The following is a 72,089-nucleotide window of genomic DNA, read 5'->3' on the forward strand; positions in this document are numbered from 1 at the left end:
TTGGATTAATGAGAATTTAAGCAGCAGGCAATTGGGGATTACTGCCTTGCTATACATAGCAACAAACTGTGTTCCACATCTGATTGGAGGTGGAGGTGAGGGGGAGGGAAGAGAGAGAGACATGGGCCAAGCTGGTTCCTTTGGAGTAGTTGATACAAGTGCTGGGATAAGATTAGATGATTGCATGTTAGAAGATTGACTTGGCATCAGGTGTTTTTAATGTTTTAATGAGTTTAATTTTATAACTTTAATATGGTTTTGTATGTTATTTTAACTTATGATTGAGAGCTACCCAGAGTTGGTTATAAGATGAATAGCTATATAAATGTTTTAAATTAAATAAATAAGTTGAATTAGAATCTCCTGGAAGATCCAGGTCCCCTATTCACCTTCGGCCATGGAAGTTCTAGATCAGGGGTGTTAAACTCACCATATCTGGGGTTTCTGCAGATGTGGGTTTCAAAAGGGGAATCAGTTGGTGATTCAGCTAATACAGGGCTCTTCAATCTTCAAACCAGAAGGTACAGAAAGAGATACTGTATGTATTTTGAATAATGGTCATTTGTATTACAAGAAATCAAGTGTTGTTGCATTATCTGGGGCTTCTTCTCCAGAATGTATGTCTGAAGTGAGAATAAGGTTGTAAGAAGTGGGTGGTTAATGATTGACCAAAACTTCTACTCTAGTGAAATCTCATATGGAACAAAAAGTCCACTGTAATCAGAGCAGAGTTGAAGCCATTTAACTTCAGGTGTTCTGACCTATCACTGTATGGCAGGTCAGAAAAGAAGATTCCACATCCTCTTTGGGGTAGGCCATACAGGAAAGTGCCTATCCCTTGCTCTATGCTCCCTCCTCTCCCCTAATAGCAACCTTGCTTTGAAGATTGGGGGACAGGGAAGGGTTAGTTTTTTCACAGCCAGTATCATTCCACAGAACTGTAAATGAATGGTGGTAGTTATTGCCTGAGCAGTTAGAGCAAATAACTTTAATAATAAATCAGCTGCAGAAAATTTATTAAATGTTCAGCTTAGTTGGTGAAATTTAGTAATTTACTGAGATTTATAGGCTGTCTGACCCCCTCCCATTTTCCTCCAAAACTTGTGGCTGGCAAAAAAATTTAAACCTGTATGCTGATTAATTGTTTTGACTTTTCTTTTTTTTTAAAGTATTTTAAAACTGGAATTTTTGATCTTAATTTAAAATGCATTAATATTCCTTGAGATATTATAAATGATCCTTGCAATTCCCAGTTCCATCTACTGGTGTACTGTATGAATAGCTGAAATTACTCGTTCATCAGCATTATAAGTGAGAGAAACCGAGCCTGAAGGAAGTTGCTTGTTGAGAATAAGCAGCTTTCAAGATTTATTTTATCTTCTGTAATTGTTCTTAATCGGGGGGGGGGGGTTGGAAAATCATGCAAGACTTTTTTTCTTAGATAATAAATCTCTATTGAGTGATTCATGACAATAATGTTTGTATATGCGAATTCAAAATAGGTCTGCCTGCTCGTTTATGAAATTGATTCACAGGGAAAAAAATATTAAAGTGGAAAGAAAAACCAATTAGATCCACTGACTTAATTATGGTTGTCCGTAAGTAGAATGCAACAGTGGTAAAGGAATAGGGTGATGCTGACTGCAGAATTACTGGAATAGACCCTGGCTGTCATTTGACAATTTTAGAATATATGCTTATCCTGATGATTTAAAATTAAGCTGGAAAGAAGAATTTAAATAGGTTTGAAGGGTCTTTTGATGAAAATGTGGAAACATAGGAAGCTACCTTCTGCAGTATCAGAACGTGGATTCATTTAGCCCACACTGATTGGAAATACTGCATTGGATTTTAGGCAGGATTCTTCAAGGCATAGCTGTAAATGTCAGGATTGCATTTGGAAGTTTTTTTCTAGCAACGTCAGCACTGACTTATGTCTCTTCCTTGAGGAACACTAAAGACTGAGGTGAGCTCAGTGGAATTGCTAAGGAGTGAAGGTTTTTGTGTGTGTGTGTGTATACACTGTACACATATGTATTTTGGAGCAGGGGAGCCAATGCTGGAACAACAGGAGTGCTGCTGGCTGGATATCAGAACCACACACACAGTAAGAATGTTAATCCATTCTACATAGAGGCTCCTGCAAAGTTTTTATTTATCTGGTGTGGCTCTTTGCTTCTCCTGCCCTTTGATACATGAAAATGGCTTGGCCATAGTATATGGAATATATTGCTTGATTATTCATTTCATTCACTGTGACACTTCCTAGTGGGGACATGCAAAGAGAATGTTAATATAGCTCCAATAATACGTGGGTGAAAGGGAAGAAAGGAAAAATTATGAAGTACATTTCACACAATAATGCATAATATTCACATAAATGCCCTTTACAGGCACTGCATTCAGTGCTTATAGCATACACACAGAGATTTTTTTCATGTACTGTCATATACTTCACCTCCTAACACAAATAACTTTTTACGAGGACAGATATAGACTCCAAAGTACAACTTAAGGGCATATAACAGTGTTTTCTCACAGAAATTCCAAGGTGAACATCAGTGTTGATATGACGTGCAGACTTTAAAATTCAGATGAGTAAGGTTATTTGTGGACTACACCTGACCCTTTTCATATAAAGTTAGATTTATTGGCTGTTCTGCAAGGAGTTACTGCAAAGCAAAAGGAAAGGAAAGGAAACCAAATAGTATTAGGATAGATTTGCTGCCCCTCTTTCTATTTGTAAAACTCTCTCTGCTTCCCACTGCTACTTTGTTAAAATAGTTTTCAAATAAGTATTTAAAAAAAATAATTAGTACTATGCACGACTCCTTCATTTCCACATTAATGTTGCTAATCAGGTGCCCAGCTGAACTGCATTCTGGGAAGCACGCCAGCTATGGAACGAATGCTGTTGCTGCCAGATCCTGCCAGCTGTCAGCAGAGGCCCACTCGCTCTGGGAATTTCATCTAGTCAGGCTAGGAGCCGGAAATCTTTTCTTGTACATTAAATTAACCAAAGAGCAGTGAAAATGTGGCTTAGCAATGGCACGGTATTCATTACTCAAGTAACTGAACTGTTCTGTGTTATATACGGTTAAAAATAGGTATTTAATTATAGGATAACAAGATTTTTGAGCAAAAAAAACAACAAAAAGAAGAGCTTTCTAGTCTCAGATAAAAAAACAACAACAACACACACAAACACAGGGCTTCCTGTAATAACTGACGGGACTTGCTGTCCAAATCTTGCATGAACTGCTTTTGCTTCCCAATAGAGAACTCATTATGCATCCGCTAAGGAGACGAAAGGTAGGAAATCAAATTCTTGATCTTATGGGTCCATGTCTCAAATGATATGTTGTAGTTATATCCAGTACTGCAAGTATTTCTGGGAGGATTTCTCTCCCCCCCACTCTCAAATCCAAATTTAAAGAGGCAAAATCAACTCTTATTAAGTTTTGCTAAATAATACTTCCTCGTCACAACTTCCTGTGGAGTTCCATCAGAACCTTGCATGCTGTTGATTGAATTAAGGATGTGGGCTTTGCATCTTCCAAACCAACTTGAAGCATTCCTGATTTATATCTCACTGTCCTCCCCTTCTGGTGTTGGTGGCGTCCTTTCTTACTTGCTTATCCGTAGATCATCAGGCTTGGCATCTCATAGCAATTTCTTTGCAGGAAAGCAAATAGACACTTATCTCTAGCTGGGTGGTAGACTTGCTATTACTTGCTTTCTTAAAAATGGCAAGTTTATCATCTTTTCAAGAAAAATCCTTTAATCCACTAAGAATCTAAGGTACTATGGAACCAACAAATCACAATTGTTTTCATAAGAAAATATAATGGAAGTAAATTATACCTTTGGATTGTTACTGAATTGAAGTAGAAGGTGTTCTAGCTAATTTGGGCCTAAGCCATATAAACTTCTGTATGTAAGAGTAAGCACATTAATTGGGTTTTGGAAAGCAACTGGCAAGCAGGGCAGCCATTTCCAAGCCTACCTGGACTCTTTTATTTTGGGCTAGTTGCAGTGCAAACTCTTCTTGTTTAGCAACTATTAGCAACTATTCACAATGCAACGGTAACAAATGGTAATAAAAGTTTCATTCTCCAACCAATGTGTGCATTTATAACCAAATTTCATATTCCTGACAATGATGCATGCTGGAGTTGGGGTAATGTTGGCATAGCTGTATGAGAGAACTTTATCGGATTGAGATGGCAGCAATTGGTGACCTTTTCAATATCTCTCTTGTTCATTTAGTGACCATTTTGCTTAATGACCATATGGTTGGATTAGAACTCAGTCACTAGAGGAGGGACCAAAGGCCATCCCACAGAAATACAAAGGGGCAGGGAAACCAAATATATCTGATGACCTAGGCTTAACTGCTTCCTGTGTGTGTTTGTACAATTGAGTGGTAGTGGCCCACCATTGAATAACAAATAGATTCTCAATCAATTGTTTTTATGCTTTCTCTTGTCTAATTTACCTAATAATTCATGTTCACGTTTGACAATTATAAGCAGACAACCTGTGATAACATCATCTTTTCTCCCACATCATAAAATATTCTTGTGACAGGCAGCTTTAAATATTCCTGAAGCAGTTAAGGCCATTATCCCCCAAACCTGAAATATCTCTATAGTAGACATCTTCTCTACAACTTTATCTCACTTTTCTGGAGGCTTGCCATTTAAGAAATACACAGTGGATTTATGACATTAACACCTTCCATTTTATGATCCCTGCAAGCTTCAATTTCCACTTTTATCACTTGATAGAAGATAGCACCAGAAGCCAGCCAACAGAAGTACCATGTTCTCCATCAGATTAGCTGTCATTTTTCTCCCAGAAGCTCTTTCTGTATTTTAGTTAGCTGGTACTGCCAAATACTTTTTATTTGGATATTGTCTATTATTTCATTCATGAGTATTTTAATCCAAATTAAACTGTGCAGAAGGTGTTTCTTCTTCACAGAATGGAACTACTGCAACTGTTGTTCCCCCAACTCCCACCCTTGGCTTCTCAGATGCTCCAAAAGGCCAATCTGGTCAATGGTATCAAAGGCTCTGAGCAACACAGGATATTATCTGGAGTTCCTTCCTCTTTCCAAGGTACCCAGTGCAGATTATCCACCAGGGCAACCAAGGCCAAATCTGTGCCAATTTTGGATATGAATTTAGACTGAGAAGGACTGAGACAATCTATTTTCTCGGTTAGTTCCCATTTTGTAATGTTTGCCTCTCTCCTTAAAGCATTACTAGAATCTTCTTTGGATGGACTTAACAGAATAACAGAATTGGAAGGGACATTAGAGGTCTTCTATTTCAACCCCCTGCTCAAGCAGGAGACCCTATATCAGTAATGGCGAATCTTTTAGAGACTGAGTGCCCAAACTGCAATCCAAAACCCACTTATGTATCGTCGGGTGCCGGGTGGGCGTGGCCCATTGGGTGGGCGTGGCCCATTGGGTGGGTGTGGCTGTGGTAGTAATGGCAGATTGGGTGGGACTAAAAAGTTCAATCAATCAATTCCAACTTTGCGAGATCTTTTTTTTTTCGCGCGAGTTGAAATTGATTGATTGAACCTTTTTTTTTTTTTGCATACGGCGGCAGAAGCCTAAAGCGAAAAGGTTTTATAAAACCCAGCTGAAGGCCTAGGACTGGGGCGAACAGTGCGCATGCCCACAGGTTTGCCACCATGGCCCTATATCATTCCGTACAAGTGGCTGTCCAATTTCTTCTTAAAAACCTCCAGTGTTGGAGCACCCACAATTTCTGGAGATAAGCCATTCCACTGATTAATTATTCTTACTGTCAGGAAATTTCTCCGTAATTCTAGGTTGGATTTCTCCTTGATATTTTCCATCTGTTACTTCTTGTCCTGCCCTCAGGGGCCTTGCAGAGTAGGCACTCTTCTATGTGACAACCCATCAAATATTGGAAGACTTGTAGGAAATGACCAGGCTGAGCATGAGAGTGGGGTCAACCCAGTGGTGGGATTCATATATGCGAGCAACCGGTTCTCTGTGTGGATGCCACTTCCGGAAGTCCGTTCTGGGCCTGGGCAACAAAAAATTCCCCCACTGGGTCAACTGCATCATCAATTTGGAAGCCCTTCACGCCTACAAGAGATCTAAGTCCAGCCCTCCTTGGATTCCATTGACCCTTATCTATTGCCAACTTATCTTGAGTGTTAATAGTTCGGATTCTTGTCGGCTAGCATGGAATAAATTTGTATTTATTTGAACAACCTTGGTTCCTGGTTTCTTGCGCTTGACAAGACTACTATCATGTCACCTCTAGTTCTCCTCTTCATTATACTAGACATGCCAAGTTCCTCCAAAGAATCAGAAGCAATGCAGTCTGAATGAAACTGTCCAATATTCATTACATCAAGGCTTGAATTTATTGGAAGGAAGAAAGTAATATCATCATGCAAATGTTGCAAAGTATGTAATTTGCACTATGATGCAAATGTGTGGGACCTCAACATGACTTATAGCAAATGCCAAAGAACTTGATGACATGGAGCTTTAGAAGAGATATTTAATTCAATCTTAAGTTAGCAGTAAATTTTACAGCAGATGCTATATTTGTTTTTGACATGTACTGTGGGTTTCTAAATACTTGATTTTTATTTTTTTTAAAAAAGAAAATCTGTGCAAATGAGGGTTTTAAAGTTAAAGCAGTTCTCACTCAAGTACAATAAAGTCTTAGATTTCGATAAAGAACAATTTCAAGAGCTACCTAAATCCCGTTAAGCTGCTGTGGTCTCACATGCGGCCACCCCTGAGAATGCAATTATGGTATCTGCTAAGTTATTTTAGATATTGACCCAGGATTTCAAAACTGCAATTTAGGTTACTTTATCAAATCTATTGTTGTAGGAATAAGAAAGAAAAATGTTAGATACAGTTTGAAAATACTTCGGCAAACTGTAATAGTTTTACCCTTTTATCTTCCAAATGAAGTCAAGAAGACTTAAAGCTGTTCTCTTGGTTGAAATAAAATTAACCAAACTATCATTTTGATCAAATCATTGGTTTTTGGTCATTTTGGTTAAAAAAATATTGCACATATTTTCATATTTATTTTGTATTAAATTTCTACACATCTCACCTAAATGATTCTGGATGTAATGTACTGTACTATAATATGTGTAATGTATATTGCAAATGCATATAAACTAATTATGCTATTCCCTGTTACAGTAAATAAAGTCACAATAAACAATGTTAAGAAAATACAGAAAAGGAGGAAGAAAAAGAAATTAAAGGCAAGAGATAGGAGATACAAGAACAAGAAAAGGAAATCTAACAAATTTTGGTTAGGTTTGGTTTACATTGGTATCATTACCTATGCCTCTCTAAACCTGTCTATCCTTGCAAATCTTCTCAATTTAATTTAGTTCTTCATTTCTTATTCTTCATTTGTTTAAACTTATTTTAAACCTTTTGGTAGGATAATGAATGTACCAATTTTTGTAGTTTAAGGTTGAACTGTGGCATCCTTAGTGTTCTCTGAGCCTGTCTTCTTCTGGACATTTCACTACCAGACTAGATAATATATGTGTTGACAGGGAGTGGGGTTTGCTCTATTTATATACAGTAGCTTGCCCTGCCAGTGTTGGTGGTGGGGGGGTGGTTCTCACCTTAGCAGTTCCTTGATTAAGTTGCTTGATATTGGGTCTGAGTTGGTAGTTCTTTTATTAGGGTATTGTTTGCTGCTTGATTGTTTGTTTGGTGTTGCTCTTAGTGTTAATCCCAGCTTATCTGAGTGTTGCTTGCTGGTGTTCTAGTCTCTTTGTTTCCCTTTCAGCTTTTATATTGTCTCTTTTGAATGATGTATACATATTATTTATATGCCTGATGATGACTGATTTATCGGAGTCCCGGGCTTCTAGAAATTCCCTATCATTTTTGGATTTAGCTTGCTTTATGATGCTCACAGTTTCCCAGTTGAAACTATAGTTAAGTCTTTCCATATGTTAAGGAGTTTCCATTGTGTCTTCTAACTGTTTAGCTTGTGTTCGTTGTACTGTAGTGGGTTGAATGCTCAAGACTCTTTGATCAAGTTGTGTGGTGTCCATTTTCTTGGAAGATGTATAGATGGTCTGTTTCTTTTTTCTAGTGTTCTGGGTTGCTGCAGTGCATTTGTGCTTCTCTGAATAATGTTCTTACACAGCTTCTCTTGTGGGAGGTTGGGTTGTTGTTTGATAGTGGAGCAGTTGGTTATTATGAGTGATTTATCGATAGATGTTTCTAATTTGCCGCCATTTCCTCTGGTCATGAGAATAACTAGAAAGCATAGTGTGTTGTTATTTTTTTCTTCCCTTGTGAATTTTATTCCTATGAAGATATTGTTGATTATTTCATGTGTCTTCTCCAGTTATTCCATTTTTGTCTACAGATGTTGTCTACATACCAGATGTAGGCCTTTGGTTGCATGCCAAAATCTGCATTACAGTCTCTGCTATGAGTCCTACAGTCTCTGCTATGAGTCCTACAACTTTGCTACACCCTCTTTGTTATATCCTTTATTATGAGAACTATAAGGAAAATGCTTTTGGGGGCAAATGGTAAAAGTTGGGTGCATGCTGAGTGCGCATCTCTCCAGTGTACTTCTGGGTTTCTGATGTGGCTTTCATAGTCTTTGAAAGATTTTTCCAGATATCATGTAACTGGATATTTTGCTGACTAACTGCTTGCTGAAAACAGAGCTTTTCTGAATCACTTTGACAATCAAAAGCACTTCTCTTGAGGCTTGAGAGCACTTGCGTAACCATAGCCACTGCCACCCTGGGCTGTTAAGAATCTATCTTAGGGGGGGAAAAAAGAGATGATTTGCCATCGAATACTTGCTATATTTCCTACAACTTGATTTTATTTTTAAAATAGCAAGTGTAATAACAGGAATTTTCAAAGTGTTGTGAACATGATTTATAGGAATGGATTTGTTTATACCTGGGGCTTTTTCTTGGTGTCTTGTTAAATTAAAAATGTATGAATTCACACAAAAAAAAGCGAATCCCAGGTCATAGTGACTGTAAATTTATGCAGATGAAGAGATGAAGCAACTATTGGTAAGGAAAATTCACTATGAGAGAAGATAAATTCACAAAAATATGGACTGTTTCAGGAAATTTATGATAGTGACAAATATTTTGATTAAAAAAGTGAAATTCTCATTTTGATGAGGAAATTTTTTTGATTGCTATTCTTATATAACTCTTCAGTTCAGCTAGACAAATGGAATCTCTGCAGAGAAAACTTAGATTATTTTTTTTAATTCAGATTAAATACCAGAAGACAAGTAAGTGGCTGCAACTGGTAGATTGTTGAGAGTAGGGGCAGAACATGCCTTTGAAGGGAAAATATCACTAAGCATAAAGCCTCAAGCTATGTGATACTCTGCATAAAATCTATTTTCTGCCATTCAATTTTCATATTTTTTCATATAAGGAAAAATATAATAAAAAAATTAAACCTGAAGAGAAAATCATAATGGAGTTAAAAACCTGAGATGGAGCAAAAATCTTTTATTAAGAATCACCTCATATTCGTGTGGCTGTGATATATCTCTGTGCCTTTTGTGCTGGGTCCATTTATGCTGCTCAACTCCAATCATAACTGATAGAGTGGCAAAAAAAGGTGTGCAGGTGGGCATATATTCATGAAAGACCACAAGACTGGGAAATAATTTAGTTCTCATATTTTATAGAATAACCAGAGGCCATCTTCGTAGTCATTCCTGTCGTAATCATTTCCCAATTGGATGAAGACACTCTACACGGGGCTATTCTTGAAGGCCACCCGGAAGCTACAACTGGTTTAGAGCATGCTGTGATTTGCATATGTTACACTGCTGTTACACAAGCTGCACTGGCTTCCATTTGCTTTCTGGGCACAGTTCAAAGTGCTGATTTTCACCCCTCTCAAAGCTCTACGTAGCACAGTAACTGATTATTTGTCAAATGGCCTCTGCTTGAGGATATCTGTCCATCGCACTAGGTTAGACTCCCTTTCTTCAAATTTTTTATCTACTGGGTCTGGGAGGCATGCCTTCTCTACCCTGGCCCTTTGGTATAGCTTTCCAGCTGAAATTTTGCTTGGTTAGGTTTGCTATGAGCCCCACAGGATCAGTGTGTGTTTTAAGCAGCAATATACAGTAAGTTCTTTAAATAAAGAAAGAAGTGTAAGAATGGTAAAACAATTGTATAGAGCAGTGGTTCTCAACCTTTTTAATGCCGCAACCCCAACCGGTCGTAAGTTGAGGACTAAACCGGTCGTAAGTTGAGGACTAAACCGGTCGTAAGTCGAGGACTACCCAACCGGTCGTAAGTCAAGGACTTTCCCTGCCCGGGAGTGCCGCGCATGCGTGGTTCCGCCCCCTGCGCCAGCCGAGGCGTAGCTGGCAAGCGGCAGAGACGGAGCAGGCCGACCACCAGCTGACCCAGCTCAAGGGAGGTAAGGCACCCGCCGGAAAAGGGAAAAAAAAGGCGGACAGCCTTGCTTGGCGGCCCCCGTGAAATGGTCGATCGACCCCAAATGGGGTCGCGACCCATAGGTTGAGAACCGCTGGTATAGAGGAAGGAGTTTTTCCAGGTGAGCCCCGAGAGGCATATTCGATATGGAGAAGTAGACTGGAAATAGAATTATTAGATCGCATCATATCAACTGCAGTTTATGGAATACTAATGTAAATATTATTTTAAGAGCAATAACAGCCTAACAAACCTTCTTGAGCTAGCAGAAGAAAGACAATCAAAAGAAAATGGTGATAAAGAGAAGCTGTGATGGAGTCCCCCTCTTTCTTGGGCGCCAACTGCCTCTGAAGTTGCTCTGTTTTGGAAACTACTTTTCAACTATCAGCTAAGGAGAGCTAGGAAGCCCAACAGAAGGTGCTTTGTGTTGCCTGCCAGCATGTCTGAGGGTTTTCAAAACCTGGCAAAGTAGCCTGTCAGAGATTTGCCTCCAGTCCCTCTGTCGCTCTTCTCAGAGACTTCAGTCCTTTCATAAGCTGATGGCCAGCCCCAGGTGGGCTAAACTTTTGTTCCTGTGAGAATATGAGAACTCTTGGGGCAGTATTTGTGGATGTTAAGGATAAACACTCATCTTGCTTACTGATGAAGTGAGATGATTAATTTCCCTTCTACTTAAAGCCTTGTGGCCTTTAAAAAAATTACTGGCCTAGAAAAGTTCAGCAACTGAATAAATGAGAAGAACCCCACTCCACCTGCCAAGTTCCTTAGCTAATTGTTTTCCCCTCAATATTTTTCTTGTCAATGCAGCACAGTTGGTATTATCAACCCTCTGCTCTGAGCAGCAGGTCAGAATTTTTCTGGAGGTTAAGTTTTGGAATTTATGAAGAATTGGTAAACTTTTAAAAACATGAATGCTGGGTTATTCCAGTAAGCAAAATAAAATGCAGAATCTTGTCTGAACTAGCAGTACTAATGACCTCATATATTCCTGCTTACAGTTTTCCTGCAAAAAAGTAGATGATGCTATTTTCCATCCATAATTGGAATCTTCCAAATTTGTGCCCAAAAGTCTAATTAGGAAAGAGAAGACAGGATTCCTTTTGTAATTGCTTTCCTTTTTTTTTCAGATTTAGTTGTGGGCCTTCTGCACCCCACTGCATTAAATTTAGCCCATTTCCCTAACGGCCTTCTTTTCCTGCTGCAGCTGCCTTTTCTGTTGCTCTTCTCACTTTCTTCTGCTCATGCACAAGAGCAAGGATGCTGCCTGTACAGCACATGCTAGGTGCTTTTCTCAATTCTGGTCCAAATGCAACTGTGCACTTGAAAGGGACAGAGGCAGCTCTACTTACAGCCAGAGATTTAAAGCACTCGGCCTGTTTAGCATCTAAAAAAATAATTAAGGACTAACTTGGTTATGGTGAGCAAAGCAAAAGTGCTAATAGCTCTTTATGGGAAATGACAATAGCAATACCAAAGGGCTGGAAATTAAACCTACCCAGATGTACCTAAGAAATAAGACATATTCTTTTACTATGAGAGTAACAAAACATTATCATAGCTTGCAAGAGACTGGGAAGTGACCGTCTTTCAAATAGTACTAGATGCAGGCTCAAAGGTTGTCTACATTTGGCCTGCTGTGACTTTAGATTAACCCAGGATCCAATCTAGACATAATTGCTTGACATTCCCAAGGCTGATGCTAATATCATCTTCCAACCCATGATTTCAAGCTGGACTTTTCTGTCTTTATTCAGGACCCTATTGTCCACTGAAGATACACGAAGCAATATATTTACAGTGTTTGTGTATGTCTCTCTCTGTGAGTGTGTCTGTGTTCATGACTTTGTGTGTGTGTGTGTGTAGTTCAGGGGTCAGGTGGGGGGATGGCACATACTGAAAATTTGAGTATAGCTAAGCAAAGCCCAGAAAACGTGCAACCTGTCCCTATTCATCAGTGCTGATTGTCCATGTTGGGAAGGAGGGTGCTCAACTCTCTGGAGCAGGAAATCAGTAATCCAAGCAGCTCCACACTTTGTTTTATTGCCATGGTAGTGCTGCTGCCTGATAGTTAGGAGCAGAAAATGTGAAGCACTGCTTGAATTTATAACCCTTTTTTAAAAAAGGAATTCTGTAGTAATCAGAAAAGGCTTGCCTTAAATTTCCACCTGTAAAATCTAAGATAAGATATTGTTTTGATTTCTTACATGTATATGCATGTGAATTCACAGTGAAGTTTTTATTTATTTGTTATTGGTCATGTTTCCCCAGTTGTAATCTTTCCAGTGGATTCCAGTCCTATGAATGTCTACTTAGAAATATCTCCAATAACATTTGTTGGAATTTACTCATCCGTAGAAGAATTGAATTGCAGCTCAAATCGTCTGAAGAAATTTTCTAAATGTGATACTGGTATTCCACAATTACTTTCTGTCTATCTCTGTTCCCATTCCCTTTGTCACAGTCTTTTTTTTTTACCAATGGGCCCTGTGACCTGAAATGTCATAGAAAAGGATATGCCTGGAAATGATAACTTTGCTGAATTTCTAAAATAATGAACTAAATCATGAACTTGGCTTCATGAAAAACATGGAGTAGTATTTTGCTTATTGTTAGCAGCTTTTTGATAAATATCAAAGTATGATATTGACAATTGTAAGTGAATCATTGACAGTACTGAATAAACAAATAAGGTTTATCTTCTGTTCCACTAAAAAAAAAACATTTGGACTTCCTTTAATCTACAGTGTAGTTGAAGAGCACTGATCACATTATCTATTCATGCTATCAATCAATCAATCAGTCAGAATCAGAGTTGGAAGGGATGTTGGAGGTCTTCTAGTCCAGCCACCTGCTCAAGCAGGAGACCCTATACCATTTCAGACAAGTGACTGTCCAGTCTCTTCTTAAAAAGCTTCAGTGATGAAGCACCTACAACTTCTGAAGGCAAGGCATCCCACTGGTTAACTGTCCTCACTCTTAGGAAGTTTCTCCTTAATTTCAGGTTGCTTCTCTCCTTGATTAGTTTCCATCCATTGTTTCTTGTCCTGCCCTCTGGAAAATAGGTTGACCCCCTCTTCTTTGTGGTATCTTTCTTTCTGACCTTTTCTAATAATATTCTTAATGAAATGAAGACAGAAAAAGTATCTGAGATTGTGCGTATGTATGTGTGTGGCAGAAGTGGAAATAGAACTATTTGATCGGGGTAAAAACTGACCTGTTTGATCAGCGATAAAACAATAGTACTTTCCTAAAAGGCTGGAAACCTTTTATGGGCTTTTTGCTGAAAATGGAAACAGTGATTTCTGGATTTGTTAATAAAAAGGGTTGAATATGGGACAGAAGGGAACTATGTAAAGTAATTTTACAGAGGGAGGAAGGATATTGACTGTGTTTATAACTGTTACAAAGAAGATTCAAAGTCCCTTTTTAATTTTCTTTTTCTATCTGTATTGCTTTCTACCCTTTTTCTTTTTATCTTCTCTCTTTTTCTTAACTTTTCTTTATACAATGTACTAGAGTTGTGACATGCAGCAAAGTCATCTGTGAATAGTTGAATATTGCTCAATAGTTTAGGACATATCAGAGAGAAACTCATCTTGTCTCACTTCATGGTACTCTCAATTTAGCAGAAACATTGGAGAATATGTACCAGCAGAGGGCTATATATGACATAGTTCTCGTTATAGAATAATTGTAGCTCATATTCCTTTGGCTAAGAGAGATGAAATATTATATGCAAGTTCATCATATCAAAATGTATAAACCAGTCTTACTCTATTGAACACCTTTCAGGTAGACATTTCCAACACTGGCAAGGAACTCTAAGATGATGTCCCAAAATAGTTAGGACATGCCAAAATGATGAGTTCTGTTGTATAGCACTATCTTTATACCTTCCCCAAGCTGGGTATATTCTGCTCCCCTATGCCAAGCTTTATTTTGTGACAACAAATACCAGATATTGATTTTTCTCTCTCTTTTTTTTCTCTCTCTCTCTCCCTCCCCCCCTCTGCTGATACAGGACCTCTCAGTAGTCCAGCATCTGCTGCCTGTTTGAAAACTGTTTGCCAGAGAAGGGAAGGTACTGACTTCAAAAAGAAGAAATGAACTCTATGGAAATCCCCATCCAGACAGAGATGATAGACATTGTACCAAATGGAAAACATTCAGTATTAAATACCTCTTCCATGGGAAATGACAGGTGAGGTGATTTGCAAGGCCTGGCTTATCTGACTGACTCAGATTGCAGGATTGAGTTAATGCACTTGTCCTGGATGTAAGATTATCTTTTATAGTGAACGGGATTACTGTCACGTCACTCTCTGATCCACAAATGTTTGCCCATTACCACCCACTCACTCTTGTGCTGCTGTTTCCACTTCCGTTGTTTTAATCTGCCCTCTTCCCATGATTAGATAACGCTGCTGTTTCCTCCTGATCAATCCTGCCACCTAATTAGTAACCTGCAGATACCCCAAACATTTTCTGTTGAGTCTGATTCTTGGAGACTGCCTGAACAAGACTGCCTGTAATTTTCTTGGTAAGGTTTTTCAGAAGTGGTTTTGCCATTGCCTCCTTCCTACAGCTGAGATAAAATCCAGTTGGCTTTGTGCCTAAGGTGGACCTAGAACTTATGGTTTCTAGCCTGATGCCTTAACCACTGCACAAAACTGGCTCTTAACCCCAAACATACGAGTAAAAAAATCTCTCAAGTAAGTACAGAAATGTATATTCATTATTTAACACAAGATCAAATAGAATAGAAGAATGAAACTAATTGATCTTAACATCTCAGCCCCATGACCTAATTTGTCCTACTAGGTTAGTACAGTGGTCCTCGAATTATGACCACAAAATTTATGTTGCTAAGTGACACTTTTTTTAAGTGAGCTTTGCCCCGTTTTATGATCTTTCTTGCCACAGTTGTTAAGTGAATCACTGCAGTTGTTATGTTAGTAACATGATTGTTAAGTGAATCTGGCTTCCCTATTGACTTTGCTTGTCAGAAGGTTGCAGAAGGGGATCAGCCATCATAAATATGAACCGGTTGTCAAGCATCTGGATTTTGATCATGTGACCATGAGGATGCTGCAATGGTCATAAGTATGAAAAACGTTCATGTCATTTTTTTCCAGTGCTATCGTAACTTTGAACGGTCACTAAACAAACTGCTGTGAGTTGCAGAGTACCTGTCATTTCTGCTGCTATGACCTATTTTCCAGAGGTTACCTCATCTGATATCTTTCTCCTATCCCTTATGGGTGTCAAAGAGAGAAGGCTTTTATAACCTGTGCTGTCTTTTTGGTGATTACAAGATCAAAAATGCAAACGCTGAAATCATTTCTATATTGCAACTTTCTGGCTATGTAGTTCAGGGGCCTATAATTTTGAGGTTTCGCCCTTTCTTCTCCATTTGAAGAGACAAACTAACATCAGAGATAAGTAACATAAAACATTATTAAAAGAAATGTGAAACTATACGTATCCCCTTTTTTAACTTTAAACATCCAGAATACCAGCATTTAGCAGTGAAAGAGATCAACTACACAGCTGTTGAAAATACTAGCTGTTGAAGACTAGCTGATTAAAACAGAAAATTTACAACAGATTGCACTGGACCACAAAACGTCATTTTCTGCTACAAATGAGTATTTCTGCCTGAATTTATAGAAAGATATTGGAAAAATGAGGTGAAATGGGCAGCAAACAAATCTAATAAATAAGTAACTAAATAAATAAAACTTTACACTGATTATTATCCATCAGACAAGATAAGTTATTCCTCTTGCTCAGTCTGAGAATATGTTTAAAATACTCAACTATACACAGTTATGTAGTGTGTATATTAGTGTGAGACTTTTGTACAGCATGATAAATAAAGATTCAACTTAACTCAATATTCTTAGCTAACCCTTTTGCCTATATTATGAGAGACAGCCATTTCGTGAAACAGTTCTGTTTTGTTTTACTAGTCTCCCCTCCGTTCCTCTCTGTGTCTCTGTGACAAAAGGACTTGACTCCTCATTGGCTATGCATCTCCTCATGTGTACTCTGCATGAGGGGAACCTTATGGGGAATGTCTGAGTTCTGCTGACTGGCAAAGGAAGAACATTCATAACAGCAATAAATCCTGATTTACCTAATCAATAGATGGACATAATGGAAGCTTTGGGACTTTCTATTTAGGCAGCTAATAAATGCAAATTTGTTTCTTATTGATTTCATGGTGCTTTCAAATTTGCAATCAGATACACAGCTGACAGGAATGCTACAGTTTTCCAGCACATGATCTTATTTTCCTCCAGATCATACTTTTATTGCCTCTCTCTATAACTTTCAAGAAACATAGGCTAAAGTCTATGTTTAGAGTTAACTGCTAGTTTTTGAAGCATTTATTAAGAACAAGCACTTCTTCTGGCACTATTTTATATGGTAATAGGAAGTAGTAAACTTTTTAGTTTTTTTAAGAAAATTAATAGGACATATTCCTGTAATCACAGGAAGCTGAGTTCATTATATCAAATATGTTCTTAGTAAATGTAGTGCTGTACAAGTCAGCATGGCATCCCTTGCTCTTTGAAAAGCAAAAATGTATTTGAAAAAATGGTTTTTTAAGGCTGATTCATTCTATTCTTTCATCATATTTGAAGCTATTTTCACAAATGATATTGCCCTCTGGAAAATAAGAAGGAACTTTGGGAATACATAGCAAAAGTTAGAATAGGAAGGGGTTAGACTCTGTGTGAAAAGACTCCTCAATAAAATTATTTCTTTTCAGTATGTCTAAGAAGCAGACCCTAAGGAAAGGAGAGATAACTCTGTAATAACAATAACAATAACAATAACAATAACAACAACAACAACAACAACAACAACAACAATAATAATAATAATAATAATAATAATAATAATATACACAGATGGAATAGTGGACTGGACTCAAGCAGAACTAAAAGCAATGGATAGGAAGACCAGAAAAATAATGACAATGAATCATGCCCTTCATCCATGCAGTGACATTGACAGACTTTATCTACCAAGGCAAATAGATGGGCGTGAAATGCTGCAAGTACATCAGATGAAGAAAAAATGGCTTTGGAAGAATATCTGAAGGACAGTGATGAAGATGCACTGAAATTAATATATCAGGAAGGCTTACTGGCTACTGGAGAGACCAAACTGGCCTACAAGAAAGACCAAATGAAGAACAGAATAGAGGCATGGGAAGACAAAGCACTACATGGCCAGTACATTAAAAAAAATAACTGGGAAAACAGATAATAACAAGACCTGGCAATGGCTAAGAGCAGGAAAATTGAAGAAAGAGACTGAGGGACTAATTCTGGCTGCACAAGACCAAGCCTAAAGGACAAATGCATATAAAGTCAAAATTGAGAAGACAGCAACAGACAGTAAGTGCCACCTATGCAAACATGCTGAAGAAACAATGGACCACCTGGTAAGCTGCTGCAAGAAGATTGCACAGACTGACTACAAGCAGTGGCATGACAAAGTAGCAACAATGGTGCATTGGAAGATCTGCAAGAAATATCATTTGCCTGTAAGCAAGAACTGGGGGATTATAAAATAGAAAAAGTCATAGAAAATGATAAAGTTAAACTGCTCTGGGACTTCAGCATTCAAACAGACAAGCACCTGCAACATAACACTCTGGACTTAACGATTTTGTTTTTCGATAAGAAAAACAAAAAAGTCTGGATAGTGGATGTGGCAGTGCCTGGAGACAGCAGAATAGACGAGAAAGAACTGGAGAAGATAACAAAATACAAAGACCTACAAATAGAAATAGGAAGACTGTGGCAAAAGCAAGCAAGGGTAGTACCAATAGTAATAGGCGCCTTGGGTACAATCCCAAAACAACTGGAGCACCACTTGAACACCATTGGCATTGACAAATTCGCCATTAGTCAATTGCAAAAGGCGACCTTATTAGGAACTGCCTCCATCCTGCGACGATATCTGTAATAACATCAAACATCCACATCTGCCTATCCCAGGTCCTTGGTAAGGACTCGATTGGTAGACAAAATGCCAAATCCAGTCTGAACATCTGGTTGACTGTGTGATGATTAATAATAATAATAATAATAATAATAATAATAATAATAATAATAATAATAATAATAATAATAATAATAATAATAATAATAATAATAATAAAGTTGGAAGGGACCTTGGAGGTCATCGAGTCCAACCCCCTGCTCAGGCAGGAAACCCTATATCATTTCGGGCAAATGGCTGTCCAGTCTCTTCTTAAAAACTTCCAGTGTTGGAGCATTCACCGCTTCTGGAGGCAGGTTGTTCCACTGGTTAATTGTTCTAACTGTCAGGAAGTTTCTCCTTAGTTCTAGGTTACTTCTCTCCTGCAACACTATTACCACTGGTAGTAATCCCTTAAGCCAGAGTTGGGAAAGGGGGAATTTCTAAGAGAAGACTGCTTAAAGTTTTTTTTTCTCTCCCTATTATCTTGTGGCAGATTTGATGAAAACCAGGCAAATGTAACAGAGATGGAGGAGTTTCTGCCACATGGTGCTGAAAAGAAACAGACCCATTTCACAGATGTAAGTTTTGGTATAATATTCTGGGTTGATGGTTGCAATTTGGATATTCATTGATAACTAAGTCATACATCTCCAGGGAAACTATTAATAGAAAAGATGGAAGACCAGTGCATATTTTGCAGGTGGTCTGGACAACAGCCCTACAAATCCATTCCCAAAAAAAAGTAAGAAAGAAAAAAGGATACAATCTTTGGTTGTGTCCTTCTAGTCTACAACAAATAGCCTCTGAACCCAAACCAGACTTTTGATGGTCTTTCCTCCTTGCTCTGCCCACCCAGATGTCAGGTCAGAGGCAAGGGAATCAGAATGGAAGGACATGTATCTATGATAACTCTAATATGAGAAAGATTGCTCTCAAGCCCTGGGCTGAGAGAGGGGATAGGTAAAAAAAGAGTTCACCTTTCTCAGTAGCCAGCAGAAAAAGAAATTGCAGTACAATTTTAGGGAGTCTGGGAAGTTCACCTGGACTTTAGTCCAGAGGGAACAGGATTTCAGAGCAGATGTTGCATAGGGGTGCCCTCTTCCTGAAGCTCATGTTAAGAAACATATGGGCAGCAAAAGATGAAAGATGGCTAGCATAGACCGTGCCCTACTCCTTTTTGACCGCGGGGTGGTGGGGGTGGTGAGGACAGTGCGTAGACACAGGGCAGAGAAGTGTTATGCTGGCATACAACTCTCTCTCAGATGCACACTCTTGTTTCTGTTTCAGTTTGAAGGGAAGACTTCTTTTGGGATGTCTGTTTTCAATCTCAGCAATGCCATCATGGGCAGTGGGATCCTTGGGCTGGCATATGCTATGGCCAACACTGGCATCCTCCTCTTTCTGTAAGTGCGGTGCTCATCATCAGAAGAGCTAGAGAGGGAGCCACCCTCTCCTTTCTCAGCCAGATACTCTCCACAAATTTGGGGATTCCCAATATGATGAAAGGTTATGCTGATTGTGGGGATTCTGGACACTCTGATCCTAAATCCCTGGAGGATCTGCACTGCTCTGATACCTATGGGTAGCTTGTGCAGTTCTCTGTTGGTTTACTCTATATACAGTATCCGTTTTCCAGGGAATTTTATACTGTCTGATAAAGCAGATTCTCGTGTTATTGTTCTGGTAGCTTTTCCTTGCCAGGGAGGATTATCATGTAGCCTTGTCTTGATTACTTGGGATACAGTGGATTTGTCCATTACTTTGGGGAATGTCAGAATGGATTTTTCCCCTCTATTTTATTCAAAGTCTGTTACACCAATGCCTTATTCTAATGAAATGGTACTCCAATCAATGTCCTGTTCATGTCATAAACTCAGAAACATAGCTACTAAACCAACACAGACAGAGTGGGACACACACAATTGCAATTGCAGCCCACAACTAAGATAACTTATGATTCAATGGCTCTGAGAATATACAAGCTGGTCAAATTATAAATACATCATTTTATGCTTCTTGCCTTTATAAGAAACTACTTAGCTTAGGGACAGACATGATGTTGGGTCATTTATTTACACGTTAATGAACAGAAAAGTTGGTAGAATTTGACCCTAAGCTAAGGTTATTGGCAAATGGAACTCCCATAATCAGAAAATCAGCTGAGCTGGGTGCACAGAAGCCTTGGGAAGGAAAAAGACAAAGGAGGTTTGTTAGGTTCCCATGATGTGGGAAGTTAAGGTGGGCTGGAGCAGGTTAGTCTGGGGACAAACAGAACTGTAGTCTATTGATGGTTTGGAGCGGGAGTTTATGCTAGAGAACACAAAGGATGCTCCTTTGCAATGAAGGGAGCCAGCAAGCCTCTGCTTGGAGAACAAGGCCTCCAGGAGCTCTCTGCCTTCCATATAACACTTAGCATGATCCCGAGTGACAAAAATGCCATATTAGGATGGCATAAATGGGGAGGAACAAGCAGGTGCCTGTGAACTGGAGGCAGAAAAGAACAGTGGAGGAAGGTGATCATTGCAAAAGATCTTTGAGGATGACTCCCATCATGAAATACTGTACGGATCTGCTCTATTTCATAGAATGTGTTACTTCATAGAATCCTTGCAGAAAGGGAAAGAGCTTTCCTAAACTGCATGGTTGCCAGCAGAATATAGCCACCTACTTTGCTTTGCCTCTACTAGTCACTTCCCTCTGGCATTTGCCTGAAGTAGAGTTGCTATTTCACCCTGTACAGTTAATGGGATGGAGGACAGGGCCAGCTCCTAATTAACTTGGATATCTCTTGCTATGTAAACGTTAGCTCATTCTTCTGTTTTTTTGTTAAGAGTCACCAGCCTCAACAGATTTCTTCTTGCTTGTATCAATTCCTTTCCCTACAGTATTTTTTACCTGGGTGTTAACCATCCTTATTGACCATACAAACCAAGGTGCAGGGCCAAAACGTCTGCAACCAACATGGGACCCAGGTCTAGGTCAGAGCTATTCATCACCCTCTTCCATTTTAAATCTACTCTCTGATCCAACTCAGACCGCTGGATTCATTAATGCTTCATGCATGCTTTTCCCCCCTAAGATTTCCTGTTCTTCCACTTGTCTGCACCCCGTGGACATCTGTATCATTTGCATCTTCACAGGGATGAGAATGACTGCATGTTGGGAGGAATGAACTGCTTTCAGTGAAGCGATCCGTTTTCTGCTTCCGAGGCTCCCTGGAGCTGATTTCTCATTTGATTTGAGCTTCTTGTTGGGAAGAGCAAAACATGGGCTCACAAGCCCTCCCAAGTTCTGGGAAGCGATTCAGCATCGTGTGGTACCCTGCAGAGAGCTTTGCTTTTGTTCCTCGGTTGCGTTCAGCCACAAAGTTCAGCTAGGGATAGTGCTGGCATGCCTGTCCTCAATCTGCCAAACCGCATTTCTTTCACCAGGAAAATTTCATGTCACTTTCAAAGCAAAAATGATCAAGCCCCCAGTTTTTCTAGAAGGCTTTCTTCTGGAGAACAGACGTATTCATTCCCCGTCCTTCCTGCTACTCTTATTTTTAGTGGCTGCTCGTACTTTTGGACTGTAAGCATCCCATAGAGTTGACTATCCTTTCTTTAGAACAACCCTGGAGTGTATTTGTCTGGAAACCTCCTGTGTTCTCACTTGGTGGCCCACAAGAGGACCACACTGTGAATCCTGTCCTGCAGGTTGTTCAGCCTGCAGTTGTCCCACTTCTACCTTTTCTATAGGCAACTCATGGAGAAATTCAAGAGTTTTATATTTCTGTGTTTGGGCAGAGTTATATTTCATAGGGGAATGTGACTTTTCATGCCAAACATTGCTTAATAGGTTTAGTAGGTCCATCTGCTTCTTAACTATTTTAGATGGGCTGGTTAAGACAGAGTAGTCTCAGAGATTCACTGAAAGAAAAATTGATCCAGAAACACTTTTCTCTGCCCTTGTAACATGCCAGTGTCTGGAAAGAAGGCTCTGCTATTTCAGTGGGGGCTGAAATTATAACTCTTTTCCTTGTGGTAGTTCAAACTTGGGACTGTGGATGTTCTTATACTACAGTTCTCATCACTCCGGCCATCAGCAATGATAGCTGGGTAGTAGACTTTATACTCAAATAATACTAAAGGCCCAAGGATAGGAGCAATTTTAGTCAAGAGCTGGCAGTTATGTGTCATTCCTGTTCAGTCTGGACCGGTGGCTCAGCAAGTGAAATGACACATGCAGGAAATTCTCTGGAGCTCTTTAGGCAAAGGTTTTTAGAAATGCAAATAAATTAGACTAAATCCATAGCAAAGATTGATTCAGAGAGCAGGACAAAAATAAAACCAGCAGTGATTCCATCATGGACAAGATTCAGAAGAAGCACTTGGGAAACTGGGAAGGGATAGGCATTAATGTGCTGGCCCTGCCTCTTTACAAAATTGGGTTGGAAACACAGACTTTGAAAGAGGGACAGGTGGGGGTTACTCCACACCTAGTCAGGTAATTTAGTTTGAGGTACTTTCCAGCAATTATGTTTTACATTAGGAATATCTGGAAGGAGGCATCAAAAATGTCCAGATGGTGCCTACAACAGTGTAATACAAGCCCATAAAGAAAGGGCGGGTCTTTGGTTTCATGGATGTGGCTACCATCTTGACTTTTCTGACCTCCACCTGTGGACACCTACTTTAAAGTAAGGCTGTTGTTAAATTTGCGCTATAATTGGAAGAATTCATTGTAGGTATGTTGAGTAATCGTACCCATCATTTTTAGCCTACTTGATGCCAGGATGGGAATGACTGATACAAAGTTAAGGGCATATCAAGACAGTTAAGTAGCCATGGTAGCAACATTTCTTTTTCTTTTATTTACTGCGTTTCTAATTACTTCCAAATTTGAATGAAAATCCTGGTATTTCAGATCTGACCTAGTGAATATTTAGCAACATATATTGTCATAAATGCATTTTTTCTTCATCTGCCTCTTTGGGCAACAATTCATTCCTTTTCATCTTTATGTGTGGTGATAGCAATGTGCCGGGTGGAGAGGAAGGATGTGAAACAGGATATTGGAAAATTTAATACACAGTAAACAATTCCAAAGCTTATCAAAACAGCATTGCTTCTTTCAGTATGATCATATTATATTCCAATCGTGTGATTACACTATCGAATCTGAATATAGCATAGGGGCATTATCTTCTGGAGCTCTTTTTAATTTTTTTCTCTTTTTGATAATGGAAACGTGTACTGAACTAGAATACAATTATTTGCATGTCATTTATTCATGGAGGTAGTTCTTGAAATGATGAATTCAATGATTGAAACAATAGTTCAGTCTTGAATGAACAAAACCTCTGTCCAGATGTAGGATAACTAATGCTGGGAGAGAATTAGTTCCCAGCTGATTGTGTGTTCAGTGCGTATCTGGGTTTTGCCCTATATTCTCCTGGCTTCCATTGCAATATATTATCCTCTAGGAAGAATTAATTCACCTTTTATAAATTAAATGGTTACATAACACACTCATATTAGAACAGTTCATAATATACCACTGCTGCAGCTTTGTATGCACCTCTTCAGGGGAGCCAGTACCTAATAGTTCTCATATCAATAGTATATTGATAGCCACATTCATGAAACCTAATAGTTCTCATATCAAGTTAATGCTCTTAGGAAACTGCACCTTCCTCACATCACCCTCAGTCTGTGAGTTTTATCAAGTAGGATGGAGTAAATAAAGTAATCAGATGGTAAAGCTATACTAAATCATATTTCTGGGCAATAAGTCCGCATTTGTTTCTCAATGTTTGGGTTTCTTTTTAAAGATCTGCACCATTTGTTAACCATAGAAACATATTTTGTTTCTTTATGGTTTTTCTCTTGAAAAACCTCATGTAGTCCAAATGTATGGGATTGCAATGACATTGACGTTGATTAGGGTGGTTGTGGATGGTGGAGTTGTAGTCCAACATCATCCAGGACAGGAATTTGAATTAGAAGAAAGCCACCTGGGTGCTTCATCTATGATCACTGATAGCTTTCATTCTGTAATGTCTAATTTAAAAACTCCAGATACCCCGTTCAGAAATTAGAGAATTGCTTTTGGAATTAGATAAAATTTGGGAAGTATTTCACAAAAAAGGAAAAGTAATCGAGATATGCTCCAGTTGTGGCTTCAGAAAACTATTAGAAGACCATACCCTCTCCTGCTGGACTTGTCCACTATGATGTAAAAGAAGTTGAGATTCCCTCTTAAATGTTTTTGTCCAATATTATCCCAGTTCTTTAATCATATAAATATCTTCTTTTTTCCCTAGATTCCTCTTGACTACTGTAGCTCTCTTGTCCAGCTATTCTATACACTTGCTGCTTAAATCCTCAGGGATTGTTGGTAAGTGTGATAAACCTGCTGAGAAATACACAGAGGGTTCAGTATACCCAGTTCTATGCTATACGATATGGCATCTGGCTGTGACTAAATTAATGTACTCGAAGATCAATTGAGGCTACATTTATTCTGTCTTGAATTCCATGATGGACAAAAGATGGAATAACTGCTAAATAAATAAATAGACTGTGGGGCAATTGCATCGATCCCCTCTCAGCAAACTCTGATCTGAGTACCTTTTCTATCTTCAGTCAGCTGTATCTCTACACGCTGTTATCTGGTAAGTCTATTCCTAAAGTTAGGGAACAAACAGCCCAGAGTCACATTGTAGGGTAGATAGGTGGCATAAAAAAAATGAATGAATTAAGATAATTAAAATAAACAAGAGGGGGTTGTTGGGGTATAATTGCCCAAATGATAGAGCTGGTTCAACTTCCTTAAATCTGACTTTGCTGGTGGTTTCACTTAATCTCATCCCAAAGGTTACATTTAGTCTTCAGCTGAACTGCTAGTACTCTTGCTAAATGCCTTGATTGTTTCTCCACTTAAGCAGTGGAGAGGAAAGAAATTTTCACTATAATGAAAACTGATCAAGACAGAGATTAACATAAATCTCTGTCAACTTTGTATGTTTTATTTTAGAAATGTAATTTGCGGGGGTTGCTGTGTATGTAAGAACAGCTGTTGTTTTTATTCCAATTACTTTTGTTCTGAGAAAAGGACCCAGCCCAAAACATTGTTCATTATGTCACTGAAATGCTGTGGTTTCATTCATATGTTATTTTCTTTTTGTTAATTTTTGATATCGTGTAGGAATCCGAGCCTATGAACAACTGGGTTACAGAGCCTTTGGGACACCAGGGAAATTGGCAGCTGCCCTTGCTATAACACTACAAAACATTGGAGGTAGGAAGAAACTTGTCATGATCACATCATCCTTTCTAAATACTGTAAAAGCCCTTTTACCTAGACTTCCAAGGTAAAAATGCATTCCTAAATAACTTTCCCTCTGTATCTTAAGAGGCCTCCATCCTCTGGTAACTTCTGTCTCTTTCTTCAGCCATGTCAAGCTACTTATACATTGTGAAGTCTGAACTGCCTCTAGTCATCCAGACCTTCCTCACCCTGGAGGAGAAAACACCGTAAGTGTCCCCATGTGGCTCTTTTCTACATTTTCTATACCTATATGCCATATTTACATTGTTCTGCCTAAGGAGGATATGATGTCACTATGGTGGGTGCCAATGGTGTTTATTGTCTGATACCCCAGCTCTTAGTCTTTTGCATGGTCAATGGAGACAAGGTGGTAGCTGTAAGCTGGGTGGTCAACCAGAGGGAAGAAGCAAAGCATAGAGGTCAGCTGGTTCATTACAAAACTACTTTTGGATTATTAGACCAGGCCCCAAAGAGAAATGGAGTGCGGGGAGAAATACTATTATAGAAATGCCTGAATCGTACTGTACTTTAAACCGTTGGGTGTGTTTCCTCACTTCTGCACTCTCAGACACCCATTTCTTCTCCTGTCTTTTTTCATGAGCTCTCCGCTCTCCCCACCTTCTCCTTCCCTGTGGCTTAGCTCCATTTAACATCTTTCTAGTAGTATAGAGATTTATCTCCTCTGGACAATCTGTTACAGGGATTTCACAGCATTAAGCCACTACTATTTTTGATGGACGCCAACGTTGAATAAACCCTCTGTGCAGGATTAAACCAAAGTGAACTTCCAATCCATGTGTGATGCTCCACTTCTTTTTGCCCTGGATGTATTAGTCAGATCTGTGTTTCTGCTTATGAGCTGGCTGGGCTTCAGGACGCCTTCTACCACCCTAGCAAACCGAAGGAAATCTTTCCCCTGGTGGAAAGGTTAGTTGAGGAAATTAGTATAGCAGTAGGCAGTGAGAGATCCTCTCCCTTGGATGTATGAATTGCCATCAGAGACCCAAAAATGTATCACTCTTCTTTAGGCCTGAGATGTGAAGAGGGGAAGGCCACCACTATGTTTGTTTCTTTCCTTCAGTGTGAAATGCATCCAAGAAATTCTTATAGGTGTTTTGTGTTATCAGCGGTCTGTTTATCTGGCATTAGTTCCAAGACTGGGCACTCGGAAAACATACATGGCCAGCATGATAGCAGAATAGAATATTTCATTATCATTGGAAAATCTTATTTAAAGAAGCAGATCACATGTTGACTGCAAAGAAGAAACTTGAAAATGGCAACTAGGTTCTTGTATTGCCCTAAACAATGATATGGTCAGTTTGCTTTGGCTTAGTCTGCGGTATGAACCCAACTATTGTGGGATCGTATCGTGATTTATGATGTGGTGCAATGTGTGCACTCAGTTATTGTAATGCACAGCGCATGTACCGAACAACTCTGAAAACAATGATATTTTAAGAGCACTATTGAGTAAGGGGTTTCATTTGGAAACAGATATATCTTTGGCAGGATTTGGACTGTCCCAAGTTGCAATGCTGGATACCACAAGCTCAGCAGAGGTATCAGCATGTACTTGGAGAAAAGTTGTGCTGGGTGACCTTTAATGATAGCCAATCTAAGAATCGGGCTAAAGGTCAAACTAGGACTTTTAAAATGGAAGAAGAGAGAGAATTTTGCTTCTGAGGAAACAGGATGGGTAAAATAGGTGGAGATTCAGCTTTGGTCAGTTTCTGGAACTCAACCTGAACAGGCTGCAAGAGTAAATTGGGGATAAGAGCAGCCTCCTTTTACAGCCTGCTTTGGTTCCTCTTGGACTGTCTCTTGTTACAAGAGGTCTTTGCATGGGCCAAGACTGAAGGAGTCGCCGTTCTGCCCTCTGACCTGCATCTTACAGTGCCATTCAAGACTAAAGACCCTGGGCTCACTTTCAAGGGACTCGGAGTCTGGCAGATCCTGATTCAGGGCAAGGATTTCTTTATACTCTGAAATTCTTATAACCAGTCCCCTCTCCCACTTCTTAAATATTTGTCTCTGCTTGCTTGAAATGTCTCTCATTTCTTTATGAGTTTCCACACCCACCCTTTTTAATCCCAAAGCTTTTCCCATAAAATAAAATAATTAATATAAAATTGCCTTCCAAAAATAATGTTCTTTCTTGGATTATGAAAATTAAGCCTGTTCATACCCAGATGTATCTGTCTTTAAATATTACATGAGTCATGGAGAATTCTGGTTTCCTGGCTTATAATGTTTCCTTTTCTTGTCCTTAGCCTCATGGAAAAATATGTGAGGTACTGAAATACTAAACAGAGCTTTTCCTTGTGTGCTTTTAGACTAGGCCTTGCCTTAGAGCTCTCTTTGGAAGGAAACTTGGTAAGATTTCCTTAGATTTGGATTAAAATTTCAAGGGCTCAGGTTAGAGACAAATGGGAAGAGAGAGAGAGAGAGAGAGACAGACAGACAGACAGACAGACAGACAGAGCTCTCTCAGAAATATAGGAAGCACCATAATTCAGTGGCTGAGTTCCATACAGTGTGTGCTAAAGGTTCAAGATTCAGTCCTGTTTTTCCAAGCTGGGCTGGCAAAACTCAGCCTAAATTTGAAAAGCTGATGTCAGTAATTTTGTTTTAATTAATAGAGTGGTCTGACTGATTAGATCCATATAGGAAGACTACTGTCTCAGAGTATTGCAGCCAGAGTCTACTAGTCACAGAGAGATTAATCGTATGATTTCAGAAAAGAGCCTACAGCACAAGGGGACCATGTGACCCCCAAGATCCTCAGTCCCCCCCCTCCAGATCCTATATAAGCTAAATGTTGCATTGTGACAGTGAGGATACATTCTGTGTACCCGTACATATTAGCTGTGTTTAAGGCATTAGTATGATTTAATTGTATTAACTATCTACCCGCCCGCTTTTTTGCTTTGGCTTAATTTAGTTTGGAGAAATACCTCATGGCATGGTACTCAGAGAACAAGTGGCTACAAATGATATAATTTTGACTGTGTCATTTCAGGGACTGGTATCTGAATGGAAATTACCTGGTAATCATTGTCAGTATCACTATTATCCTTCCTCTGGCCCTCATGAAACAACTTGGTAAGGTTTGCTTAAGTTCCTTAACTCTCATTTATGAGGATGACAAACAGTTTGACTACCCACTTAATGACTATGCAGTGAAAGATGGAATTAGCAGGAAAGGAGCATACATATTGCTAATATACATGAACAGGGACTTTTGTTTTGCCAAGCGTTTCTAAAAAGCATGTGAATCACCCCCAATACCCACATCCACTGAAATGCTCCTCTTTAGGTTATCTACTACTGAGGATTAAAGTATTATTTAGAACTGGACAATCTTGGACTTTACAAAAAGGAAAACTCAAAGCGCTATTCCTTGAGAGCAAAATACTTTCAGGAACACGTGCTTCAATAGAGGCTTTCTAACAGCTAGACCTCCTTATAGACAATAATAATGAAAGAAGGACCGAGAGAAAAAGAGAGGTAGAAATTTAGCACAACAGAGAAGCTTACAAATTACATTACAAATCCCTTGCAATGTTTTGTTTTCTCTTGTTCCAGGTTATCTTGGTTATACCAGTGGGTTTTCTCTCAGCTGCATGGTCTTCTTCCTTATTTCAGTGAGTTTGAACGATGATGCGTTATAAAATCTTTTTTTCTTTAACTCTGTGTAAGATTTATTTTTGATACAGAGCTGTTCACGTCTATTCAGAAGTTTGATCCATTAAGTTCAACATGATCTACTTGCAAAAAAAATGAGCATAAAGCTGAAATTTTAATTAGTGACTATAAGTAGTTCTCACTTAATAACAGGAATTGTAAGGTTGTAAAGCACAACTTTAGATGACTGTGCTGCTTAGCAACAGCAACAGTTCAGCACTTTTGGTTGCTGTTATTAAGTGAATCCTATGCTGACATTAAGGGTAATGTCACATGGTCACCATTTGTGACCTCCTGCCAACTTCTCCATTGACTTTGTTAAAAGCTGGCAACAAAGTTTGCATTTGGTGATCATGTGAACATAGGGTGCTGCAACATCATCCCTGTGAATTGGTTGCTATGCACCTGGATTACAATCACGTGAATATAGGGACACTGCCACAACTATGAGACCAGTCATTGACTACCACTAGTTCAGCACTATCATAACTACCGAATGAGTAGTTGTTAAGCAAGGATTACCTGTACATATATTTCTATCTTGCCCATATTTTAAGAGTGACAAATACATTTTCCTGCTTCCTTTATTCACATAGCAACTTGATGGGAAGGGTTAGATTAAGAAAGAGAAAGTTATTCTGAGCTTGAGTGCTCCACTGAAATTTTAATACAAGTCTTTTTTAATACAACAGTGCCGATGTTTTGGATTACAACTTTTAATCAGTCCCAACCTACGGTCAGAGATCTTTACGTGCATGTAATTATTTCTGCTAGATTCTATCTTCATCAAACCAGATGCATCGAAACTCTGAATCTGTTCCTAAATCTCTTTCCTTTTGGGTCATAAGGCAAAGGAGGAGGATTTTGCATTTCCTGCCATTGCTAAAATTGGATGGTGCTATTTTCTCAAGTGCAGACTGTCACAGTAAATAGCTTGCAAGCAATTTGCCTCCAGCCTTTGCAAGATGAATCACTACATTCTCACTGCCTTGTTAGAAACACTGATCTATTCCTGGGAGAAAAAGTGTTGTACCATTGTGAGGGACAACAGGAGAAAACAGGAAATAGTGCCAGAGCCCTCAGAAGGATAGCATGCGTACTAATAAAATACAATTTCAAAGTGCCTACCAATCTTAGGGAAGGGAGTATTTTTTTTACTCTTCTTCAAGCTATCGTATGTTTTCAAGTCAGAAGTGGTTCTTAGTTTAAAATCAGAGGTCCTTGGTGTTCTCTGAACTTGATTGTTTTCTTGCAGATGTTTCATTACCCAAATGAGGAAACATCATCATGACATCAATGATGTTGCCTAGTTTGGGTAATGAAACATCTGGAAGAAAACAACCAAGCTCGGAGAGCACCAAGGACCCTTTATTTCAATCCTGAGTTACAAATATTCTCCTTTATCAGTAATTTAAATCATGAACTACTGTATTGAAGACATTCATAGCTAATCAAATTGTAGCTTTTGTCCTGGATTATAATAAGGACAATCCCGAAGGGCTTGCTAGCTTGATTTTTTTTCTAACACTCCAGCCCTATAAATAATCGTAGTGTGATCTCTTGCAAAAAATAGTGGTAGTGCAATTATCACTGGAGCATTTGTGCTACTTACTTCTTGTTTTAAAAAGTTGCAATCTGCTGGCATTATGGTAAAATGTTTTTAGTAAGCTATATAAGTAAATCTCCTTTATGATATACATTGGTGACATGTCAGGCTGCCTAAGCTTAGCATGTTTTACAAGCTTCATGCTGGTGCAGGGTATGAACTTCCACTGTGATACCTCCCACCTAGAGATATTTAATTTACTTATTGCCTGATGCTTTAGGCAAGCTACTCAGTGGGGTTTGGTGTGGGTTAATGTTCTATCTTCCTGATTTTAATTTGTATTATTTTATCCTGTTTTTTATAACAGTGAATGAATTCAGTAACTGCTTTTTCAAAGTGCAATTTGAGTAGTTTTATTGTGTTTTATTGGCTTGTCTAGAACCTATTTTAAGTTTATTTTATAAAGAAAAGCACAGTATATTTTTTTTAAAAAAATAATAAGAATTACCAGAACTTACAAGCTTAGGCTGTATATTTGTGTTGCTATTTTTGTATTAAAAGATACATACATTATGATAATTCAAATCATGGGTTCTTCCTATGTTCTAGGCCAGGGGTACGCAACCTTGGCTCTTTTATGACTTTGGGAGTTGAAGTCCACAAATCATAACAGAGCCAAGGTTGCCTACCCGTTGTAGGCTAATACTCAGAGGAAGAACCAGGTTTCTAAGGCTCTATACAAACAGGTCAGGTCCATCCAAACCTTGGAGGGAAAATTGTTTCACAAGGCAGGTGCTGTGACAGAGAAGGTGAACTTTCTGGGTCCCAACAGAAGACACTGTTTCATAGTAGGAACCCAAAGCATGCTGCTGCTGTGCCAGATCTCATTGGACAAACAGAAATCTTTGAAGACAGGCAGTTCTGCAAATAACCTGACCCCATGCCATGAAGTACACTGATGCTTAAGGTCATCAATCACTGACTCCTACACAGACATTAGCCATTCCTTCCTCAGATAACACATAGCTATCCAATATAGCTGATTTCTTACCTAATGTTGAGTTCATCCAATGACAATATGATTAAAATATGTGAAGCAGGCAAATAAAGATCCTTGTATTGGTGACTGTGTATCATCAAGCAGATGAGAACTTATGAGGTTTTATTTCCTCCTCAGGTCATTTACAAAAAGTTCCAGATTCCTTGTCCACTTCCTGAGCGGATCAACCACACAGGCAACCTGAATTACACCTTGGCTGGCACAAGCAGCTATCAAAACGAACACACTACTGTGCAGGCTACAGAGGAAGACATTTGCTCTTCAAGTTTGTTCACGCTCAACTCTCAGGTCAGATCCATGATGAAGCCAGCAGTAATTAATATATCATTTATCAATCTAGGTGCCATCTAGATGTGTGAATTTTCAGCCAGCTGGTTGTAGGTGGGAGTATTGACCTAAATATCAGGAAGTGTCCAAATTAGAGAATAGTTATCAGACCCAGATAATTATATCAGTTGTTTACTGTATTATTGATGTTTTATTATTAAATGTTAATCGTTGTTCTAGAGCCAACATGATACAAATAGTTTAAACCAATCTTCTCCAGTCTGAGATTCTCCACATTACCAGGCTAACTGGGGCGGAGGTTATATTGATCTAAACTATGGAGCAGGAGTGGTGAAATGAGAAAGAAATTAATCGGTAGAAAGAATAGGAAGGCAAACAGGAAGCTTACAAAAGTAGAGAAACAGTTTTGAGCATAAAAACCATACAGCCAAAAAAAAAGGTAAGAGTGAGGAATGAAAGAGATGAAATATAAAATATGTAAAGGTATAAAGGGAAACTTGAAAAAAGCTCAGGACTGAAGTGGTATAACCATCCTTTAGTGAAGTGATCTCCAACCTTTCTGGCTTTGCGGGGGGGGGAGGGGATGGTTCCACATGAGTGGTGCATGAACTCACTTGCCTGATGTACGCACAAGTGGAGCTACAGTTGGGTGGGTGCTTGTCCGCCACTTTCATGGCCCAGTTCTGAACAAGCCACAAGCCAGTAGTGGGCCGCAACCCAGGTGTTGGGGCCCCCTGGTTTAGTGGTTACTGCTGTCTGATGGAAGTGAATGGAAGAATGGCCACAATAACACACCTAGATTGGGGCTCAGGGACCTGAGTTTCTGGGAGTCACACTTCTGTAAAAAATTGTCTCCACTTCTTCTATTCCCTGTTAATTTTTATTAACACTATTTTGGGGTGTGCAATCTCTTTGCCTGGGTATTGCTGAGACCTTTAAAAAGCATCACTCTCGCATGCAGAAGCTTCTCTGACATTTCCCCAACATCTCTTTTCTCTTTTAACTTTGCAGACAGCCTACACCATCCCTATCATGGCATTTGCTTTTGTGTGTCATCCTGAAGTCCTTCCTATCTACACTGAGTTGAAAAAGTGAGTATGTACATATGTTAATAATACCTCACTGAAGTAGTGTTGCAAGTGAACAAACAGAATGGGCATCAGATTACTGAATTTAGAGGATGAATATAAAGATGATGTTTTAAGACATCAGTTCTTTTTCTTTCCCATGCACGCACACATTTTTCTGCACATTGCCTACTGCAAATTCTGGACAGCTCCCTTCTGTGTCATAAGGAAAGACATGCAGCTCTAAGTACAAAAGGCCAAACTGGTGGGTTCTGTTCAGCAAATGTGTCTTTTCTGTTATTCCAGAAATGTTGATTCTCAGTAGGCAATAGGACAAATACCTGTTCAAAAATGCATAAGGGTCAAGCGGTGAACTTGTATTTTGTGGTCTGTTAGAATTGCACTGTTGAGAATCAGTGCTATGGTTTTCCACTAGAATTCCATAGCATGGGTAGTGCGACAGAGGTTCATTTTAATTTAAAAACCATTTAGTGTTTCTCGGGATTTTCATCAAATAGTGCCCTCTCGCCCCATGATAGACAGATGATATACATGCCATCCAAACTCCTTTGACCTGTCATGTAATATGATCTCGCAGGATGAATGTTCAGGGTTTTGGGGTTTTTTTTAAAATACAAAGTTGAAAGAAATTCAAATGATAATAATGCACTCTTTTAATAAATCAAAATAACTGCATGATTAATATAAGTTAAATCCTTCTCATTGAGATTTTGTATGTCTTTTAGCCCAACCAAGAAAAAGATGCAGTGTATCTCCAACATTTCCATCACAGTCATGTATGTTATGTACTTCCTGGCTGCCCTATTTGGTTATCTCACATTCTATGGTAAGTTCCTTTCCATTGCCCTAGGAGTACATGTATGTTCTGAGGACCACATCCAGCCCATCAAATATCCCTTTTGTAACTCCTAGAATTTGGTTCTTTTTAGTGTTTTGCAGGTGGGTGGGGGGTTGTGAGGTATATACTAAGCCTCTGAAATCCATCTCTTGCAAATTTTGGAATATGCCTACCAACATACTGTACAAAGATTTGGGTAGCCTTCAAGTGAACAGAAAGTATGTAATGTATCCCATGTTTTGTGCTTCCTAATTAAATGGAGCAAAGGCAGATACTGAGGGCTGAAAGTACTGTCTTTTTAAAGCTGTAGCCTTATCCCTTGAGGACTAACCATTGGAATGCAGTTGCAGGCAGTTACATGTTGTTTGGATGCTCAGCTCACTAATGAACTATGCTGTAAAGCACCAACAGTAGTGATGCTTTCACATTTCGCAAAGCTTGCGTTCTCAGCTGTGCTTTGGACTGGCCTGTCTCATGCATTTCATTAGAGAACCTCCGAAAAAGAATGCTGAATCCTTGCATTGTATCCTGCACAAAGACATAATAGTATATCAAGTTTCCCCTGTTGTGCAATATAATCACTTACATGTTCATTTGAGAAAACTGTAATTAGCATTTTACAAAGTTGTCCATGCCATCAGCCATATGATTGCAGCCTCCAGAAACAACAAACACCTCTACAGTCTTCATTTCTAAAAAAAAACAAAACAAAAAAACAGTTTGGAAGTGCTGTACAAAGAAAGTCCTTGTTCTATACTTAGCCTGATCAATGCTGCTATTCTGTTCTTGGCTGTCTCCTACAGGGCAGGTAGAATCAGAGCTGCTTCACACCTACAGCAGAGTAGACTCATTTGATGTGCTGATCTTATGTGTGCGAGTAGCCGTGTTGATTGCTGTGACACTAACGGTGCCCATTGTTCTCTTCCCGGTGAGTTCTGCTGTCAGAACTGACAGAAGGAGACTAATTTTGTGTTGTGTGTGTTTATGTGGTTTTTAAACTGGAATCTCAGTCTAATATCTAATTCCTATCTTGCATGAATTCTTGATATCTATTTTTTGCAATTGAAAAAGGAATAAATATCAAGACAGCCTAGGCTATAAACGGGGAAGGTCATTGTGGTTTTCAGTGGTGCCTTGGTTAATTGTTAATTGGTTTCGGGAGGCATGATGAGTACCAAAAACAATGAGTACCAAGCAATTTTTTCCCATAAGGAATAATGTAGTGAATCACAAGGCAGCCAACATCAACAAGTTCTAGCTTGTGTGTTGAGTACCAAACAAACAATGAGTACTGGGACAAAATTTTCACATCAAAATGTGTTGAGTACCAAATTCAATGAGTTTCAAAGCAATTGAGTACCAAGGTACCACTGGTGTTCAAAACTATAGCACCACTGTGATAGAGACAAGCAGGGGATAATAGCATGTAAGTTCTAAGCACTGGTAGACAATTAAGGAGGAGTTGTAGTCATAGCTGTCATAGTCCACCAAATTAGAAATGGGAACTGGAGTCAAAAATTAAGCCATTAGATCAGAAGTCTAGTCAATTGGGCAAAAAGATAAATTCAAGTAGCTGTGATGAAATGGTACAGGAATCAAGACAGACCTAAAATATGTACAGTGAAGAACTCTGCAATGTTTCTAAAAGGTGAATCTGACTACTTTTTCTTTCTTCAGGTGCGCCGTGCAATCCAGCAGATGCTTTTTCCAGACAAGGATTTCAGCTGGATTCGGCACATTATCATTGCTTTTGTGCTACTGTCATCTATTAATTTGCTTGTTATTTTTGCTCCCTCCATCTTGGGAATCTTTGGCTTAATTGGTAAGTCTTGCATTCCAGGAATCTTCTTTTTAAAAAACAGATACTTTTTCTTAAGGATTTTAACAGTACTAAAGGATAATACAAACTATTATAAAAAAAAATAGAAAAGAAATACAAAATGCAAAGAGCAAAAGAAGAGAGTAAGAAACAGAGTGACAGAAAAAAAAGGAAGGAAGAAAAAGGAAGGAAGGAAGGAAGGAAGGAAGGAAGGAAGGAAGGAAGGAAGGAAGGAAGGAAAGAAGGATATATAAGAAAGTTACTGATGTCAAACTGTTACCACTATGTAAAATGGATTCTGCATTTTGGCAAAATATCCACTCTGGATATTGTTTATGGATATAGATAAAATCATTTATATTTTGAAAAATGTTGCTGAAAAGTATTTCCAAATATAAGGGAGAGTCAAAGTTCTTTCATAAATAAACAAGCTCCTAACAATAGAAATTGCATCAGGACAATAATTATTCCATATTCCTTTGAGAACATCCATAGGATTCCTCAGTGTTCTGTTTTTCCAGGATCAAGGCCATCTTATTAAACCTGTTTGTTTGCCATGTAATTCCAAAGGGCTCTTCTTTGTTGTTTTTGCTCCTAGCCACTCATCAGTTGCCTCCCCCCCCTGCTGATTTTAAACTCAAACACTATCCTAGGAGGAAAATCAATAGTTAGTCTGGACTCTGCCAGGGATGAGGGGCAAGCCCCGAGGCCCCATTGTCAGAGCTTGTCGTGTTTTCCCCAAAATATATTAGTGAAGAAAAGCAAAGGGATGTCAGGGTATTTTCATTTTCTGAGGATCCTAAGTCTGTCTTCTGTTGGACTCTCCCAGGTGCCACCTCAGCTCCTTGCCTGATATTCATCTTTCCAGCAATATTCTACATCCGGATCATGCCCAAGGACAAAGAACCTATGAAATCCCTTCCAAAGATCCTGGTATGTAATCTCTAACAGTTTAGTTCGGCTACTTCAGTTATTCATGAAGAGTCCCAAGGATGGATTGCTGCATGAGACTGTCCGCTTTAGACAGTCCACCTGATAGTGAAACCTAGGCAGTAATTTCTTAGCAGGGGTAAGGAGAATGCGCCTTGCATGCCCTGCATATTATCTATGGAAGCTATCATAGTTTTGGGGTTTCAAACTGAATGCTTGGTTTATAATTATCATTATAAATATCAATATCATCATCATTTGTGCTATATGGGGATGTGCAATACCTTTGTTCAAAGAGAAAGACTGGTCTGGAACAGAACCATGATTTTCAAGGAAGGCACGAGTCTTTCCTCCCTAGTTGCAGTGCTACTCAGCCATAAAGGTTGCATGATTCATTTTTGGAGGGGGATGCTTTTACTTCCACATTTGGGGGGGTTCCTTTCTGCGAGTGACACTCTCTTTCTCTCCTGTCTCTTCTCCATGCAGGCAGCCCTCTTTGCATGCCTCGGGGTGCTCTTCATGATCATGAGCCTCAGCTTCATCATCATCGACTGGGTATTAGGTGGCATAAAGAGTGGAGGCAGCCACTAGGCAAAATCTGGAGCCCTGTGATGCGCAACGAAGCCTTGGGAAACTCAACTGGCTTGGATCCATTTCCTGCCCCTGCCCTGTGTTAGTACTGTATCATTCTTTCATCCCTGGTTACCTTCCGAGCCACGGGTGCTATTCCAGTATGAAATCCTCACACACTCACACTGAGCCAGAGGTGCTGCAGGCTGGACTAGACCAAAAGCCAATCTCCAGCTCTCTGGGCATTTGATTTTCTCTCAAAGTCTGGGATCGGCCAGGCTAACAGTAGTCTAATGAGCACATAAACTGGAAAAATGGCCCATTTCAAGGGAAAGAGAGGGGAGGCTGCTATGATATACAGTGTATCTTCAGTTCTAGATGACCAGTCCAGCTGGCCCACACTGAGGGGACTCAAAAGTCAGCAGGACCAGAAGAAAATGGAGCAACTGTGCTAACTAACTTGGATGTAGGGCTCTCACTTGATGCTCACTGCCGAATGGTTGACTTGGGCCAAATTTTATATTATATGAATATTTCACTGAGGCTACAGAATGAAAAGCGAAGGCTTTTTAAAGCTTGAAAAAAATATTATTTTCTTTTAAAAAAATCTTATTGGTCACAATCCCAACTCCAACCACAGATCCTTAATCCTCCTCAAATGTCACTTGCCAGGCCTGACTTTTTTTCCTCTCCTTTACACTGGTTCATTTTCCTTGTCTGCCCTCTGCAATGAACTCCTTGCCACGTTTTAGATAGGACTGTAGGACTTAGAATGGGAGATAGGTTAATGTGGGACATATTGGGAAACTACAGGCCTTCTGAACTACCAGTTGTGATGGGATGAAGATTTGCACTAGTTTCCAAGGATCCATTTACCTGTTCTGAATTATCCTGAGGTAGATGAAAAAGAGAAGAGATGATGGCACTGGAAATTGGGCAATATAGCTCTCTCTTCTTACACGGAATTGAGCTTTAGAGTGGATCGGAGATGGTCCTTCTGTTCATGTCTTCAAAACCTTAATTCTGTCTGTTTGTTCCACTTAGAAGCAATAATCACAGTTTTAAGATTCTATGTTAATTGGACTCACATGTTAAAAAATTATTCATCACTTGATGCTACATAAATTGACTATGCTGGCTGGGGAATTCTGGGAGTTGCAATCCTAGAACTTTTAGATGACATCATATATGGGAAGGCTCCATCCATCATTTCAGGATCCATCCATCATTTAAAACATGAAATTTTAAGACCTTGAATAGGAAAATATATTTCATCTGAACAATGGATGATATATAGCAGGGATGTCAAACTCGCAATGTCATGTGACGTGTCATGACATGTCGTGACTTTTTTTCCATTGCCAGCAATGGGGTGGATGCGGTTTCGCCATGACGCATCCAGCCAACGGGCTGGCAGTTTGACACCCCTGATATATAGCAAGCAGGATTTTATGGAGCTAAGATGATTTTAGAATGTACAAACTGTGGAAAACTTTAATGAAAAACATAGTAATCAAAACTGATAATAACATTCCAAGACTGGAAAATTCAATTTTTCCTCTCTGTTTTTAATACCTGTTTTACATTGTACCTAGAGCCTAGTCCTTGCAACAAAAATGCAATAGGTTCTGTCTGAGAAAATGGAAGGCTAGTTGTAGTGTTGCATCAGTAACGTGTGCAAATATTTTGAAGCTTTAGGGGTACTTTGATGGTTCCCAGGTATAAACAGTCATCTCTAGTCTGAATGTATATTATATTTAGTACTTAGCCCTAATATATAATCCTTATTATGCAACAAGAAGCTGATAATGATATTTGCAAAATTGTCCTACTTTTCTGTCATAATCCTGAAGAACATTTTTCATCTTTCAACATTCATCAAACAAAAGCAGCTTCTCTGGTTTTATAGGAAGCAATGAAGTACTCATTAACAATATACTAAGCAAACGAAACGGAATACATTTCTTCCCTGTTGCCCTATAGCTAGCACTTTAAATCGAACTGTGTTCAAGATTTTAAAGATGCACTTTCTGCCTCGGATTACAAAAACATGCTTTTTGTGTTGTACAAATCCAATTGCACCATGCAGAATATTTCAGAACGTAGTAAGTAGCAGCACTTTTTCCCCGAATATTGATCTATATTGGATCAAGAAACCCAGCATTCCTGCACCACATTTTCAAAATGTAAGGGCTCTCCTATAGTGTACCCCATTGATTGAATAGGTATCTCAGAGCAGTTGGCTTTAGCTTTCCATTCCATGTCGGATGTTCAGATATGCTGCTAAACTTAACCAAATAGCTGTGTTTCTGGGAATGGAATCTCAGACCGAAACAAGGTGCCTGAAGGAATGCCTGTTTGAGATGGGAAACACTGGACCTCTTGTGTTAGAGCACTTTGGCACTGACAGGGCTGTAGCTTTCTTCGGCTATTATCCAAACACAGCAGCACTTCATGTAGGCCCTATATGGGGAACAGCACCAAAATCCCTCACTTTCTATGCACATCCACTTTCTGTGCACTTTCAGCAATAATGTTTCTGCCATCCCTGGAATAAGTGGGACAGGATTGCAGGGTGGGGGATAACTATGTGTCACAAAACTGTGTTGGAATGTAGCATTCACTCAGTTAATGTGACACACTGAAGTGGCTTATCAGTTCTAGCATCACAGCACATAAAAGGCACTACTTGAAGCTTTACTGCCCTCTGCCGTAGCTTGTGACTCTTGCAGCTTCCAATAATTTGCACCTTGAAAAGCTACTGACTTTATTATTCTTTTTTTTTCATAGTCTCAAAGACAGTTTCATACACAAAAATGTTCCAAAATGAGATACATTGCAAACTGAACTTGAGGGACATAACTAAGCAAGTCAAATCTTCAGAATAAATGAGTGTTGGTATTTACACTCTGAAATCCTGGTCTAAGTCCAGCTGAAGACATGGACAACAATTCTTCCCTGCTCCTGCCCTCGCATTAGCAAATTCCCAAAGTCCAATTGTTCTTAATGACATTTGAATAGTGGAGTGTTTATTTCCACACTGAAGCTGGTGCAGCAAGATCTGCACTAAATACTAAACCTCTTCTGTATTATTTCCATGTAACAAACAAAAAGAAAAACAAAAATAAGTAGGTGAATTACATCTGTGATCCTAAACAAATAGATTTCCTTTAAATAGCTGGAACTCATTTCCAGGTGACTGTCCAAGAATGTGGTCTGAAGAGAAGAACAAAAAATAATCCCGATATTCATCCAGACTGTGGAGTTCTGAAGTCATATAGCTCAATCTCAGTCATATTTTACTTCTTCCCACTATGTTTATCATCTTCAACCTTCCGTCCCACCTTACAAAAAACATTTTTAAAAAGCCTCATTTATATATTACATCCTATGAATTTTATGGTTGGATTGTTGTTTAAACTAATTTTTATGTCAATCAATAATTATTTCTATAGATTAATAACTATAATGCACATAATAAGAAACATGTATTTTTGTATTGGGGTGGTGGCTGGTCAATTTGCTTTTTTATAAATAATGTATATAAGAGTAGATCTTTTTTAATGTATTTGTTGTTGTGCTCACTAACTCTGTATAGTGTACATATGTTATGTCCTCATTAAAGAGGGTTTGGATCCCAGAATTCTTATCTGAGCTATAGAGAAAACATACTGCCAGGTGTGAAACTCATAGTAGTAGGGGCTGTTTCTAAAACTTGGTGTCCAGTTGCAAGAGCCTTGATGAGAGAAGACTACATCTGCAGTTACAAACATTTGGCTTAAGTTATTTTATATGACCTGCTTATTAACCCAAACATGATGGAAGTCAGCTTGAATCTTCTGGCTGATTTCTGATATTGATGAAGAATAACAGAATATATACAATTTAGCTGCATTGCCTTATGTAACTGTTGTCCCGCAGAAGCATCGTGTGATGGATGCTTCTCAGACCAGAAGAGGGGGTGAGATGGGGAAACTTGAGGTAGAGACAAAGTAAATCCACCTTAATTATGCTTGGTGTAAATAGAACTGGGGAATTGTTTTAGTGAGTTTTCAAGATTAATGTTGAGCCCTGCAAGATAAGCAAACTCTGAAAACAACAGCTTCAGTTTTTGGAAAAATCTTTATTAGTAGGATGAAGTAAAGAATCTTGAAAGTCTGAAAATTATAAGGGAGGAGCAAAATAAATGTTACAGCCCAATGGCTTAATTTCCAAGGGACCATTCTTGTGGCATGCTAGGTTCTCCTAAAAGGTTACTAGTTACTTATTAGTCCCTGTTGCCAACTGACAATTTGTTTAACCTCTTCAGGTCATTCTCAATGTGAGGCAACATTAACTGTCTTTTATGTATTTTAATATTTATTTATTTTCTTTAACTTAGACTGGAGCTAGAGATCAGGTTCCAATGTTTGTTTGCAACCAGACAAAGATTGGTTGTTTGGGATATCTGTACTGATTAAGGGCCAAAAGGTCCACTGTTATCAGCAGAATGACTGGGTAGAAATGGAAGAGAAAATAAAATAAAATGAAGGGTTGCACTGGCTGATGCAAACAATCATGCAGAATCTCAAGGGCTTTTTCTCCTTTCTTTTCTTTTCCAAACCCACAGAGGTTTCAGAAGGGGTAGCCTATCTGCCCTTCTAGTGTGCAAACAGTAAGCAAGTTGTGCTGCCTAGCTCAACGTAGATTAAACATCAGTATCTCAGTCTCTGTGTGCATTGCACAATATGCTTAAACGGATGAATTAAAGATTTAATGGCATAGTATATAGCTTGGTTAGCATTAACCTTGGGCTTTTGGTTTCTGTGACTTGAGTGTTCTGCAAATCCAGCCAATTGGTTCAGAGTAGTGTTCAATACCCTGAAAAATAGTTAATTCAATAACCAGATACAGCATTTGGTATGAATACGACTTATGTGTCATAAGATATACAACACAGAAATGTACTTCTGAAGAAAAAGGACAAAACCTTTCTTTAGGTCTTTCCCCCAGAGATGATGCAGGCATGACATCTCTGTATCCCTGTATCCCTGTTCCTTTTGTCTCTGTGTTCCAAGTTACAAAGCAATGAGAGAACTTGTCTGAAAGAGCCTATTTCTAGAACAGTTTTAAATTACATGTAGAAATTAGATCTATATTTGGAAATGAAACAAATCTTTTAAAACAATAATAAAGAAAACGTGAAACCTTCTCCTGTATCTTTGTGTCTGTGATTGAAAATCCAAGATTTGAGAGCCCATGTCTCTGAAGTAGGACTTTCATTTTTGGAAGCTACTGCTGAAGATTGAAGCCAAAATGTCATTTTTTGATCCTCTTTATGCTCTGATTAATTTCTACTTTCATTAAATTGCATCGGAATATACAAAGATATAATCTATCTTGTCTAGAATTCTAAAGATTCAAAATTGCTAGACATCAGTCCAGGAGCCCTTTTATTTCTGTTCTTGAGTGCCTTAGATTCTATGATATACAGGCACTATGGGATCAATATGACTACTAGCCTTGGCATATTATTTAGCAGCAACCATTAAGTGAAGAGGATTTCTCACAAGTAATGTTTTTCTCTCTGCCATGGAAAGTCTATTTCAGGGAACGATAGTCAGTGTGAACAAATTTATAGCTCAGGTAAAATCCCAAAAGTTGAAGTATTAGCAAAAGCTAGTAAGCTTTCCTTGATGCTTAAGAACTAGTGTTCATATGAGATGAGTGACGAATAGTGTGCAACTTTGAAAAATTTATACCACCGTTGGCTACTACATGATCATAATGCTGCATTCTGAAATGCGATCATCACATATTTAGGTAAAGGCCAGAGGTGTTAACTTAAAAACCAGATCATGAGATAATTGCTAAGTCCAGTGCAAAAAAAAACAAAACAAAACACCTCTGAAGTGTTATTTTACCTATAATATTTGGTTTCATGTCAAGGATGTTTGGCTCTATAAAAGCACTTTGCAGTTTGATAGCGCTTTATTCTTTTGATGTATCTGGCACAACTTTGAAAGCAAAACGCAAATGATTTGTTTGAGGGTGTGTGTGTGCGTGAGTGGGTGCGTTTTGTTTTGCTCTGAACGTCTCACAATGAGGATGATCTACCAAAATGAATAAAAATAATGACAGGGAAAGATGGCCAGGCAAATGTAGCAGGGTGATTTGAATTAAGAACCTTTAATCTAGTCTTATCTTTATTCTCCCCAATTAACAAAAATCAATGGATGGAGATTGCTCAAAATTGGTGAGAGTGACTTAGCAAGTGAATCCCCTATATATCAAGAGGTGGTTGGTGCTTTCACCTGAAGGTTATTATGGGATAGGAGCCAACTTGGGTGGATGTAACAACAAATCCTGCTTTGCAGAACCAAAGCTTGATCTCTGTGAGGGCTGTATTACAACTGCTTTATCTGCCTGAAAATATGCACAAACAAAATCAAAGGGAACATCTCATCTTGGAATTCTCACAAGACAGAATGAAACCCTGGTTCATAACCAGTTCACCTGGTTAACTAGTCTAGCATGAAAACCTCATATAACTCGTATCTTAATAAGAATTAGATAATATCAGTCTTGCATTGTGCTGTAATATTCTTAGGAATAAAATAACACTCCATGTCCACAAAGTCTATAACTAGGTTCTACAACCATGCATTATGGTGCTGATTTATGATACATTATATACCCATGCTGACATGACCGGATATGCTTTCTGAACCAAATGAAAATGGGTACCTCCAGCCAAGGCCACTTTTATAAAAAGTGGTGTGTTTGGAAGTCTGAGACATAGGAAGCTGCCTTCCTCTGAAATCAGATAATTAATTTCTCTGTCTAAACGGACTGGCAGAAGCTCCCCCCAAAAAATATAATCAGGAGATTCTCCCGCCCCATTATCCAACCTGGGATTGTTCTTGGATTCTGAGGCTGAGCTAGGGCATTCAGATGAGGGAATATTTGTAATTTATTCTCACCACAGCTATTGTTTCCTGCATATACCGGCGTATATCCCCATCTCCCATCCTTAGCTTGCAGTTATTATGAACACACTTCCATGTGTCAAGTTTCAAGCAGTCTTTCATGAACTCCTTGGTCTCACACAAAAGGTTGCAGAGAGAGACAATAGCTATACTTGTCCTATGCAACACACCTCTTATTTATAAAATGTGGTTCCAAAAACTATGTTTCAGTGGTTAAAGGAGAATACATAAAACATCAAATAAACAAGGAGAAACAGGGAGGAGGAGGAGGAGGAGGAGGAGGAGGAGGAAAAATATCCACAATCACAAGGATCTTTCTGTTACTCTTAAGCACAGCTTCTTCAAATGCAGTGAAGGGCCCAACTTTTCTACAAAAATAATCTGAGCTCATGCACTAAGCATGCACCAAGAACATTCTTCCATTTCACTTTAATTTTATTCAGAGTAACTGAATAAAATTAAATAGTCATACTGTAAAGTAATGTAAAGAATTCATCATTTGAGCAGCCTTTCTTCTCTAAAATTACCTGTAGAAGCTATGTAGGACCTCATAAATTTTCTTTTTTAAAAAAAACGGTGTCTGTACCCCAAGTTGGTCAATTTGCTAAGAGGAAAAAAGAACAAAGAACATTTGGACAAGCTTAGAAGACAATGGGGAATAAATGGTAAATGGGTATTTTCTGATTGGTTTTGCCTTCCAAAGCAACACTTTTGTAAATTAGTCATTCCATAGCAGTTATTTCCGGAAAACACAACCACTTCTCAAGAGATATGCACTTCCCTAAATGTATCCCTGAAACCTGCCTAAAGTAGCTCAGTTCCTGTGTAGGCATCAAAGAAAATAAAGTTTTTCAAAAGAGCTGACAATCAGCAACTATTTGCTAACTCTATCTTTGCAGGAACAAGCTCAGTAATCTTGGCATCTTCTTCTCTTTGGAAATCTGGCCCTAAAAATAGATTGATGAAATATTCATTTATCTGACATGTAGGTGGCACCAATGCTCCATTTCAGTTCCAGCAGAAATGCTTTGTTGTCATCATTTCTTTCATTAATCACTTCACACACAATGATACAAGAAGTCTCTTCTGAGGAATTATTGCATAAATAAGACTGTTATAGGGAGATATGCTTCATCGGGTATTTTGAAGGGTTTGATTATTTTTATTTTATTTTATTTTGTGGTTGGGAGCATCCTTTAAATGCTGTGTTTGATGGCCAAAGAGTGTAGGAAAGCAAGGCTTTAACACCTTGCAAAATGCAAATGGACAATTTTGTGCAGTTCCACGATTTTCTGAGGGAGATTGATTTTAGATGATGATGGTGATGATCGGTTTAGGTATGCTTTGACTTATTTGTCCTTTATTTTGTTTCTCACTAAATTTCCAGTAGGAAATTGTGTCACCACTGGTTTTCTGTGGCATGTTGCCAAATTTCATTGACAAAAAAGAGGATACAATGTTGAACAGGTTTTCTACCTCTGCTTTTAAGATAAGCATCAACGCTTTGAATGGGACATCATTACAAATAAGCAGCTAAATTACTTTGCTTAAGAAGAGAGCGAATATAATATATCATGAAGTAGTTGACTGGAAGGACCAGGTTGAAGTCACCACTGAGCCACAGATTTCACTGAATAGCAGACCAGAAACACTTTCTCAACCTAACCCTTTTTTTTCTTCCCAATATTTTCGCACAAGCATTGGGTCCCCTTTTTTTGAAGGGGGGGGGAATCAACTGAGTATTAATCCATTGGTTGTGACAAGAATTGACTGACCAGTTTGTCACCTGAGCCTGGCATCGTGGGCTGAGAGAGGGGGACCAATGACCCTCTCTGGTTTTCATGCCTAAGGCAGGACTAGAACTCACAGTCTCCTGGTTTCTAGCCGGTTGCTCTCATCACTAGACCAAACTGTCTCTCACAAGCTAACCTATACCACTCTGACTGCAAAGAATAAAGACAGAGTATAATTTACCTTTTGCAAGGAAATAAGAGTTTTGTTTTTATTTCATGCTTGTGAGTATTTGGCCAAAATGCTGGACTAAGATGGGCCTTGATATAGTAGGGCTGGCCTTATGTTTATAAATGTAATAATAATAATAATAATAATAATAATAATAATAATAATAATAATAATAATAATAATAATAATAATAATAATAAGAAGAAGAAGAAGAAGAAGAAGAAGAAGAAGAAGAAGAAGAAGAAGAAGAAGAAGAAGAAGAAGAAGAAGAAGAAGTAATAGTAGTAGTAATATGTCATTTTTGTCTAATCAGCTCATACTTCTAATTGACATTTATAATATAGGAAGCTGTTTGCGTGTCAATTTCATATATAACAAAACAGGGCAATCCATCCAGTGGTGTGGAGTGTTTACCAGAGCACATATATCATAAACAGGCTTCCTACTCAGGAAAATCTTGAGTGAGAAACCAGCCAAAGCTTATAAAAGTTGCTCTAAGAAGATCTAAAGCATGATTCTAAGACTATCCACAGTGCCTTTATAGTTCAAGATTCAATTTCACAGTATGGATTGTCATCCAGCTTATTTCAAAGTTTAGTCAGAGGTTTGGGTGACAAAAAGAAATAGAACTATGTGTCATTCTGATACTGAGGACATCTTTTTCAAGGCACTTAGCTAATTTCTCTCGGTAGATTTTAAAAAGGAGAAGGGTGAAAGCTGACAGAGCTCGCAGGCTGAGCAGAAATAACCTGCAATATAAGTGGAACTGCTACATCACTGAATCTTCAGCTTCATCTCACAAAGATGGTCCAGCAAGATTAACAGTATCAAAAGTTGTGAATGGGAAAATCAAACAGACTACCTCCATATTTCTCCCAACAGAAATCAAGAGAGTTAACCCAGCTTATTACTACTGTATATCAGACCTTAGGCTAAATCCATAATGAATAGATCTAGATCAGGGGTGTCAAACTGCCAGCCCACAGGCCGGATGGGTCATGATGAAACGGTGCCCCCCCCATTGCCGGCAATGGAAAAAAAATTGCGATACGTCGTGACACGTCACGTGACGTTGTGAGTTTGACACCCCTCATCTAGATAATCTATTTCTTCTAATGAAGTTTGGAGCTAATTAATTCTCCTTCATGTATAAACTGGTCTTGAGCATGGTCATAGTCTTCCTTCCTTCCTTCCTTCCTTCCTTCCTTCCTTCCTTCCTTCCTTACCGCCCTCCCTCCCTCCTTCCCATCTATTAATATAAGAAGAAGCTGAAGGCTGCATACATAGAATTTCCTCTTTCAATGTTCCCTCACAATAACAGTCCTGTAGGCTGGACTGAGAATAGTGCTTGGCCAAAATCACTTAGTGAATGTTGGCTGAAAGTATGCTTAAACCTGGCTTTTTTTTCTGGTTCTAGTCCTGCATACCTTCATTATTACAATGGCTTGACTTGTGCTGATAGTTCCTCAGACAATATATAACCCAGTGAGGCCAAGTTTTCCATGCAAATGACTCATGTCTAATTGGTTTAGGGCAATTGCCTAGATCATCTTCCAGGAGAGAGAAAGCCAAACATGTTATCACTGAGTGGAGGGAAGAACAAGACTTTGCTAATTTACACCACATTCAAAGCCAGTATGATGCTTTATAATTGCTTGATTCAATGTACCAATTAATCATTCAGAGTCTTTACTTAAAACTCTTTTTTAGGGAAGCCAACATTATTTCCAGAGCAGAAACAAGAGAAAGGGAGAGGGAGGCAGGAGGAGGAGGTGAAGTGGGGGCGGAGGCGGAGGCAGCTTTTGCAGTCACAGAGAGACCCTTATGTCTTCCTAAGGAACAGAGCATCCTTCTACAGATGGCCTGGGCTGACCCTGCTCATGAGCGGAAGAAGAGGCATCCAACTGCAGATAGAAGGAGCAGCAGCTGGTCTGCAAACACAGAGCCCTGGTATGGGCTAGAGAAAGCCAACCTGGGGGGACTCAAGCAGGGAGAAGACAAACTCTTTCTGCTACTTTGCTTTTTTCTGCTCTACCCTGCCCATCCCAGCTTGCTTTTCTGTTCCTCTGTGACCTTGCCTTACCTTATCTGCTCTCCCCAGCTGCTATACTATAGTGTTCTTTGCTTCTTTTCTGCCAACAAATTACTGCTTTATTTCTCATTATGTACAAACAGCTCAATCAGTCAATCAGGGTATCAGTCGACTGACTGATTACAAGAAATTCTGCATCTTTGATTAAGTCTGCAACTGCCTCAGCATCTTCTGAGCAGGATTCCTCTGTTAGCCCAAGGGATCAATAGATCTACCGAACAGGTGTGACAATATTTGGATCCAACCCATTGCCAACTGCTTGGTGCTTTTATCATCGCACACTGAAAAATTTGAATGTCTGTTGTCACCAAGGGTGGGGGCGGGGTTATTATTTTATTATTTTACATTTTGTTATTTTTATTCTTTTTATAGAGTGTTTTTATATCTGTGTAAGCCGCCTTGAGTCGCCATGTGTGAGTAGGCGGCAATATAAATTTTCTAAATAAATAAATAAATCATAAAAGCTTTTATCCACCAAGAGCCTCAAACCAAGTTGCTAGTTAAAGCTCAGACACGGGACAACCTGGATTCTTCTTCTGAAAGTCAGCAAAGAATGTCCTTTCTTTCCACGGATGTGTGAATGCACGTTATTTTATCTGCAATCTGATGTTTTACAGGAAAGATTCGCAAAGGGCATTTAGCGGTGGGTAAAAAGAAGGGCAGGCACCAATGCCACACGGAGATATGGTCTGACTCTGCCCTTGCTCTTCCCTTCACCTGGAATGAATCTAACTCCCCCCCCTCCCCGTCCAGGCTGGCTTTTCTGTCCTTCTGCTCTGTTAATCACAAAAGCTGCACACCTCTAATTCTGAAGGCTTTCAGCTCTCATTTGCATTTCTGCAACTGGGGGACTCTTTTTCAACCATTAATGAGACCTTGTGAATGATGCCAGTGAGGGCCTCCTGTGGACATAATTTTTTAGGATTGTGAGGTTTAGTGATAACACAATGGTTCTCAACCTTTTTAATGCCGCGACCCCAACCGGTCGTAAGTCAAGGACTAAACTGGTCGTAAGTCGAGGACTAAACCGGTCGTAAGTTGAGGACTAAACTGGTCATAAGTCAAGGATTACCCAACCGGTCGTAAGTCGAGGACTTTCCCTGCCCGGGAGCGCCGCACATGCGTGGTTCCGCCCCCTGTGCCGGGTGAGGCGTAGCTGGCAAGCGGCAGAGATGGAGCAGGCCCAGCCCAAGGGAGGTAAGGCACCCACTGGAAAAGGGGAAAAAAATGGCAGACAAAAAAAAATGGCGGACAGCCTTGCTTGGCGACCCCCGTGAAATGGTCGATCGACCCCAAATGGGGTCCTGACCCACAGGTTGAGAACCACTGTGATAGCAGATCTAATCTTTGGATTCTGTGCCAGGCAAGATTTCCATCAAAGACTGCTGCCCAGTTTCATTTCTGGTCAGATGGCTCTGCAGAAAATTCAGCAGGTGAAGCTTTTCCTGGAAGGGATGGGAAGCTTCACCATTTGAGTTTCCCAACATGGACCATTTTCCTGTTTGCTTGCTTGCTTGCTTGCTTGCTTGTTTGTTTGTTTTTAAAAAATCAGGAACAATGTAAAAAAAAAAGTGAAATGCTGCAGGAGCTAAAAATGCTGCGGGGGAGGGGGGAAGCTAAGACATGAATTTATCTCTAAAGCCTATTTGGGCCCAAGAAAACAGAAGTGGTTTTTCATTGTGTGTCTGTTCTGGAAAAGTCAATACTGCTTTTGAAAGAATTTAGGTCACTTGCTGTTCAGTGACAATAGCTCACTGGTTGCATCCAGTACATCTCATCATCCAGCCTTGAGCAATGGGAAGCAGCTTGTAAAAGGGCTGAGATCAATAATCTGGGGTCAACCAGCAATTACATCTCTATTCGAGTTTTGAGTTCTGGGCCAGCTGGTGGAGAATTATTCATTAGCAGAATTAAGCAGTGGGTTTTCAGAAAACCACTGGCTACAAAATGGCCTTAAGTGGCTTTTCTGTGATAACTGCCTACATGTAATCATCCATTTCTATACAGCAGTTCAACACTGGCAGCTGGAAAAAGTGAGAGTTTCTATCACAGCCTACTACTTCACATCAGTGATGGGATTCGGCCAGTTCACACCACTTCGGCAGAACCGGTAGCTAATTTTTTGTTGCCCAGGCCTAGAATGGACTTCCGGAAGCGGCATCCACACAGAGAACCGGTTGTTCACATATTTGAATCCCACCACTGCTTCACATGCTTTGTTCTTGGTATCGCAAGAGATCTTACTAACATCCACGGAGTAGTCCTCCTCATAACAGAATAACAGGGTTGGAAGGGACCTTGGAGGTCTTCTAGTCCAACCTCCTGTTCAGGCAGGAAACCCTATACCATTTCAGACAAATGGTTCTCCAATCTCTTCTTAAAAGCCTCCAGTGATAAAGCACTCACAACTTTTGAAGGCAAGCCTTTCCACTGGTTAATTGTTCTTGTCAGGAAATTTCTCCTTAGTTCTAGGTTGCTTCTCTCCTTGATTAGTTTCTATCCATTATTTCTTATCCTACCTTCACGTTCTTTGGAGAATAGGTTAACTCCCTCTTCTTTGTGGCAACCCCTTAGATATTGGAATGCTGTTATCATGTCACCCTTAGTCCTTTTTTTCATTAAACTAGATATACCCAGTTCCAACAACCATTCTTTATATGTTTTAGCCTCCAGTTTTCTAATAATCTTTGTTGCTCTTCTCTCTACTCTTTCTAGAGTCTCAACATCTTTTTTACATCATGTTGATCAAACTGGATGCAGTATTCCAAGTGTGGTCTTACCAGGTATTAAGTGTGGTCCTCTAGAGTGGTATTGATTGAATCTATTCCTCTGTTAATGCAGCCTAGGATTGCATTGGCTTTTTTTGGCAGCTGCAGCACACTGCTGGCTCATATTTAATGATTGTCTACTAGGACTCCAGGATCCCTCTTGCAATTACTACTTCCCATGCATAACAAGATTATGTTCAAGGGGGTCAGTGATGTCAGAATGGTAGACACAATGGGGCAATTGAAGTCCTTCCTCATTTCCATTTGCACAATGCATGGGATGCATGTTAAAAAGGGGCAGTGCCTCAAATTGCACCCACCATTTTGATGTTGTTGATGCCACCAATGGAGCCCTTGTATGTATTACTATGGATTCAGTTCCAAAAAGGTGCTTTTGAATATGCAAAAGCAGCTGTATATACCCAGGAAAAGATATAGCTCCTTTAAAAACTTCAGAGATGGGCTGTCTTCATAGTCCTACATGCTCTGCAGTCCCTTGAGTTATTTCTGAAGTTCTGCACATCTTCCTGTATATAGATTGTGCTTCTTCAAAGATTAAAAAAACAGTTTTTATATATCTATGGACCTACATTAGACCATATTCCTAAATTTATACAGGCTAGATTGTTAATGATGGTATTTTAGTAATGTATGTATATATTTGTGCATGTGTATGGACAGGCAATACATAGAACTTTCCATCAACTTCTAATACTAAGGATGGCAATAATTAGGTCTCAGTTTAGTATCAGGTTCCAGATACTAAAACATATAAACTTTCTTAAACATTAGTCCTTTTCCAATTCATCTGGATAGTATATTCTGTTGAGGCCATAACAAACATAAGAATTTTGCTAGATGAGACTAATTAGCTCAGTCTTCTTTTCACACAGTGAATAGTTCATAAGGACACGATGCCAACAGCATGACTCCACCCCTAAATCAATATTTAGACGTTTTTAGCCTCCAATAAAGGTAGGTCTTGTCAAGTCAAGTCACGTCATTTAGTGGCCGTTCAAAGATCCAACCAACCCGAAAAGGGGATTTATGACCTGGATTTAAAATTCTGATGGTCGGGCTGTATCCACTGTCATAATGACCAAACTTCGGCTGCTCAGCGAACAAGGCCACATTGGCAGCTGTTTGCAGTATCCCCTGGTCATGTGGCTGCTTTTTACAATTATTTTGTAGAAAGCCAACACTTCTAGCTTTTGGCAAAACCTCACCGATAGCAAATGTTTGGTTCACTTAATGACTTCAATGGTTGCCTTATGACATTTGCTTAATGACTCCTGAAGAAAAAGTTATAAAATCAGGTTGGTTGTGTGTCTGACCCATTTTATGACATACGAGTGTAATGTGCAGGCTTCACAGACGGTCGTCATATGTTGATGACTGCCTCTGTTGGATATATATTCATTATGACTAAGCTATGAAAGTTTAGGAAAACATGCCTAATAATGTAATTGATGAAAGATATGAGAAGGTTGTTTTCAAGATCTGATTTTTCAGATAAAGCAGCAGTTATTGCATGTAGCTCCTGAAGACCAACTCAAGGCTTTGAATTATTTTTTGTATTGAAAAAACAGAATAGTTCAAAAGCTCATTAGTTCTAAAACAAATGATTTTAAAAATAATTCTCAACATAGGCATTATGAGCAAAAGATTTCTTGGTTAATAGGCTTCAGAGAATAGCTATAATGTAAGAATAATAGAAGCGGTTATATGTAGCAATCTACATGAATTTGCTTCTTATGTTCAGAGAAGCACTTTATTTTACAGCAAGAAAACCTGGAAATAGAAGCATATTCCTTGCTTGTTATTCACTGATGCCAGTGCCTAAATTTGCAGGATTAATAGGAAAGGTTTCCAAAGTATGACAAGCTATTAAAGTTCTTAAATTGGTAATATTAATTTGGATTAGGCTCTCTGTCTTATAAAATATTTTATGCATTCAGGAAGCCCTTTGACTTTCTTAATATATTTCAAGAATCAATGTTAAATGTGCCCAGACAGCAGACTTAAATCCATTTACTGAATTTATCTTTTTTGACTTCACAGCGCATTGACCTATAAACTTAATTACGTAAGTTGGAATCACACAGCTAGTAAAAGCAAACTGATCACAATTAACATTTACCAAGTTGGTCTTAACAATCTGAACATATTGCATGATTGCAGCCATTGTTGACATTTACAACCTTTATGACTATCAATTGCAATATACAGCAAAATATAAAATATGTAAAAAAGCAACATATTAAATAATTTCTGATAAGGGATCAAGCAAAAAAAATATTTAAACCATGTAGATAGGTGCCCATCTTATAACAAGAAAATTGTATTATAGTATAATGAAGATGGTTTCTCTCTTTTTTTAATTATCTTTTTTATTGCTTCATTTTTAAATTGTAAACAGCCTTTTTCATCTACTAAATTGTTTATCAATTTTTTCTCCTTCTGTTTTTTAAGTTTATAAGCTAACCATCTTCCTGGTTTGTTTGCATTTTCAAAAAAGTTTTGCTTTGCCCTTTTAATTTGTTGTGCCAATTTTTCTGATTCTATTAAATTTAATTTATGTTTTATTATTTCCATTTGTCTTTTCAATATTTTCTTTTGTGGGTTTATTTGTAGTTCAAATTCTAATTTTTTAAATTCTTCTCTTAACAATTGACATTGTTGTCTCTTTTATTTTTTTCCGCCATGTATGTTATCGCTACATGCTTTGGCTGTATCCCATACATTTTGGAATGTTGTATCTTCTTTTTTATTTTCTTTGAAGGAAAAATCCATTTCTTTTGTTGCTAAGTCTATAAATTCTTTCTCTTTTAATATAGATTGATTCAAAGTCCGTCTTAATTTTTTCTGCATTACTTTCCATACCATTTTTAACGGGTTATGATCTGCCCAACTATCTAATTCTATTTCAATTTCCTGCATATTAACTCTTAATTCAGGCGTCATCCAAATCATATCAATTCTGGATCAAGATTTATGACTATTAGAATAAAATGTGTATTGTGATTTTCCTGGGTTCGTTTCTCTCCAGATATCTTGTATACCAATTTCCTCTATCATATTGATAATATGATATTATCATATTAGATATGATAATCTTATCTAATCTTTTTCTTCCTTGTTTCCCTGATTTACTGCTTTTATAGTCTAATGTCCCATCTACTATTGCATTGAAATCCCCAATTAAACATAATTAAAGAATACTATGACAAGGAAGAAACTCCATGGGAGAAAATGACTCAATATATGGAAGAAAATAATTTACCAAAAATTCCAGAAAACTTTAAGATTATGATAAATGAAAAAATAACAATGATGGAATTGACAGAGGCAATAAAAAGACAAAAGAAAAAAACATCAGGACCAGATGGACTCCTGGCAGAGTTTTATAAATGTTTAAAAGATATATTAAGTTCACCATTGAAAAATGTATGTAATGAACTTTTATTGGAGGCAAAACTCCCAAATACATGGACAGAAGCTAATATTACTTTGATACCAAAAGAGGACTCAAATCTGACCCAGATCAAAAACTATACACCGATATTCACTTCAATAATAGCTGAGAGGCTGAAAAGATATTTGATTGAATTTATACACCCAGATCAAAATGGATTTTTGCCAAAGAGACAAATAAAAAATAATTTGAGAGTAATATTAGATCCATGATGGCGAACCTCTCTGTGGGCATGTGCGCCGTTGCCCTAGTCCTAGGCCTTCAGTCCTGTCCATGAGCAACCTGCATCAATACCCATGTAGGGTAAGGTTGCTGCGGCCACTCCTGCCTCTCCCAAGCGGGTTTTTTTACTAACTTGCCTTTCAGCTGCATTCCCTTTCTCCGTTCGCTTCTCAGCCTTGGCCACGTGTTTGTGGGACTATCAGTAAAAAAAAAAAAAGTTCCATCAGACTTTCTAACTTCTCACGAGATCTCAAGGTTAGAAAGTCTGATGGAACTAGAGAAACACATAGACTATACACCTGATTTTTTTTTTACTAGGTATAACACCAGAAAAACCTGATAAGCAAAGTACATATTTGATTCTACATGTGATAACAACAGCAAGAATTATATTTTTACAATATTGGAAGAATGAAGAAATATCACCAGAAGAAGAAATAATCAAAACAATATTGGACTGTGCGGAAATGGACAGACTTACTTCAAGGTTGAAAGAAAAAGAAGAAACAGAATATTTTCAAACTTGGGATCTATTTTATCAATGGTTAGAGAAAAGATTTAGGGATTAGGAATTTAATTTGTATTAATTAATAAGATACTCAGACAACACGTTTTTGTTGAATAATTATTATTGAACTCTGTTAAAAAAAATAAAAAACATTTTTAAAAAAATGAAGACGGTTTCTTCTTCTGTTCAATCATGACCAATTTGGAAACTGCCTAGGCAAGTCCCTGCAGTTTTCTTGGTAAGGTTTTCCAGAAGTAGTTTACTACAGTATTTACCTTCTTCCTAGGGCTGAGAGAAAGTGATGGCCCAAGATCACCTAGCTGGATTTGTGCCTAAGGCAGGACTAGAACTCATGGTCTTCTGATTTCTAGCCTGATGCCTTAACCACTACATCAAACTGGATCTCAATAATGAAAATGTATTGCCCTGTATCTAACCAGATATCATAATCATTCTAGCCATTGTCTATCCACTGCAGGATGAAGGCCTCTTCTGTGTGTTTCCTATCAATATGGTCTTGAGCTTTCCTTAGCCAGTTGGGCCTGCAATACTTAACTGATGTCATCACTTATCAAGTGGCATCCATTCTATGACTGCCATCAGTTCTTCTTGCTATGTGACCAGCCTATTTCCATTTCAATTCTTTTACTCTTTTGATGGCATTATACATTTTCGTTTGTTCTCTATCCATGTGCAGGTCTTTCTATCTTGTCTTGTGATGCCGAGCATGTATCTTTCCATGGTTCTTTGCACCACTTGTAGCTTTTGTATTGCTTGTGAGGTTAGGGTCCATGTTTTACTGGCATATTTAACCAGATATAGCTAGATTCAAATTGTATCTTTTGTTGCAAAACAACACATGCCTGTTTAGACTATGATTAGCCAGCTACACCATCCAGAGTTTTCTTCTTACATTGACACCAGCAAATAGGAACTTGCAGGGATAATAAGAGGAAAAGGTTCACTTTCTTCAACCTAGCTCAGTATAATCTACTGTCACTGGCAGCAACTGTGTAGAGCAGGCATGTCAAACTGCCGGCCCACAGGCCGGATGCATCACGCCGAAACTGCGCCCACCCCATTGCCGGCAATGGGGGAAAAGTAGCGATACGTTGTGCGACACCACGTGACATCGTGAGTTTGACATGCCTGGTGTAGAGTCTCATATGGGAATCTTTCCTAATTCTACCTTTCCTAATTCTATCTCAAGATTAAAATTGGGAGGATTTACACCAGCAAGTCATTTGCCGTTGAAGTAAGGCTTTCTGTTCCCAGCTTCAGCTGGATGGTCACGCTGCTACTTTTATCTGCCTCTCAGCCTTTCAAACAAACAAGCAAACAAACAAAAAACCCAATTCTAAGGCAACCTCGCTTCTGTGTGAATTTGGCCAACTCAAAAGCCGAGAACAGCAGAGAAAACTAGGAGCCAATCAATCGTCCCATTAGATGCTGGATAAAAGAGTTCAAACAATGACATTCAATTGGCATCTTGCCCTAAGTTGCTGCTCTACATCTGGAGTCACAAAAATCGTCTCATTTCTGTTCTATTCTACAGTTGAAAGAAGGAGAAAAAAATCATGCTATGTATGTTTGCCTGATGGTTTGCAACAAAATCTGAGTCGTTACTGAGGAAAGCTTTCTTCATATAAAACTGGCTTTCCACACCTGCCTGCCTTCCGTACTGTTCCTTTTTGGGATAAGCGAAACAGAAAAATAGTAAGAAATAGTAAGCCAAAAAATTAAAGGCACTGGATGAATAAATATTCCTAGACCTTTCAGTATCTTTCCATATTCCTCTCCATATCTTTCTGTTCTTGCAGTGCATCCTTGTTTCTACCACATCATGCATCATGCAGTGCTTCATACATTGCCTTTTGTTCTGTAAACATTTTGCCTCTGTGAGTTTTTTTTTCTTTTTCAGGATCTCATCAAGTCCATCCAGTCATGATATTTTGGGCCCTGCACTGACTCTTGATCCATTCATATTCTTTTGTCTGTTTGCTTTATGATTTGAACCTCATTCCTTTTCTCTATAAGATCCAGCCACTTCAAAACGCTTGTTTCATACTGGTCACACATGTTTGATTTCTATTCATATTCATTCCACATGTGTTTATTCCAAATGCTGTTTTAAATTGTTTACCACACATACTTCTTAAGTACTCTGATCCATTTCATTCAACATGGCTTCCCCAGTAAGCTATTCCTATTGGTTCGATTTACTTTTATTTTTAAATTTCTACCTTGCCATTATACACAACCCCCCCCCTTTTTCCCTTTCTTTCCTTTTTTTTTGCAATAACTCCATATTCCCCACTCTTTTCTCTTGAATTTAAAAGCCTTTTGCAAGTTGTGCTGGTGAAATGATCACATGCTGGTACTTTCGCAACCAAGTCCTTCCCCCCAGAAGCTGTAACCATGGCTGCATCTTTCTGAAAGAGCTGGAGTGCGGGAGAGGAAAAAAGATACGTGGATAGCAATTGCTAGGAACAGGATGCTGAAGCTCTTCAGGGTGAGTGGGAAGCAGAATGCTTTCTTTCATTCAGGACCCCAGAGGTAGGTGAGGCACAAGTTACCTCCCATAGGGTAATAGGTGTTCCACAAGCAAAGCAGAGCTGCCATATTGTAATGACAACAACAGTAACAAAAGCAAATCAAAAGCAAAACTCCTTCCAGCCTTGATCCAGTTGCAAATAAATTACCGTATAAAATTATCCTGTATAGCAGAATCCTACTCTGCTATACTGTATTATCTGTAGAATTTTATCCTATACATTCTATTGAAGTTGAATAACCACATCAACACGTCTGCCAAGGAGCTATTTAACAACATGGAATATTCTGCAGTCGCACAGATGCAGAGCTGGTTCTGAACTGACACAAAGCCAAATGAATGGAGATGTGGAGCCTGGTGGGCGGGGAGAGGCAGAGCAAGCACAGGCCAGTACAGACTCTGGCTACCAATTCATACATAACAAGACAGCTGGAAAATGCTTTCAAGGCATTGGAAAACCAAGTAGGCTAAGAGGATGACAAGGGGAAGGCAGCTCCTTAGTTTTCTCTTAGGCATTTTATGCAACTTTCTCATCCTCTTCCATTTTTACAGTAATCGCTAACAGCAACTGGTGGGATATATTTGTATTTGAACATCCAGCCTGGGTTAGATCTTCTCTGTATGACTGGCACAGTAAACGTCAGGCTAGATATCCAATCTCAGAAAAGTCTAAGCATAATTTAAAATTGCATTACAGAGCTTCTGATATTGCTGCTGGTGCAGTACTAGAAATATCACCATCCCGATATCCCTTGAATTCAAAATTTCGAATCTTTCTTGAATGTAACAAAAACAAAAGCATGAAAGGAAAGCATCAGCCAGCCTGGGGCTACCCTGAGCATTGCAGGGGCACTTGAAATTATTTTTTCGAAACTTCTGCTTAGGGGAGACTACAAAATACTGCAATGATACCTCAAAAGCGCATGAGCACTGTTCAGCTCAGCATTAACTCCAGGGGCTCCAAATATTCTGGTCTAAACTATGTTATTGTAAACACACTGAAAACGTTCTTATTCAAATTAACCAAAGTAGTAACAAACAGGGAAAGCAGGCCAATAGGAGTTGAGTCCTCCTGCTGTTTGCCCCCCCCCCCCGCTTTTCCCATTAGAAGAGATATATTCCAGGGACAAAGAACACAACTCCCATTCAGCAGTGTTTTCACAGTCCCCTGCAATCTAAAACCAGCAGTTCTGCCTTCAGATGGCATTTCTCCTCTCCTCTGTGAGAAACCTGCTCTCCCGCACATGATTTATGGTCTCATATTTATGATATTTGCTTTAATGTGTTACTTATTCCATCTGCTTCATGCTGTTTGCTAGATGGCCTCCTCTTATCTTTTCACATTTTGCTGCCTGAGGTAGCCTGATTCAAGTATTTTCAAGGAAACCTATTTCATTGAAGCAGGCTAAGAAAGGACCCAGTTTCTGCAAGAGACCAGCTAAATAGGAGACCTATGACACGCTAATATCATTTCTTCTAAAAGGAATTGCCTTTCTACCCTGCAAGATTCATTTTCACTCCCAATAAAGCCATAATGAATTCTGAAAAGAAGAGGTATATCACAGCCCAGACCCCTTGAGAATGACAATATATTAAAATGAATTTGTGAAATGTTCAAGTACGAGAATTCAGATTATAAGTAATCAGGAGAAAGAGACTAGAACTGAACAGAACAGAAAAGAAAAGAACAAGTGGATGACAGATCTGTGAAGATGAATTACAGCCTAATACGTCACAAGGAAAATTCATTTCATGCATACGTAGAACTGCTTGATTTTATTATTCTGCATTTTTTGTGACAGAGACTGGACTTGGCTGGGGAAAATGTTATCTTGGCTAATGAAAAGGTATTGTGCAATGAATAAATACTATATACCAAAGAGAGAAGCAACCTAGACCTAAGGAGAAATTTCCTGACAGTTAGAACAATTAATCAGTGCCTCCAGAGGCAGTGAATGCTCCAACACTGGAAGTTTTTAAGAAGAGACTAGACAGCCATTTGTCTGAAATGGTATAGGGTTTATTGCCTGAGCAGGGGGTTGGACTAAATGACCTCAAAGTTCCCTTCCAACGTTATTATTATTATTATTATTATTATTATTATTATTATTATTATTATTATTATTATTATTATTATTATTATTATTATTATTATTATTATTTATTCATTATTATTATTATTATTATTATTATTATTATTATTATTATTATTATTATTAAAACCAATTAAACAAATAAATATGTTGTGTCAATTTTAGTCCCAGCAAAAAAGGTTGTAACATTGCACATGACTCACTTAACAACTGTCTTGCTTATCAACAGAAATTCTGCCCCTAACTGTGGTCATATGTCAAGGACTACTTGCATTTAGGTTTAGATCACAGTACTTTCACAATGCAAAGAAACCTGTGGCAAGGGGAGGGGGCTTTTAGACAATGTTTCTAGGGAATTTCTGAAAGCTTTTTACCAAGTTCTTCACTCTTGATGTGGTCAGTTAATTAATCAATGTTATATTACTTGGCTGCATCTGCAAGTGATGAGATTTCTTCTGGGATGGCTCCACAATAGGAAGTAGAAAAAGTAACCACCATTTCCTGCAATCCAGGATGGCTAAGCAACTTTTGTTGGCTTGAGTACCAAACCAGGCTTAGTGTGGCAGGTCCAGAACTGTACTCTAAAACCAGGTGGTGCCAGCAAACTGTTTTTGAAAACAATTCAGGTTTTAAGAGATGAGTGTTTTCATTTCCTCAAGGCTCCTTAACAGCCCAAAAATCAACTTTGGGGAAAAAAAACAGCAGACAGTTTGAACCAATCTTGAATGGGGCTCTGGTGACTGCAAAAGGCATTCTAGGGAGTTATAAGAGTCCTCCAGTCTGCACTCATTGCATCTGTAAATAGTGGAATATAAACTATAAAGTCCACAAAATATTTATTTTAATTGTTCATACGGGATCTGTATCTTGTGAGCAGAGAGGAAGTCAGTCTGGCAGGAAGCCACTGAATGATCAGGGTGTGAATTTTAGCACAGAAGCGAAGAATAAGTGGTAAGCTTCTGGAAGCCTTATAGCATCTGCTTAACTCATCCTGTGAGCTCTATAAAATGCAAAAGGAGCCTAACCCCACCTCCTCTGTGGCAGCAGAAATGTAACTCCTGCTTCCTCCAAATCTCAAACGAACAAAGAAAAAACTGGCACAGCAACCGGCTGTGACAAAAAATTGCCCATTGCTGGAACAAGCTTAGAGAATGATAATTTAAATGGCTAATTAGGTTCCATGTAGACAAACATGGAACGGTTCACATTTGGGCAAAAATCTTATCTTTCCACATGGATAAGGCCCAAGTTCATAGTGGTGAAGCAGAAAAAGTTGTGATGAACAATACAACAAAAATGTAAATTCAGCATAAGGCTTCTGTTGAAAAGAAGACTTACTTCCCTGCTAGCAATCATTAAGATGTGAAATATAAAACTAGCAGCACGGTGGAACTTAGAATACTGTTTACTGTTCTAATCAACATGCCTTAAAAAGGATGGTGAAAAGCTATTAAAAAAAATAAAGAAAGGCAGGAAAGGGCAAAGTATCAAGATGCTAAAGAAAATGCCTCCTGAGGGGGGGAAAATGACAATATTCAGAGCTCTTCATTTTTGAAAAAGGGCAAATAAGAAGGAATGAGCTGGATAGGCAAAAAGGTGTATTGGAGCATACAGGAGCAGTAAAATAGCATTTGTTGGTGATTCTTCAGATCAGCTGTGCCTCTTCTTGGAATCATGCAGCTGCTGTGCAATCTCAGGAAACAGCAACAGAGCCATTGCTTCACATCCATGCATGCTCCGAAATGCCTTTTGGCTTTCAAATCTGAAATGCTGCATCACCCTGCTGAATATATCTGAAAACAGATCAGTCCTGAGGAGAAAATCCTTTTTCTTATGACACCTGAATCTGAAATTAAGTTTGCTAACTAGGGATGCTCCAGATTTTATATTAGTCCTTTGCTAGGTCAGGAGTCTGAATAGCAACAGCAATAGCATTTAGATTTATGTTGAGAAGTTGTGGACAGATAAAGAAATGCTTTATATAACATCTAGAAGAATTGTGGGTGGCCAGAAGGACTTCAAATAATCGGTCTCCTATAGGATAAAGGCTACACTTGAAATGCTGGCTGAATATTATCTTCATTGTCTGAAGCAATCTATGGCTATAGAACATGAGGGAAAGGAGGCTGGGTGCATTCTGTAGGCAACTTTGAGCCAGTCACTATTACCTAATGGGATTGTTATGAGAAACAAAGGAAGAAATCAGCATTGTGTAGGCCACTTTGATCTTCTGAATAAAAGGTGGGATGTGAGTCTAACAAACATGCAAAATAACTTACTGCCTGAACTTATGAATGTCTGCTTGGAGGTAAATAAGACTGAGCGCAAAGGGACTTGCTTTTTAAATTGCAGCTTTAGAAAGCAACTTACATTTCATCCATTTTCCTGCTGTGATGCTCAGTAGTTGATTTTACAGGGACGGCCTACTGAGTCTGCACTAATCACTTGTAAATTGGACTGTAGACAGCTATGCACATTTTGAATAGCATCATTTCCTGTGACAAGGGAAAAGCTTCTGATCAGGGAACCAGTTATTACCTTGGGGAAATATATAATTGCTGCTATTTCAGCTAGCAAGCATATGAATCTTAATTAATTACCCCTAGGAAAAACAAAGTAGTCAAGAAAGCAAAATATCTGTTTCAGTTACAGCATCTGTAAAATTGTGTGTATTATAAAACGCACCTGATACAAAAATGCAAACCCAGTAACGTACGGTAATTGTGTATCAATATCTGGCTCCCATTTATTTCGGTTAATAAATGCCTTGATTTTCATAAAAACATGATAACGAAATCTATTTTCTCCCACCTTCGTAAGTAGGAAAGCCCAGTTAATCTTAGGGAAGCATCCACTGAAAAGGCCTTGTTCTTACTGGATATCGTTTATGATACCGTCAGCAGAGCTTGATTGGAATCCTTTTACAAAAAGGTATGAGTTTAAAAATCCAGGCCTTCCTATTCTGGTATATCTTAAATCAGTGGTTCCCAACCTTTCTGGCTCTCTGGACTGGTAGTGGCGGCAGTGAGGAGGGGATGAGTTCACTCATGTGCCTATCACTTGTGCAAATGGAGCTTTTGAGCACTTGCCTGCCTGGTTCCCAACAGCCACGGCCTGGTACTGGCCTATGGACTGGGGATTAGGGACCCCTGTCTTAAATGATTATTTCTCCTTACTGAGATTGTTATCAGAGTGTTGTTGACCAGTGTTGAATAAATTGGGGCTACCAAATCTGGACTGCTAAATCCAGAGAACTACTAGATCAGCGGTTCTCAACCTATGGGTTGCGACCTCATTTGGGGTCGATCGACGATTTCACGGGGGTCGCCAAGCAAGGCTGTCCGCCATTTTTTTCCCCTTTTCCGGCAGGTGCCTTACCTCCCTTGGGCTGGGCCAGCTGGTGGTCGGCCTGCTCCGTCTCTGCCACTTGCCAGCTACGCCTCGGCCGGCGCAGGGGGCGGAACCACGCATGCGCGGCACTCCTGGGCAGGGAAAGTCCTCGACTTACGACCGGTTGGGTAGTCCTCGACTTACGACCGGTTTAGTCCTCGACTTACGACCGGTTTAGTCCTCGACTTACGACCGGTTGGGGGTCGCGGCATTAAAAAGGTTGAGAACCACTGTACTAGATGGCAGCAAAGAGAGTTCTCTTTGTTTCTTTGCTGCTACCTAATGGTTATCTTTATTTTCACATTCCAGATATGGTAGAATTAGATGAAGTGTATTCTGTCACCTGTATGTGCCGCCAGGTTTCCAGAGTCTCTTCCTCTTGAACTAAAGAGAAACAATGCTTCAGCCCTCTCATGAGATACTGTGGAATCTGGCTAAATTATCAATAAACATTGAGTTTTTGTTTTGTTTTTTTAATACTCAGGATTCCATAGAAAATAACATGTATTTTTTCCGTGGAACCAAAACCAAAACTCCCTTGGAAGCCTCTTTTCGAGAATGTAAGCAAAGTGTTACAAAAGCATTACAAAAGTGTTACTCCTGTGTAAAGCAGATGAATTACAACTGGTCAAAAAGTTCATATCATGTATATCTTAACTGGGATAATGAATTTTTAATGAAATTTCACTGCTTTGCCAACACAAGTTTACAGTGTTATGATTGATGTTGCTTTTAAATAGCTGCTGTTAGTAGCCGGGTTCTTGATTATGGTCTACATTTTTGGTATCACTTTCCTCTGGCCTCATAATTCACAATTCCTCCTCCTCCTGTTCAAATATGCAATTAAGGATTGCATGTTCATCCATCTGATATGCACTGTAGCCCAAAAAGCTTATTCTGAAATAAACACAAAAACCATAAAGGGGTCGCAAGGTTTCTCTTGTCGAGATCCCTGTCTTCAATGAGTTCTCCTTTCCTGGAACTTTCATGCAGGGATTATCTACCCTGTGTCATCAGTGGGCTAAAGCATGTCCATTTCCATGGGAGATTATAGCTTTTCTCTTGGCATTGCTTTGCGAAGATTGTTAATGGTGCCAAAGGAGAAAGAACACAGACCTTGGAATCTTTTTGACTTAGAACTATATGCTAAACACACGGCTATTTATTGCTTATATGTTTAGTTGTAATAATATTTACAGTAGCAGCAGCACAGCAGCAAACATCTGGATTTTTCTGGAGCTATGATAAACAGAATTAAATTTTGTCTTCCTTCTTCCATTATTGCTTATATGCAGGGGAAATGAAGAAGCTGTGCAACTTAAACATGACTCTTGAGTTACAGTCAACTTTTCCTGCATCTAAATTCATCCAGCTAAGCTAAATGATCAGTCTCACTCATTCTTCAGGAGGTGGATCTTGGATGAAAGAAGCCTTCTGTCGGCAAGCCTGGCATGTCATCCAAATGTCTCATCCAAAATCTCCCCAGAGTGGCAGATAAGATGGAGCAGGAGCATTTCTCTTGGTACAGTAAAATTAAAAGGGAGGAATTATTTATGCCCAGCTTTCGGTGGGGCCTGGAAGGACTTTGGCTCAAACAGTACATGATTCTGCCAGCAAGATGACCCTTTTGTGCGTCTTCCAGCACTGTAACTCTTGTGTCAAAAGAGGATTGGGAGTGGGAAAGCAAATCTAAAACTCTCCTTGCAGGGGAATATTCTGTTTCAGGCTCTAAAGGAAGAGATCAGATAGAATCATTACATCAACTGTTAAACTGAAATACAACATTGTAGCTCAGGTTATAGGAAGGTTGAATAATTGCAATCAGTGGAAGTTACTATCCATCAGATCCAGTGAGCAGTTTGATTTGCACAAGAAGAGGGGCATAATGACAAAATTAGATAGGAAAACTTAGTTTAAAAACATATTCAGATACAGCAATAGAACATATGAACAGGGATAGAAGTACTCAGCATTTAGGGCAAAGCAACACTTCTTGTTAGCAGATTGTTTACATGGAGGCTAATGTACTGATCAAAATAATTTCATGGAGTGGTAATTAGAAAAAAAGGTCTCCTGGGGCATACGAGCAAATGATTGTTACGCAAATCCTAGTCTTTATTTAAATGAATGAGACTATACTCTTCCCTTCAGCTATGCTTTAATGAGGGATTATACTTAAATTAAATCTTGAATCATGCCATTTCTCATCACATGCTAACATTTCATCTGTTAACTCTGCCACTGTATGAAGCTCTCACACAGGAATATTGCTAGACCATCATAAAAATATTAATTGGGCAAATCAAAAACGGTTTGTTTTTTAAATTAAGAAACTTGGGAGATTTCTAAACAGAGTTTTTAGGCAAAATCTGTTTTCTAAAAACCAGAAGTTTAACTCTTTTCAGTAGAACCATGATAAAACATATTACCAAGACCTGGTGTCATGGTTCTGATAGATGAAACCCATCAAAAGAACTTCGAGGCAAAATTCTTCCTTAAAGAACATTTTATTTGGGAAGCAAAGTATCGGCACTACATAGTTGAACCCAAAAACTGAATTCCCTTCCCCCGATACAAAGTAACAAAGTGCAATTCCCACCCCCAATACACTGTCATAAAAGCACATTCCCCAATTAGCTTAAAGTGCAGGCTTTCTCCTCAGCTCCTCAGCCCGCCAAAACGTTATTCAGCTTGTCCTTGGGTTCCCATGGCAGCGTTATTATTATGGCTAGCTGAGCTTTCATCGCAATTCCCCCCCCCACTGCACCTGATTTCTAAAAGCAATAAAAAGCATGTTAAAGGAGAAGAGAAAATGGCTGCATTTTCATCAGTTGTCAGAGCGAGAACATCCAATGTTAGCAGCGTTGACACCTGGCTGAGGGATGAAGGGTTTGATTGCTGTTTCTGAAATCTGTCAGCCCAGTTTGGGGCAAGGGTTGGGTGTATTGCAATTGTCAGCAAGGAATTTCCTATGGTTTTGTGGGGCCCTGCTCCACAGGTCCCTGGTTGTGAACCTGTTCCTTAAGTTGGGCTCTAGCGATCAGTTGGGATTCTTGCTATGGTACCAACCTCCCTGCTTCATAACAAACTTCTCACCTGAGCTCCTTGATGCCTTTTCTATGTTGGAGTGGAATTACCCAAATTTCTGGTTAGGAGGACTTTAATTTCTCTTCCCTGGGAATAGGGTGGCTTGAGAGTTCATAGCTTCCATGGCAGCCAGATCATCTAGAGCCCAATCAGGATAGTGGTCAGATTCTGAATTTGATGCTCCTATTGGAGCAGTGGCAATATGATTTGAAACTGGGTGGGTGGAGCTCTTGGTATCCCCCTTATCAGGGTCATATTTAAGGGCATTAGAAGCTTTGCCATTGTTGAAAGGCATTGGGAAATCCAGTAAGGAAATAACTCTGAAACAATGACCCAAGGGGGTCACAGGTTTCTAGTATTACGATCACAATTGAGCCCAGAATTTATGTTGATAAATGAGAAATTTGTTAAGTGAATTTTGTCCCATTTTACGACTTCACTTGCCACATTTGTTAAGTGAATCATTGCAGTTGTTAAATTAGTAACACGGCTGTTAAGTGAATCTGGCTTCCCCATTGACTTTGCTTGTCAGAAGGTCTCAAAAGATGATCACATGATCCCAGGACACTGCAACTGTCATAATATGAATCAGTTGCCAAGCATTTGAATGTAAATCACCTGACCATGGAATGCGGCAATGCTCATAAGTGCGAAAAATAGTCATGTCACTTTTTTCAGTGCCATTGTAACTTTGAACCGTCACTAAATGAACTATTGTAAGGTGAGGACTACCTGTATAGCATAGCATTATATGGTGTTTTATATATAATATTTACACACTTAATCCATACTCCTAACATTCTTTGCAGATCTTTTTGGCTTCTTACCGAACTACACAGCATCCTCTATGTGCAAAAGTAATTATATGCTCATAATCCCAGGCAACCTACCTTTAATCTTTAAACAAGCAAGGAACGTCACACTTTGTTATTCTCTGCTTAATGTTGAACCATTGTCTAAACATTCTATTTGTTCACATTCATGCTTTATTTCCATCTTAGGTCCTCAGGGCATTCAGCTTCAACTCAACTCCACAATCATGAAAATTGTTAGCAAATTCTATATTCACACCAACATAGTTCTAGGTGTTCATCTTTTTTAAAGTTAACAAAAATACAGTAGATTTCCTTTTCTCACATTCAAACATATCTCAATCAGGTGCTGGGGATTGAAAATCTGGTGTCCTGTGTTTTTCAAAATTTGATTGTCATTTCTCACCTCCTTTTGAGCAGAATTCTACCACAATTCTACCACACAATTACTGCACTCAAGAGACTAGTATTTTTGCATATCTTCTCATACCTGTATTATTTCTTCCAAGCACCAATGCAGTCTTCACCCACATATTAAACAAGTCACATAGCCACTTTGTAAGGAAACCACATCTATATTTTAGCAGTTCTCTAGTTACATCATTTATGCCTGTGCTTCACTATTTGTCAATATTCTTAAAGCATTTGTGACTTCCTTTTCATCATTTGACTATTAAAACATCAATAACACATAACCCCACCCTTTAATTTACCTTTATTTTTAAAACTAAAATTCTAAGGCAGAAGTAAGCAAAAAATAAGCTCTATCTATGTACTTATTCAGCATTATTAAAGGGCTAGGCGTCACTGCACTATGTTAAGGAAAGTTGGGGGTAGAATTTGGCAATGCCAGGGAGGTATAATTACTTTGATCCCAAAAGGAAAGTTTTTGTATAGAAGATATCAGAATGACTTGAGTATTTTACCAGTTAAGGGGAACTAAAACAGTTTCTATCTGTAAAAAAATTAGTACAATAAAATACGAGCAATAGATTCTATGGCTCCTGTATCACATGAAAATAGTCAAAGAGCATATGGACTTTCTTTCTTTCTTTCTCTTTCTTTCTTTCTTTCTTTCTTTCTTTCTTTCTTTCTTTCTTTCTTTCTTTCTTTCTTTCTTTCTTTCTTTCTTTCTTTCTTCCTTCCTTCCTTCCTTCCTTCCTTCCTTCCTTCCTTCCTTTCTTTCTTTTGATATCTGCCTTCCAAAATAGTTGAAGGAAGGAAGAGCATCCAATTTAGCCAATGTCAAGGGTTGTCTTAATTTAGATACTATAATATAATTTAATTATTTCACTGGTCTAAAAATATAAGCCTGACTGATCAGAAAACATTCTTGGGCAGTAGAGACTGATCACGACATCTTTCCACGTCCAGAGCATGTTGTGTCAAAGTTCTCTTGGCTTGTTAATATCCCAAAGGGAGAGGTTCTTGCAGAAAGCCATAAAAATGCAATTTCTCCAAGAAATATCTCTTCTACCAAGCATTTTACAACAGTGGCCCCCAACCTTTTGGGTACCAGGGACCAGTTCTGTGCAGAGAGGTTTTTCCGCAGACAGGAGGGGCTGTGGTTTCGCGTGTTGCCTGCATCCTGTGGATGGGGCTTCTCTTGTTTGCATGGCCTGATTTCTGGCATGCCCTGACCTGCTGCCGGTCCACAGACTGGGGGTTGGGGACCCCTGCTTTACAACATATCTTTCAATTCCCATGGCTAACATACCTTCTATCATTCTCATGCAAATTAAAAAAAAATCTAGCATACCATCATTTCTTCAAATTCACCTCAAAGTAATCCATAGCTTTGTTAATGAATAGCACTTCTTGTGTATCACCACATAAGACATAATGACTGCAGTAGGCACATAAGACATAATGACTGCAGTAGGCCTTCTGAACTTTCCCCCCTGCAATAAAATTCCACGAAACTTGAAATTTAAATTTGTTTAAATTGCCATCCATTCAGCTGCTTATTCAAAGAACTGCCTGTTACATGTCTGCTTCAGACATAAAAGAGAGTCAGCTTGGCTAGCCCAGATTAGAAAATTTGCATTTTTCTCTCTCCCCACAGTGGGAAATTCTGCGGCTGGCTGATCCTAAAATGAGAGTGGAGATGCAAGAGTTTTATTTATGTTACCAAGGTGCATGGATACACAGTTTTAGACTTTCCTGTTCCCTCCTTAGGAAATCACTTTGTTGCTAAGCTTTGGGGTTGAATGAAGCAATCGCCCATTTCTTGTCCAAACCAAAATGTAGCCAAATAGAAAATAAATAATAGAATGCAACATTATAGGTTGGGACAAAATATTCCTGAAGGGTCTAACTGTTCTGAAAAGCTATAAACTCTCACAGTTTCAAGGAGTGATCAGAGATTATCGAAGTATAGTTTTTCCTGGCTTTTGCACTGAATATGAATATTCATATAATTGGCTCTTCTATAGTTTTGCTAGATGTGTTGGAAAAGAATGACCGAGGTGCCAGGCTTTAGTTTTATTGTTTTTAATGCTATTTTTAGTTTTTATTACTGCTGTGAGTCACCAAGCTGTGTGTTTTAAGATGGGCAGCCATCAGAGTCTTTTAAATAAACAAACCGGTCTTGATTAATCTATAATCCCTGGTAATAGTAAATATTTTTAGTTGATTTGGACTCAAAGATATTGCATTTGTATGGAAAAGAATTCCAGCTTGATATTCAGCACACACACCCTGCCCATGTTCAGTTGAGCCCATCCTGCTTTACCAATCATTAAGGTTCTGAGATTTACAGAAACATACTTTGGGAGACTCAGGTGCTACAGTAGGAAAGATTTTTTCCAAGGAAACCTTATCAAACAAGCAAAGTGAAACAACAATAATCCTTTATTATCTTTGAATATCCCTTTTCTTTTCTGCTTTATTTGAAGACTTAGTTTAGATCAGGGGTAGGCAACCTTGGCTCTTTTATGACTTGTGGACTTCAACTCCCAGAATTCCATGCTGACTCAGGAATTCTGGGAGTTGAAGTCCACAAATCATAAAAGAGCCAAGGTTGCCTACCCCTGGTTTTGATGTAAGTTTCTCAGGGTAGAGGTTGTAATTTCCTCGATAAGGCTATGCAAATCACCCTTTAGAACAATAGTATTTGAAAATAGTAACAGGGTTTTTCCAAAAATAAACTTGTTCACACATTCCTTCTATGTATAAATCTTCCAAGCTGTTATATGATAGGTACAATATGAAGGCAACTATAATTTAGACCCTCTACCTGGTTTTTACTATAAAATTTAATTCCCTGTTCTCTCTCCTTACATTCTAGATGGCTTACAACACAAATGAAACAACATAATGTTCATCATCAGAAGGCAATAAAAAACAACCATAATAAAATTATAGCAGTCATAAAAAAGCAACCATCAGAGCATAAAATCACAGCAGCTGGTGCCAAATCTTTCAAAGAAATATTTACTGGAATAAAGGACCTTTCTGTTACAGCTAACAAGGTACACCTATATCACAGCAAGGTGCTTGTGTGTCTCAGTTTTGTATTTGTTACCCATGTTTATCCTAACTTTTAAAAGGTGTTCATTTGTCTTGTGGGTCAGGCTAAGTAATGGAAATATGCCTGAGATCACTCTGGCAATTGCTGTGAAGATTTTGTTCGAACCGACATTAGCTTTTCTCAGTTGTTGAGAGAGCTACGAGCAGGATTTTTCAGTGGTTCTGAAACTGAACATGAGAGAACAAAACTTTAATTAAAATAGAGACATTTTGCTTAAACTGTAGGAGCCCCTTTTAAAATATCTGGGCAGGGTAATTCAGATGCCACTCGAAGAATATTTTATATCAGATCATTCTAAATTATCCAAACCAGTGATAACATGGAAGTAAAGCAGATTTCACTTTTTTTTTTTTTTTTTTAAAAAAAGAACTTTCATACCCTTTGTGATCCATGGTGGATCTAAATTTTCCTGCATACCATAAACCAGTGGTTCTCAACCTATGGGTCGTGACCCCATTTGGGGTCGATCGACCATTTCACGGGGGTCGCCAAGCAAGGCTGTCCGCCATTTTTTTCCCCTTTTCCGGCGGGTGCCTTACCTCCCTTGGGCTGGGCCAGCTGGTGGTCGGCCTGCTCCGTCTCTGCCGCTTGCCAGCTACGCCTCGGCAGGTGCAGGGGGCGGAACCATGCATGCGCAGCGCTCCTGGGCAGGGAAAGTCCTCGACTTACGACCGGTTGGGTAGTCCTCGACTTACGACCGGTTTAGTCCTCGACTTACGACCAGTTTAGTCCTCGACTTACGACCGGTTGAGGGTCGCGGCATTCAAAAGGTTGAGAACCACTGCCATAAACAGACCCATAATACATTCCCTTACGGGCTTTCCTAATGTCGGAAAGCATCAGCTAGAGCAGTGATGGCGAACCTTTTAGAGACCGAGTGCCCAAACTGCAACCCAAAACCCATTTACGTATCATCGGGTGCCAGGTGGGCTTGGCCCATTGGGTGGGTGTGGCCCATTGGGTGGGCATGGCTGCGGTGGTAACGGCAGAC

The 72,089-nt window shown here is 39.0% G+C and overlaps 1 protein-coding gene across 1 annotated transcript; it reads left to right on the forward strand.

Moving 5' to 3' along the window:
- Window positions 1-14,597: 14,597 nt before the first annotated feature.
- On the forward strand, window positions 14,598-37,686 carry SLC38A3 (solute carrier family 38 member 3). The gene is made up of 15 exons (XM_015822589.1): window positions 14,598-14,695; window positions 18,992-19,076; window positions 19,786-19,901; window positions 24,803-24,876; window positions 25,687-25,779; window positions 25,934-26,015; window positions 28,832-28,914; window positions 29,398-29,456; window positions 32,220-32,390; window positions 33,402-33,481; window positions 34,204-34,304; window positions 35,120-35,244; window positions 35,994-36,138; window positions 36,965-37,068; window positions 37,552-37,686. Exons 1-15 carry the CDS (start codon window positions 14,598-14,600, stop codon window positions 37,654-37,656), a joined length of 1,521 nt encoding a protein of 506 aa, XP_015678075.1. The 3' UTR covers window positions 37,657-37,686.
- Window positions 37,687-72,089: the final 34,403 nt, after the last annotated feature.

The sequence above is a fragment of the Protobothrops mucrosquamatus genome, unplaced genomic scaffold (assembly GCF_001527695.2).
Source record: "Protobothrops mucrosquamatus isolate PMUCROS unplaced genomic scaffold, P.Mucros_1.0 scaffold1616, whole genome shotgun sequence".
NCBI lineage: Eukaryota > Metazoa > Chordata > Lepidosauria > Squamata > Viperidae > Protobothrops > Protobothrops mucrosquamatus.

Bases quoted from the DNA above. Each gene is read 5' to 3' on its own strand.
- SLC38A3 (XM_015822589.1), top strand. From the start codon at position 14,598: ATGAACTCTATGGAAATCCCCATCCAGACAGAGATGATAGACATTGTA. The intron at 25,780-25,933 runs GTAGGAAGAAAC...CTCTTTCTTCAG, and splicing joins AACACTACAAAACATTGGAG to CCATGTCAAGCTACTTATAC. The intron at 26,016-28,831 runs GTAAGTGTCCCC...GTGTCATTTCAG, and splicing joins ACCCTGGAGGAGAAAACACC to GGACTGGTATCTGAATGGAA.